General features: G+C 47.6%; 1 pseudogene; it reads right to left on the bottom strand.

Moving 5' to 3' along the window:
- Positions 1–12,775: 12,775 nt before the first annotated feature.
- LOC133061033 (histone-lysine N-methyltransferase PRDM9-like) lies at positions 12,776–56,581 on the bottom strand (annotated as a pseudogene).
- Between the last annotated feature and the right edge of the window lie 4,659 nt (positions 56,582–61,240).

Below are 61,240 nucleotides of genomic sequence, written 5' to 3'. Positions count from 1 at the left end.
TAGTAGCCATAGCTTTTGTATTACCAAAAACTACTAACAGTTACCCTATATATTAAAAAAAAATTAATCCCCAAGATCACTCATCCAAATTCATTAGGATAACACAAACAATTCTACCATGTTAATAAATCCAAACCTACTACAAATTTATGAAAATTTTTGAAAAAACCTTATAAAACTAACAATACAATGAATGTCATCAATATTCTTACTTGGAATTGAAACATGGCAATGAAAGGAAAAATCATTGTGTTTTGACTGTAAGAACAGTAATGATGAACATTTGAAAATTCAAGATGTTAATCATAATTGTTAACAGTGCATTTATTGATCTACTGTCCCCATCAAATATCATTATGAAATTCCCATTGTTTGCTTTGTATTTGTTTACTTTTGCAAATGAAATCACAACATATTTATTTCTAGCAATACATTGTACATGAAGTACAAGTCACGTGTACCCATATATGAACAATCTATGGATTATTTGTTACTTACATGGAAATGGAGGTTCCATGTTCTTTGTTTCTTTATTCATGTAGCAAGAAGCCTGTATGTGGATTTTACACTGTATTAGAATTATGAACATTAGAACCAGCTTACTGTTTCTTTAATAGCTGTAGTGTTTGTGTGTTACCTGTTGCAATGAGTCTAAATGTCCCTTTGAGGAGAAACAGGTTTGTCAAGTTTTGTTTTAGCCATTCTTCCCATTGACACTAAGTTATTCAAAAGGATCACAGGAGGATTCTGGTCCTCATTGGATTCTTTGCCTTCCATTTTATCTTGCCATTTTTTTTTTTTTTAAATTGCAGTTTTAGCAGTCGATTAACTACTAATCTTTCATGAAACAGAGTCTAGTAATCCAACAGGGATCTCATCCAGTTCTAGCAAAATCTCATTTCATCTGAACTACAAAGTTGAGGATTCCTTGGTTGCTTTGTTCTTATTATTAGTCTTAATAATTCTAATAGTATTCTCATCTGACCCTCTAGGAGACCCAGAAAATTATATGCTAGCTAACTCCTTCAGCACTCCCCCTTCACATCAAACTGAGATAATACTTGTAATTTGCATATGCTGTTCTGTGATCTATCCACACTAAATGGGTGTATTATCCCTAATGTTCCCAACTGTTATTTTGGCAATTGTCCCAGTAGTTTGTATATCAAAACAATAAGGTGTAACATTGATACCTCTTAGCTAATTTTTTTTTTTTTTTTTGATTCCCAGTAGTGGACCTATTAACACACATGAATTGGAAGAGATTCCATTGATCACCAATATATTATCATTGGAGATCTAGCATCTGTTCTATATTTTTTTGTAATCTTTGTAGTTATAGCACTAATAAGCATTGTTAAAAGTAACCCGCTAAAGTGTAAGAGACTTTGTCAGAAACGGAGAGTAAAATATCCCCTTAAGACTCAAGGAAGGTGCTCTAACTCTCCCATCAGCACAGAAAATTGAAATTCAGCTTAAACTATTTCCCGAACAATTTGCTTACAGGACATAAACACTGTCGTTAAGTGGCACACAAGCATTCAAAATTGATGTCATAAAAGCAAATAGTACTGTTTGCTTGGAGAATTATATGCCCTTCTACATATATAAGTATCAGTTCAGTTCAGTCGCTCAGTCGTGTCCGACTCTTTGCGACCCCATGAATCACAGCACGCCAGGCCTCCCTGTCTATCACCAACTCCCGGAGTTCACCCAAACTCATGTCCATCGAGTCGGTGATGCCATCCAGCCATCTCATCCTCTCTCGTCCCCTCCTCCTCCTGCCCCCAGTCCCTCCCAGCATCAGGGTCTTTTCCAATGAGTCAACTCTTCGCATGAGGTGGCCAAAGTATTGGAGTTTCAGCTTCAGCATCAGTCCTTCCAATGAACACCCAGGACTGATCCCCTTTAGGATGGACTGGTTGGATCTCCTTGCAGTCCAAGGGACTCTCAAGAGTCTTCCCAACACCACAGTTCAAAAGCATCAATTCTTTGGCGCTCAGCTTTCTTCACAGTCCAACTCTCACATCCATACATGACCACTGGAAAAACCATAGCCTTGACTAGACGGATCTTTGTCGGCAAAGTAATGTCTCTGCTTTTTAATATGCTATCTAGGTTGGTCATAACTTTCCTTCCAAGGAGTAACCGTCTTTTAATTTCATGAAAACATCTATTTCTGCTTTATTGACTATGCCAAAGCCTTTGACTGTGTGGATCACAATAAACTGTGGAAAATTCTGAAGGAGATGGGAACACCAGACTACTTGACCTGCCTCTTGAGAAACCTGTATGCAGGTCAGGAAACAACAGTTAGAACTGGACATGGAACAACAGACTGGTTCCAAATAGGAAAAGGAGTACATCAAGGCTGTATATTGTCACCCTGCTTATTTAACTTATATGCAGAGTACATCATGAGAAACGCTGGGCTGGAAGAAGCTCAAGCTGGAATCAAGATTGCCAGGAGAAATATCAATAACTTCAGATATGCAGATGACACCACCCTTATGGCAGAAAATGAAGAGGAACTAAAAAGCCTCTCCATGAAGGTGAACGAGGAGAGTGAAAAATTTGGCTTAAAGCTCAACATTCAGAAAACTAAGATCATGGCATCTGGTCCCATCACTTCATGGGAAATAGATGGGGAAACAGTGGAAACAGTGTCAGACTTTATTTTTTTGGGCTCCAAAATCACTGCACATGGTGATTGCAGCCATGAAATATAGTACTTTAATAAACCATGGTACTTTTTTGTTTAAATATTTATTATATGTAAAATCATGAACTATCTAATGTGTATAAGCATGTATATCAGCCAGTTGATATTACACAACACATTAAACAGTTCAATCCACTTTAGATTCCAATTGGTATTCATTTTTACCGGGGTCATTGAAGTCATTAATGCTATATGATAGCTATGTGTATTTATCATATATAACATATTAAGTCAAATCATCTGTTGGTCAACATGCTTATCATTGCTGATAATCAGAGCTTAATTATGAAGATATGAAAAAGTATCCATTTGCCCCAAAATACGCCTCTTAATTTCTGGCCCATGTTCCATGTGGATTTCTATAAATGAACTGTATGTGATACCTGGTCCTTACTTCAGGGCCATCTCACGTAAAATCATCTACTGTTTCCCCTTAAATAAGACATCACGATGAACTTAGGACTAATCCACCTTGCTCACAACATAAGTGGTTTCATGCATTTGCTGTTTTTTAATTTTGGGGTGTTTTGGGAGTCAGCTATAGATACTTTGGCCACCTGATGTGAAGAACTGACTCATCTGAAAAGACCCTGATGCTGGGAAAGATTGAAGGTGGAAAGAGAAGGGGATGACAGGATGAAATGGTTGGATGGCATCACCGACTCAACGGACACGAGTTTGGGTAAACTCCAGGAGTTGGTGATGGACGGGGAGGCCTGGCGTGCTGCAGTTCATGGGGTCGCAAAGAGTTGGATGTGACTGAGTGACTGAACTGAACAATGGATGTCAGCATCCTTAACATAGTCAAGCAACTTTTAGCTGAAATTGAATATTGTTTACAAACATAATGAACCATTGTATGTTATTGTTTGAATGGTCACAGGACAGAGAGCAATGACACATGCACATTCCAGATAAATAGTCTGTTTAATCAAACTCTCTTGAAAGAAAGAAAAAGATAACACTAAGTCATGTCCGACTCTTGCGACCCTATGGACTGTAGCCTGTCGGGCACCTCTGTCCATGGGATTCTCCAGGCAAGATTACTGGAGTGAGTTGCCATTTTCTTCTCCGGGGGATCTTCCCAACCCAGGAATTGAACGCAGGTCTCCAGCATTGCAGGCAGATTGTTGCACATTTCAGATAAATAGTCTGTTTAATCAAACCCTCTTCAGTTCAGTTCAGTTCAGTTCAGGTCGCTCAGTCGTGTCCGACTCTTTGCGACCCCATGAATCACAGCACGCCAGGCCTCCCTGTCTATCACCAACTCCCGGAGTTTACTCAAACTCATGTCCATCGAGTCAGTGATGCCATCCAACCATCTCATCCTCCCATCGTCCCCTTCTCCTCCTGCACCCAATCCCTCCCAGCATCAGGGTCTTTTCCAATGAGTCAACTCTTCGCATGAGGTGGCCAAAGTATTGGAGTTTCAGCTTCAGCATCAGTCCTTCCAATGAACACCCAGGACTGATCTCCTTTAGGATGGACTGGTTGGATCTCCTTGCAGTCCAAGGGACTCTCAAGAGTCTTCCCAACACCACAGTTAAAGAGCATCAATTCTTCGGCGCTCAGCTTTCTTCACAGTCCAACTTTCACATCCATACATGACCACTGGAAAAAGCATAGCCTTGACTAGACGAAACTTTGTTGGCAAAGTAATGTCTCTGCTTTTTAATATGCTATCTAGGTTGGTCATAACTTTCCTTCCAAGGAGTAACCGTCTTTTAATTTCAAGGCTGCAATGACCATGTGCAGTGATTTTGGAGCCCCCCCAAAATAAAGTCTGACACTGCTTCCACTGTTTCCCCATCTATTTCCCATGAAGTGATGGGACCAGATGCCATGATCTTAGTTTTCTGAATGTTGAGCTTTAAGCCAAATTTTTCACTCTCCTCTTTCACTTTCATGGAGAGGCTTTTTAGTTCCTTTTCACTTTCTGCCATAAGGGTGGTGTCATCTGCATATCTGAGGTTATTGATGTTTCTCCCGGCAATCTTGATTCCCGCTTGTGCTTCTTCCAGCCCAGTGTTTCTCATGATGTACTCTGCATATAAGTTAAATAAGCAGGGTGACAATATACAGCCTCTTCGTACTCCTTTTCCTATTTGGAACCAGTCTGTTATCTCCTCTTAAATCTCATCCTTTGTTTGCCACCATCACCCTGCCAGACTCCTAAAATAAGGTCAACATATAACTATATATAGTAAGATTCTGTTGACTCATCTGACAAATATATTGCCTTTACTTTTCTAACCCAAGTTATTAGAACTACGACCTAGCTTTTTAAATATACTAATCAAGTACTTAGATATGTAAGGCTCACAGAGACAGTACCACCTCACAGCCATCAGAATGGCCATCATTAAAAAGTCTACAAATGCTAGAGCAGTTGTGGAGAATAAGGAACCATCCTGGACTGCTGGTAGGAATATAAATTGGTGCAGCCAATGTGGAGAACAGCTTGGCGATTCTGTAGAAAGCTAAAGGTATAGTCATATGATCTAGCAGTCTCATGTCTGGTCAGATATCTGGAAAAGACAAAAAAATCTAATTTGAGAAGACACACACCCCTACGTTCATAGCAGTAGAATTTATAACAGCTAAGACATGGAGCCAACCTAATAACTGTCCATTGTCGGATGAATGGATGAAGAGGATGTGATATATTTATGTGTTTCCATGCACAGACAACCACATACCAGTGGACTATTACTGAGCCATAAAGTAGAATGAAGTAATGCCTTTTACAGCCACATATAGATGGACCTAGAGATTATCATACTAAGTGAGGTCAGAGAGTGACATATATCATATGGTATCAGTTATATGTGGAATGAATGTAAGAAAAATGATACTAATGAACTTATTTATGAAACAGAGGATGCCATTTTCACAGAGCATCACAGGATGCTATTTTCACAAAAATAGGAAACAAATGTATGGTTACCAAAAGGAAAAGGTAGGAAGGGATTAATTAGGAGTTTGGGATTCTTAACAGATACATACTACACACGAAAGAAACCACCAGGACCTACTGTATAGTGTGGTGGTGGCGGTTTAGTTGCTAAGTTATGTCCGACTCTTGTGACCCCATGGACTGTAGCCTGCCGGTCTCCTCTTTTCATGGAATTCTCCAGGCAAGAATACTGAGTGGGTTGTTATTTCCTACTCTAGGGAATCTTCCCGACCCAGGGATCAAACCCAGGTCTCCTGCATTGCAGGCAGATTCTTTACTGACTGACCTATGAAGGAAGCCCACTGTATAGTGTAGGAAACTATATTAATATCTTGTGATAACATATAATGGAACAGAATCTCAAAAGGAATCTATGAAAAAGACGAAAAAAATAATCATTGTGCCAACACTAATAGTTATCATAACACTACTCAATATGTATTTATACATGCCACTAAAATGTTCACATCAGTATATTGTCACTGATCAATTATATATGGTTCCTTATTCTCCACAACTGCTCCAGCATTTATGTGAAGACTTTTTAATGATGGCCATTCTGACAGCTGTGAGGTGGTATCGCTAAAATTTATTTTTTATTTTCTTCCTAGTAAATGTCAAAACTATGGACTGTCTGTCTCTATGAGCCTTATGTATTTAAGTACTTTATTAGTATATTTAAAAAGCTAGGTCGTACTTCTAATAACTTGTGTTAGAAAAGTAAGGGCAATATATTAGTCTTTTTTTTTTTTTTTAAAGAAATCCCTGTGCTACTTTGCATATTTCCTGTATGCATTTGCATACCAACAAGAGGAAAGGAGGATTTCTTTTTCTCTTAAGCCCTCTGTGGGACTTAGTTTCAGTAGATCTTTTTGATACTGGTCTGTCTGAGCAATATGAGGTGATTCCTCGTTTTTGAAGGTGGTCATGTGGAGTATGTTTCCAAATGCTTTTGGACCGTAGACAGTGTGAGTACAATGTACCTCTTGAGACTGGGCCCTGCTTTGAATTCTTTTCTTGATGATTTTCCTAGGGACATTGCTTGAAGGGCAGGTGTCATCTACAGCCTCTCAGGCCTTTTGAATAGAATTAGGCTTCCCTGATGGCTTAGTTGGTTAAGAATCTGCCTGCTATGCAGGAGACCTGGGTTTGATCCCTGGGTCGGGAAGTTCCCCTGGAGAAGGAAATGGCAACCCACTCCAGTATTCTTGCCTGGAAGACCCCATGGACAGAAGAGCCTGGCAGGCTACAGTCCATGGGGTCACAAAGAGTTGGACACGACTGAACTGCTAAACCATCAGAGGCCTTTTGAATAGCAAGATTCCTTGAGAACTGGTTTTAAAGTTGTACTACTAGATGTAGCCACAAGGTGGCAGCAGTTCTTCATGCTCAACTGGTTCCTTGGCCAAGCAGAGCCTCAGGGAAAGTCCTGTGTGTGGATCATCAATTAGAGTGAAATACTTTGGTCACCTGATGCGAAGAACTGACTCATTGGAAAAGACCCTGATGCTGGGAAAGATTGAAGGTGGGAGGAGAAGGGGACAACAGAGGATGAGATTGTTGGATGGCATCACTGACTCGATGGACATGAGTTTGAATAAACTCCCGGAGTTGGTGATGGACAGGGAGGCCTGGAGTGCTGCAGTCCATGGGGTCGCAAAGAGTCAGACACGACAGCAACTGAACTGAACTGAACTGGGCCAGAAGAAACACCAAACACCCAAAGGTCTGGTGTTCCCCCTTACCCTTGATCTACAGGACATGTCCTAACTCCTCTTCCCTGGGTCGGGAAGATCCCCTGGAGAAGGAAATGGCAACCCACTGCAGTATTCTTGCCTGGGAAACCCCACTGACAGACTAGCCTGTCGGACTACAGCCCATGGGATCACAAAGGGTTGAGCATGCTGGAGAACACATGCCCTACGGGAAACACAGACCTGCTTCGGTAACACGTATACCTCAGATCGTTAAAGGTCGCAGTATCTGTGAATTCCTCATACCCAGCCTAGTGCATGATAAATGCAGAGAAAATTCTCCTATTTCTTACTCAACCTGGGGGAGCTCACTGAAAGCTTTTGCTGCCCACACCAAAGGGCAGTTCAGATGCTCACCTTTGTGTGTAAATAAATAAAGCTCAGATGAATCCATGTTAAATGTTATATTGTAGTGGTATTAACTTTTATTATTTACTTTGTGGTTCTAGTAACTACTCCAGGAAAAACAAACAATTCTGAATAATGAACACTGGGTTTCTGATTAGCTATATCTTCTGAAACTCAGTTTCTCTGATGGCTCCATGTGGCTTCTGAAGTGAGTAAATTGTGAGCACACAAAGAACAACTTCAACCCACATCTGAGTAAACAGGCAAAGCTAGTGAGAAGTATAAAGAAAAAAAAACAAAACAGACCATTGCAGGTCCTGGAGATTGGCCAGTCTTCCTCCCATCCCCAGCATCATGTTAAAGGGCACAATTCAAGGGTAAGGTTAAGGGTTTCATCTCCTGTCTGCCTGCTTGGAAGCAGGAAATCAATTTCTCCTGTGAAATGTACACTCTGGGAGCTGAGGCCTGAGGATGGAGGGCTGCAGGCCCAAACATCAAAGTGATTAACCAAGTTAATGCAATGATTTTCAGCACTTGAGTTGGCTATTTCAAATATGTCATCTATCGCCTGCCTGGTATAATGTTGGTTGTTCTCAGTTAATGTCTCTATTTGATCACAGTCAACTTCAACAGGTCTACCTGAATGTGAAGTATCGCCCAGTGAGAAATCTCCAGCATAAAACTTCACAAACCACTTTGGACACATTGAAACAGTGTTGGCTCCAGGGACACCTGGACCCCAAAAAACTGGAAGAGGCAGGAAGGGCCCTTGGCTGGAGCCTCTGGAGGGAGTGCGGCGCTGGGACACGCTGACCTCAGGCGTCTGGTCTCCAGGACAGAGAGGGCAGGCTTCTGTTGTTCAGAGTGTCCACGTGTGGTTGTTTGTCACCGCTGCCCCGGAAAGCTCATGCAGCAGGTGGTCCTGCCCTGATCTAAAGCCTCCCTCCCATTAGGGGCAGCCCCCTGCACCTATGCTGTCTGCACCAACCATGAGGTTCATGCTGAGCCCTGCTCCCCTTCTTGGCACTGGGATTCTGGAGGGTGAGGGCAGAGACCACCATGTGACCAGCCTCCAGACGGGTGTCAAGTCTCTAGTGCACTTCCCTGAGGGGACGGGGTGGGAGTGACTGTCAGGGTTTCGCCCTTTGTCGCTGGGGGAAGACACACCCAGACACCCTCGAGGGAGGAGGTGCAGGAAGGGTGGTGAGTGAGTGGCTCAGGGCCCCTCCCCCCGGCAGCCCCATTGCGCCCTGAGGCACCCAGCCAGTGCTGAGCCTGGAGCCTCGCAGCAGGTCCGAGATGAGGCGGCCCTGCAGACCCCACCCCTTCCTCCAGGTCTTGCAGGGGGACACCCCTTCCCCCTGTCACTCCAGGAGCCCTGAGACCCCGCCCCTTCCTCCAGGTCTAGTAGGGGGACACCCCTTCTTGCCACTCCAGGAGCGGTTCTGGAGCCAATCTGTGAGTGGTTCTGGGGTTTGCAGGCAGAGCCTGTTGCTGTGCCCCACCTCCCCACATGAGCATCCAGAGCAACCTGTCTGCCCTGCAGCCTGAATTCACAACCGCCCCCCCCCCCACCCCACAGTATTCTCAGGAAAGGATCAGGGGGTACTGTAGCAGCATCTGAAACCTTTAATAGGGGTGTCCTTGTTCTCAACCCTTTAACCTTGCTCACACCTTTAGCAGGATGTAACGAAAGTCTTTAAGGTAAATGGTCTAGAGAGAAGAGAGGAAGCTACAAACAACAGCAGACCCCGAGTCTCATTGTGTGGTGATTTTAGTGTATTATTGATGTAGCAGATAGATGGGGTCCAGATTAGACATTTGTAACTGGCCTCCTGTTTGCATTTCATGGGACATGAAGAAGTGGGCTTCAGGCTGGATACTTACAACTGTTAGCATTTCTGAGAGAAGAGAGAGGTGGGCTTCAGTCTAGGTATTTACAGTCAGCCTCCTGTTTGCCCTCTGAAATGGAAGTAACAACAGAGAGTAAATAGCCAGTGTTCGTCTCTCGTAAACACCTTAAGGTAATACTCACGGCAAGGACAAAGACAGAGAGAGGGCCAAAGTTTGTGTGAGTAAAGGATTCAGGGATCTCTGCCCCCAGACTTTTGGGACAAGGGAGACACTACACATGCGCAGAAAAGCTTCTTGGGTCAGAACTCAAGAGTTAATAATAAGGCCATAATAAGTCTTGCTCCTCCCAGAAGCCTTCACTTCGAGACCCTTCCTGCCTGAGAGGTGAGTGTGCACCCAGGGGAGAGTCCCAGGTCAGGTGTGGGAAGAGAAACCAGGTAATCAGCCTGAAGGAAGACAAAGACCCGGAAGAACTGCTCTGTATGAATGACTTAACCCCCTCTTTGCTGTGCTCCCCCTCACTGGGAGGACACCCACACCCTCTCCCTGCCGTGCTTCTGTCTTAACAAACCATTTCTCTATGTGTTCTCCCGCCTGTTGTTATACTTTGCCCCTAATAATAAATTTTATATCTGCATTTACAGTTTCTGCCTCCATGGTAAAAACATTTTTCACTGGGGGCAAAGATCTGAGGAAAATTAGCTTCTAGCCTCTAGCCCTTGCTGGTCTGGTGGCTAGGATTCCTGGTTCACGCCCAGGCTCCATTCCTGGGCAGGGAGTTAAGATCTCACTTCAGGTCACTGCTCACTGCTAACTTGATCATTATATTAAGTGATACACCAGCCGTTGGCCGTGACGGAACATGAAGAACCAAAAATGGTAAAAAGGAGGTGGCACCCCACTGACTCCGAAAGGCCTGCCCTTCCCCTAAACGGACCTGCCTCCCCAGGATCAGCCTCACTCCTTCCCCCTTTGTCTTTACTTTTAAAATCAAACCACTCTCTCCAGGTGGGCGAGAAGTTGAGCCCGTGAGCTCTGTTCCCACTTCTCCATTCTTTGGCCTCTGAACAAAGCCTGTGCTGTGTTGGCCTCAGCTTTGGTTTCATAATCGCCTACTTGAACCCGAATGGAAGAAGTAAACCTGTTGAGGCAGAGAGCCCTGGCCAGGCTAGGGCCCGAGCAGGGTCCATGGACTGAACTGGTGACAGTCTATAGCGGGCGGTGATCTCCGCCTGGGGGGCGGGGAGGGCGCATTTACAGCCGCAGCACCGGCTATGGTCGGCGCGGCCCCCCCCCCCCCCCCCCGGGCCTGGCCTGTGCTCTCGTCCCCACACCCTGAGGGCACCAGACGGTCTGACTCAGTGATGGGGGCTGTGGGGAACGCGGTCAGGAGGGGCCCGGAAGTAGCAGCTGGAGCCAGGTCGGCTGAGCCTCCTCACGGGCGGTGGGTGTCCTGGGTGTCAGGACTTGGCGTGCAGGAAACAAGCAGAGCCGTAGAAGCTCATGTGCACTGTGGGCTTGAAACCCACGTGCAGGGCAAGAGCTCCCACTGGACCCTGGGTTGGAAGCTTCTGGACAGGTGAGGGCCACACCAGTGCTTCCTCACCAGGTCCTCCAGGCCTCCCTGGTGGGCACAGCGGGACCCACACCCCATGGGCTCCCCGACCCGGAGCCTGAAGGGCCAATGCAGGCAGGGCCTGTGGACAGGAGCGGTCACTCCACCAACCACCAGACTGAGCCAGTCCCAGGCTCTGCTGCAAGACTGCTCTCTGGGTCCTGCAGACAGACCTATAGGAAACAGGGGCCGTGAGTCCCGTCCTGATGATGTTCTGTGGAATTTCCATGACGCCCCTTTCTGTGCTGTTCTGAGCAAATGACTGGTCAGTCTGTGCTACCGTCAGCCCACAAGCAGGCTGAGAGGCTGAGGCTCCGAGCAGCCAAGTGACCGACCCACCCAGAAGGACAGACGTGCAGCCATGGAGTGGGGTGTGTGCCCCCCACCCAGGATGAGTGCCCACCCACAGAAGGTTTACATGTGCCCCCTTCACCCCCTCCCAGAGTGAGTGCCCACCCACAGCAGGTTCACGTGTGCCCCCTTCACCCCCTCCCAGAGTGAGTGCCCACCCACAGCAGGTTCACATGTGCCCCCTTCACCCCCTCCCAGAGTGAGTGCACACCCACAGCAGGTTCACATGTGCCCCCTTCACCTCCTGCCCAGGGTGAGTGCCCACTCACAGCAGGTTCACATATGCCCCCGTCACCCCTGCCCAGGGTGAGAGCCTGCTCACAGCAAGTTCATGTCTGCCCCCTTCACCCCCTCCCAGGATGAGTGCCCACCCACAGCAGGTTCACATGTGCCCCCTTCACCTCCTGCCCAGGGTGAGAGCCCACTCACAGCAGGTTCACATGTGCCCCCGTCACCCCCTCCCAGGATGAGTGCCCACCCACAGCAGGTTCACATGTGCCCCCTTCACCTCCTGCCCAGGGTGAGAGCCCACTCACAGCAGGTTCACATGTGCCCCCGTCACCCCTGCCCAGGGTGAGAGCCTGCTCACAGCAAGTTCATGTCTGCCCCCTTCACCCCCTGCCCAGGGTGAGAGCCCACTCACAGCAGGTTCACATGTGCCCCCGTCAGCCCTGCCCAGGGTGAGAGCCCTCTCACAGCAGGTTCACGTCTGCCCCCTTACCCCCTCCTGGGGCAGCTCACAGAGCCTCCTCTTAGGGGGACTCACTCACTGTCTTTTACCAGGACTCCTGTCTCACATCCTGTCCTGGGATCATCTGGAAGCCTTGTCCCTCTGAGGCAGATTCAGTCTCCCATTACCTGGGCCACTTCCCAGGGTCACACTCACCACCTGTTTGCCCATTCCCCCTCAGACCACAAAGGCCCCCTAGGGCCCTGCGCCCCCTTGCTCTGCCTGGGCACTCACTCCCCTCTGGCCTGGCCCTTCCCTCTCTCACGGCCCCTGCAGGGCCACCAGGCGCTCCCACCACCCGGGGCAGGTTGCCTGCTGTCCTGGGGAGGCCCCGTGGTGTCAGGTGGGGCCTCCCACACACAGCAGAGTGGCCACACCCGCCTCCCCACCTCCTCACTCTGCATGGGCCCAGGGTGGGCTCAGGGCCCCACTGTGTGCCTGGTGCTCATCTCATCCCGGCGCTGCCCGTGGGCGCGCTACTCTGCGCCTGCTGCACTGGGGGCGCTCGTTCACATGCCCCTCCCAGGAGCACAGGGTTCTGGTGGGCAGGCTCCTCCAAGGGCATGGGGCTCACCTGGGCAGGTATCCGCAGGGCTTAGCACCTAGGAATCGTGTACAGAGCCCTCATTTCAGAGCACCCCCGGCCCACCTGTTGGTCAGGTCTGACCCTGAGCCCCTCAGAGCAGGACCTGAACTAACAAACAGCTGCTCCTGGACAGGGCAGTGACCCTGGGCTTCACTATGCAGCCTCCTTCCACCGAGTCTTCCAGAGACTTCTGCTGCACCCAGGCACTGGGGCCTGTCTCCACACCCCACCCCTCCTCTCCTTGACTTGTGGATTCCCCTCATTAGCAGAGGTTCCTGTTGAAATTACCTCCCACTCGTGGGCCAGATAAAATGATTAGAAAACAAGCCAGAGCTCCAGCCCCAAGTGAATCCTGATCCTCAGGACCCACTCCTGTTCCTTGCACCTGGCGGGCACAGCAAGGCCCATTTCTGCAACTGGGAGCCCCTGGTGGGGGAGGGCTGGCTCCCCTGAGCCGCCAGCCAGCCTTTCCAGGTGTGCCTGGGCTGAGGTCTCTGTAAGCAGGTGTCAGAGCACCTGCAGCTGGACTCAACGCCATACTCTGCGGGGTGTGTGGGCTGGGCTGGCGAGACGGCCTTGCGGTTGCTCTTTGTGATCAGGTCTTCTCTAGACCAGGTAAGGAAGCGGTGTGTCACCCATTCCTGCTGTTGGACATCTCCCCAGGGTCGGGGGTGGGGGTGGTGGTGGTGAGGAAGCAAGAGAAAAGGTAGTGGGAGCAGGACTGGAGAGGTAACTCAGGTAGGGGAACAGAAAGCTTCCAGAAGAGCCCCTGGGTCAGGACCAACCTGGGAAGCACGGTGTCGCTGAGGTGGCCCCAAGCCCTTTTCTCCAGCCTGTGAGGTCTTTGCTCATATTTGGGTGTTTTATCTGGGAATGATGGATGAGGTTCAGAAGCAGCTCACCTGGGGCTCAGCCAAAGTTTACTTAGAGAGGCCTCCGTTGGGTCCCCCACCTTCCCACTGAGGATGCTCCTTGGGGGGTGGGGTGGAGGAAGGGGTGGGATAAGGGGGTGGAGACGGTGGAAGGGCTGCTGGCTGCATGTGAGTCCCCACCCCTGACCATCTTCAGAATTGATCATCAGTGTGGCAAGTATCCTAACTGGCTTTTCGCCTGTGTAACTGATGAAATTAGCAGTGTGAACAGTGACATTAAATGTCCTCAGTCAGGACTGACATGTTATACCACTTGTTCAGGTGTAAGAACCTGGGGAGGCATGTGCAGCCCTAGGGGATAGGCTTCAGACTTGACCGGGGTCCAGCCACGGCTTTAGCATTTCTGAGGGCCCAGTGCAGGGTTCCGTAGTCCAGCCTCCATCTGCCTTTACTGAGACCCACACTTCCAGGATCCTACAGAGCAGGGGCTGTGTGGCTGCTCTGTGGCCTCTCTAACAAATGATCACAAGCTGGGTGGTTTAAAACAATAGGAGTTCATCCTCCCCGAGTTCTGGAGATCAGACACCTGACATCAAGGCGGTATGGGCCTCCAGGATGGGGTCCTTCCTGCTTTTTCGAGTTTCTGGGGCTCCAGGGGTCCCTGGGCTTGCAGCCCCCTCCCTCCCGTCTCTGCCTTTGTCTTCATGCAGCTTGTCCTCTGTGTCTGTCTCCCTTCTTTTGTCTCTTACAAGGAACCTGCTAATTGGATTGAGGCCCACCCACACCCAAGATGACCTTATCTCAACATCTTCAAATGCACCTACAAAGACCCTTTTCCCAGATGTGGTCTAGTTCATATATTCTGGGGGGACACATCTTTTGGGGCCACCATTCAATCCATTTAAAGTGAAAATTGCTCAGTCATGTCCGACTCTTTGTGACCCCATGGGCTATAGCCTGCCAGGATCCTCATGGAATTCTCCAGGCCAGAATGCTGGAGTGGGTAGCTGTTCCCTTCTCCAGGGGATCTTCCAAACCCAGGGATCAAACCCAGGTCTCCCACACTGCAGGTGTCTTCACTGAGCCACCAGGGAAGCCCATTATCTGTGTATAAAATCACACTCATTTTAGATTACTAAGATCCCATATAGACCAGCACAGGCAGCAGCCATGTGGGTAGGAGTCTGGGGAGAATGAGGACTATGCAATCACCTGGAAAGGATCAGGCCTGTCTTCATCAGGTGAGCTCCTCCACCATGAGGCCCATCACTCCATCCTACCCATGGGAAGGGGCCCAGTGTCAAGTTCAGAAGTGTCTACCTCGAAAAGCTGGCTCTTCTGGATGTCATCATCAATACCATGATGTAACCAGTAACTACGGGATTAGGGGCAGAGGAGAATTAGTGTGGGGACTGGCCGTGGGCTCTGGAGGAGGTGCTGACAGTCACTGGGGCACAAGGAAGTGGGAGCCTGGGAGGCCCCCGTGTTACTGAACCAAACTTGGGCCCACACACCTGAGTGCAGTAAAGCCAGTCTACAACACCAGGTTGCGGTGAAGGAAGCGATAATTATAAAAGTACCAATACAAAGAGGACAGATGGCTTGTGCTCTCAACTCCAGACTCCCTGAAAGATTTCAGCAAGCAGTTTACAGGTCGCACGAGGGAGGGGGTCACAGAACTCTCAACCCTGGCCTCCCTGGAGGGTTTCAGGAAAGCAGTTTACAGGCCGCATGAGGGAGGGGGTCACAGAGTTTGTGATCCGCTGGTGCACGGTTCTCTGGTTGGTGAGGTAACAGGTGGCTAACCTCACAAACCCTCAGGCACTGGATGCTCTGGGGGTGAAGTGTTCATGCCCATCAAGTAGTTAACTTCTTACACTCAGTGGGGAGTTTAGCATCTGTAAAACTCCTGGAGTGTGCATCAGATGCTGCTATCTTCATACTTCAGAGAGGAGCTACAGCAGAGGATACAGGGTGGGGTCTGTCCTGGGAGGGCTCCACAGGCTCCTGCTAGGTTACACCAGGTGTCTGGGCTCAGCAGCTAGAGAAGTTGGGACTGCCTCCTGGGCATGGGGAGCAGCAGGATCACATTCCTTGAGGGGCCTGTTAGCCCCCAAGGTGAGATGTAGAGGCCGTGGATGGAGAGATGCATGTGGCCTGGGAGAGGGGTCCAGGCTGGAAATGTCACTGCAATCACCACTGGGAGGAAGAGGAAAGACCAGGAGGGGGAAGGTGGGTCAAAGCCGACCCGATGCAGGTGATGGTAGTCTTTTGGAAGCAAGTCAGAGCCAGGACTGGCCCTTAGGAGCTCAGCTTCATTCTCCTGTTCCTTTGTAAAACACGGTGTCAGAATTTGAGACACCCTCAGGAGACCTCTGAGCCAGTGCTGCTGTGGTTTCATCAGAGGGGCTCAGGCCCTGCCCATATCCCCACTGGGGATGAAGCCCATCAGGGTACTGGGGTCCACAGACTTCAGGGAACCCCCTGCCCTCAGGACTGATCACCCTTCTTCCAACCAGGTGCTGGTCAGAGGCCACACTTTCCCATCCTGATTCCACCCCCGGAGCCTAGGAGTAGTCCAGTGTATAGATGGACCACTCAGACTTCATGTTCCTGTCACTGGACATTTTGGTGGACTCTATGTCTTGGTTATTGTAAATAGTGCTTCCTTGAAAACAGGGGTGCACGTGTCATTTCAAATTGTGGTGTTCTCTGGATCTGAGCCTAGAAGTGGGGTTGCCGGGTCCCATGGCTCCTCTATTTCCTTTTCTCAGGAACCTCCATGCTGTTTTCCATCGTGGCTGCATGCCTGTGCATCCCCACTCAGAGTGTGGGAGGATTCCATTTTCCCTACATCCTCTGCAGCATTTATTCTTTGGAGATCTTTCTGATGATGGCCATTCTGACTGGTGAGAGGGGATTCCTTTGTGTAGATCTGATTAGCATTGATTTAACAATGAGTGAGTCTTCCCTGGTATGGCTCAACAGTAAAGAGTTTGCCTGCAGTGCAGGAGATGCTGTTGTAGCCACACATTCTGGGAAACAAACTCACTCAGAAGGACAATGCAGATAGTGGAGTGCAGTTTATTACACTGGCAGGCCCAAGGCAGAGTCTCCTCTTAGCCAAGGACACCGACCAGTGTTTTTCTGAAGACTTTATATACCCTAAGTGTATGTGCTCAAACCCACCTCCCCAAATTCTCTGAAACTAGTCTCAACAAAGGAAAAGAAAGATACATTCAAAATTAACCCGTGATTCATATGCCTTAAGCCCATGATTCATATGCCTTAAGCCTAGGTAGTTAACGGTGGACAATTATCAATAGGCCTGTGGTCATACCCCAATAAGCATAATAGAATTTATGATTCTATTCGGTTACACAGATAATTAGGGTATTCTTTTAGTCCATGGAGAGTCTAGGTATGAGCCCTCGGGCTCTTCCATGGGGGGAGGGGGTCTGGTTTTCCAGTTGCTATGTCGTTTCCATAGATACTGGGCATATAGCTCAAAGTCCAGTCTGGCCCAAGATGGAGTCCTGCTTTCAGGATGGCGCCTGCTCTGTCTGTTTCCTCCTTCGTTCCCCCCCAACTTGATGCTTTTAACTCATAGTATGAGCATCACTCATAGGGATATATTGCACCCTGGCTCTCCGACCACCAGTTTGGGAGAACGACACCAACCTTTGGGTTACAAAGTTCATAATACATTGTAAAATGCAGGGTCTACAAAACAGAATTATCAAGGCAACTGTAACAATGGTAAATATAGTTTAACATTCCTTTCTGGAATGTTTTCATTTGACATTGCTTTTACCTGGTTTTTATGTCATCTAAAGCAGATGATACATTGCCAGATAAATCAGGAATATATATCAATATTCAACCTTAATTATAGCACAGGTCTCTCCTTGAGCAGCTGTGAGCATGTCCAAAGCTGTTCTATTTTGAATTACCACTTTCCTCATTTAGATTTGTTCTTCACTTAAGGCTTGGATGGATTTAGCACCAAATAGGAGGGCCTGTTTTGTGAAATTAGTCAAGACCTCTACTTTAATCATAATATCTGTTGTCCTGATAGAAGGTACGAATGAGGCAGCAATATACTCATACCATCGAAACACAGACCTTGTCCACCTAGCATGTAAATAAGGTAGATTTACCAGGGCTTGTTGTAGGTTAGGTTTTATGCTGCCATGGGCAAAAGGGAATCCCAGTGTGCAGCAGCCTACCCAGCCGATTGGTAACCAAGGCCAAAGTTTAGGCCCACAAAGCCACTGGGTTCATCCAGCAGTTGGAGGTGTTGTGGAAGTCTGCGTAGGAATGTGCCCATGAGATGAAAACATTGTCCTGAGTTGAAACGGAAGTTAAATTCAAAATCACGTTGATGAGGCCAAGCAGCAGGAGTTGATTATGTGGTTTCATCCTGAAGGGGCTCATCCAGGATCTTCTTTTCCTTCTTCTTCCTGAGAATGATCTTAGTCTCTCGGGGGTCAGTGGGGTCCCTCTGTTCAGCTTATTATGCCTGATGTCCAAATCCCCGAGCGGGAAGAGAGAAGGCTTCCAAGACAATGCAACTCGCAAAAAAAAGGAAGTTTATTGCTGACTCGAGTCAGGGCTCCTGCCGCATCCAATGCAGTGGTGCGGGGTCAGAGAGCGCTGAGCCCAAGCTGTTACCCGAATTTATAGGGTGTGCATAAGCAGTTGGTAGCTGGCTTAAGCGGATTGGTTACATGTTTGCAAAGTAATCTTATTGGCTCAAACCTTCGCGGGCTTTTTTCAAACTTGGGCATTCGCGGGCTTTTCAGCTTTCCCCTGATAGGTTCCCTTTTTCTTGCTAGGCGCATGTTGATTGGCTGGCTCCAGGTGGCCTGATAATCATGTTACCCTGGAAAACCAGGCCTACTGCTAATCTAGGCTGCCTGTCATGGCGCAGCCTCACACAGCCCACTTGGCGTCCTCCAGGTCTGCGTGGTATGCTCTCTTCACCCTCATGTGGTGGATCCAGGGAGTGACACCTGCAACTTTAACTGCCATAGGGCTGGTTAGAACAACAGTATATGGACCTTTCCAATGTGGGGCCAAGGAGTCGTGTTTCCAGTCCTTGACTACATCTGATGCCCGGGCAGAGATTTGTGAATCTGCTTCCCAGGGGGGAATGGGACCCTTTCTTGTACAAACTGAGTTCCCTGATTTATCACCTGACCCGGCTGTTCCATCTGCTGTGAAATATCAGCCCCTTGACACCTGTTTTATTATGGGAGGGGGCCTCCCCCACACAATTTCCTATGGGGACAAGCCATGGGACTGTGAGGTCATCCTGAGTCTGAGCAGAGCCGTCAGAAACAAGTCCACCCAGGAACAGTCAGTCTCTATGATCCACGTAAAGGAGAGTCTCTTTACATGTCCAGTTGGTCCATTCCACCATCCCAGAACTCTGGGGCCTATATGCAATGTGTAGTTTCCATTTGATGTTTAAAGTTCTGCTTACTTGTTGTACTAAATCAGCTATGAAAGCCAGTCCATTTGTTATAATCCTGTAGAATTTCCTTTTTTATCATCAGTCAATTTTTGTGCCATTAATATTTTCCCCTTTCCCTTCTGGATACAGAACCTTGTCCAAGTAGGAGGGTCTCAAACTAACCCTAGCCATGAGTCAATAGATGGATATTGATCCAGGTGTCCTGGCTCTCCTGTGGCTACTGTATAGATTGCTTTCACTATTTTTAAGTTCACGGTGTTCTCTGGTGGCCATCCTGCTCCCATAGGGGTCCATTCGACCTCACAGAGTATGTGGAGGCAGTTAGGCTTCATCTTCACCCCATAGTCTCCTCCTAATCCCTTCTTTGAATTTTTAATCATGCACTCCAATACAGTTGCCTTAGATTCACTTCCCCCCATCTTGCTTACCTTCTCAGACCTTCTTCTGCTTTTCCTTTTTGTTCTGTCTACGAAGTTATCAGTACCCTATGTACTTCTGATATTTCCACTCAGTGACACTTAAATTGCCATTCTGCCTCCTTCCTAATTGGGGTGAGAAGAGCCTTGCCTGCCAGATCCCAGAGGGAGAAGGGGGATCGGCGTGTCTTCACCCGCTGGTCAGCACAGCTGAACCAGAACACCACATGGTCCAAGACTGTTTCTCCCTTAAAGTCCATTCTGCTTTGGTGGACTTGACCAGGTGCGGATGAAAACATAGATGGGTTAAATATCCCATGTCCCAGGCCATCTCCGGAAAAGCCAATTTGTACTCACTTCTGTATTCCCCTCCTTCTAGCCTAACAATTCCGAAGGGGTCAAGAATTTCACAGCAGACAGGACACCTCCTGGGGGAGGGCAGAATACGAGCATACAAGGACCAGTTTCCTATCCTAAAGCCCCCCTGGCGATCACTTGGTAATAATTTTCCCCGAGATGGCGTGAACACACCTCTTAAATGACCTTCACAAATTTCCTTCCTAAACCCTAGCACGCTCGTCGACCTGTGTACCAAGCAATCGCCGCCTGCCTATTCCAGGCTCCTATGGGTCCTTGCTCCTTCTAGTCCCTCCCAGGGGGGTGATCAGGCCCCCTCTTCCACCCTGCTGGGTGGGTTCCTCCTCACCAGAGCGCTCAGTTCCCCTGCTGCCGTCCACTACCTGCTGACGTGAAAGGTCCGGGCGTTGAGAAGCAGAATCCTTCCAGAGGGGCGAGGCGCCTGCCCCCCTCTAGGAGATTCAAGCTACAAAGCCTTGGGGTGGCCTCAAATGAGACCTGTCTCCTAACAAAGTGAGGAGTTTCCCGGCCAATGCACCAAATGTCATAGCCATGCTTTCCGGGAAACAAACTCACTCAGAAGGACAATGCAGATAGTGGAGTGCACTTTATTACACCAGCGGGCCCAAGGCAGAGTCTCCTCTTAGCCAAGGGCCCCGACCAGCATTTGTGAAAATCTTTTATACCCAACGTGTACGTGTCCAAACCCAGCAGCCCAAATCCCTTGAGGCTTACAAAGGAAGGGTAAATACAATCACAATAACCCCATCATTCACGTGTTATGTGTTCAAACAGTTAATAATCAATAAGCCCGCGGTTACATTCCAACCAGTTAATAACCGATAAGCCTGTGGTTACATGCATAGATGCTGTCCGGAGGCAGGGGTGATTAGTGTCTGTTTTCTCTTAGGCAATGAGTAACCTGGATGTGATCTTCAAGATTCCCCTGCCCAAAGGGGGTCTTATCCTTCCATTGTCATTCCCACAGGTGCTAAGCACAGAGTTCAGAGTCCATTGGAGAGGCGGCCTAGCACGATCAGGCCTGAGATGGAGTCCAGGCCCTATGATTTCCTTCTTCACGTTGTCTGATCCAATGCTGGTAGGAAATCTAAACCTGGGGACTATCTCCCTAAGCAGGCACCGGGGTACTTCTGGTGCTCTTTCAGTCCGGGTAGGAAAAGCTTCTACCCATCCCAAGAAGTGCATACCATGACCAGCAGATAAAGGTAGTGTCAGTGAGGTTTCATTTCAGTGAAGTCCACTTCCAGGTGTTCAAAGGGCAGCGTGCCTTTTAGCTGAATCTGCGGAGGTGTCTGTCTGTGCCAAGAGGCAGCACTGACCTGTGAGCAGGCAATGCAGTTCTCAGATTCTGTCCTGCCGGGGTCCAGCCTCTGCAGGATCCAGGGGGTACCCTCAGGATGAACAGCATCGGCGAGAGAAAATATGTGAGACCAGCCTTGATGGGGCCAAGTCTCAGGATGAACGGCGTCAGCGAGAGAGAGAGAGTGAAAGAGAGAGAGAGAGAAAGACAGAAAGAGAGAGACAAAACTGGGGGTGTGCAGCAGAGTCTGGCAAATCTTTATTTTTTACCATAGCTTTTATATTCTAAGTTAGTACATTTTTAAGTGGAAGATAGTTTAATATTACATCAGCTTATCCTTCGTGAAACCAGGGTGTTTTCCGCATACTTCTTTGTGAGAGTCTTGTACATTATCTTCTGGCCATGGGGCCTACTGACATTTTATGACCTAGGTGAATGCAAAGCTGTTTTTCGTAATCTATTTTTTAATGAACACAAAGGTCAGTCCTTTTGCAGAAGTTATCAGTTAAATTTATCTAAAAGGTTTACCACACAAACACTCTGCAGCTCCAGTGAGGCAGCCCCTGTTTAGCATTCCTGGTTAAAATGAACAATTCTAAACTCTTACTTTTCTAAATCTTTAACTATAACCACTTTTAGAATAATATTTTTGTGTTCTCTAATAGGGCTTCCTCACCCCCAAAGGGCTCTGTGCCTATTAGGGCCTTTATGTGATCAGGTTCTTTAGGCTGTTTATGATTAAGGTGTTGTGAGCAGTCATGTGCATTAGTACGCATTTGTCAATCAGGCTAGAATGCCAGCAGAGGGGTCTAAATTGAAACACTCCTTTCATCCTGGATAATCTTATAGGATACCACCATCGGGGGGACATATTGATTAAAGTTCTAAGTTGATTCTGTTTGGAGAGAGATCAGGGAAGGCCTTCTACCTGTGTCACAGAAATTAGGGAGTAGTCTAATATAGCAAGCATCAGAAGGACAGAGATCATCTTTAAGGTGAGTGCCAGGGTAGCTTTTCGAAATCCCTGAAGTCCTGATCTGTCTTGCTTGTCAGGTCTTCTCCTCATGACCTTTTTTCATGGGTGGGATCTCGTGTGCTGGCTCCCAGCACTGTCCTGCATAGAGAAGAGAGGCGGGGAACCAAGACATATTTTTGAATTAGCTCTTCCAGTTTATCGTGGCCTAGGTGGGTCACTTGGTATGTTTGGCTTACCAGAATGGGTGCCAGCTCCTCTGGTACCAATAATTTGCCATTTGGCAATTCTCACCATACCTTTGCAGTCTTGATGGCCCCTTCCACTTTGGCTAGTTGGTTTTGGGTTTCAGTGTATTTTGGAGACTCCAGGGTTAGCTCAAGCAGCTCCGCCAATATGAGAGCTTTAATAGGGGCCTCACTTGTCACCCCCAAGCCCTTGGTTGCTTGTTTAGTGGTCTCATCTGCCAGTCTGATCCCTGAGCCCGGGGGGCATCCTCCTTTTGATGTCCTCAGCAGTCGTGTATGACTGCAACCTTTCTGGTTCCCAGGCAGCATCTAATAGGGTCTTAATTTCTTCCTTATTTTTAATATCTTTTCCACTAGCTGTCAAAAGGCCTCTCTCCTTATACACAGCCCCGTGTACATGTAGTGTGGCAAAAGCCTACCTGGAGTCTGTGTAAATGTTTGTCTTCTTACCTTTTGACAGCTGGAGGGCCCGGATTAGAGCATGTAGTTCAGCCTGTTGAGCAGACCAGTGTGATGGCAGAGAGCTAGCCCCAACGATGGTTTCTTCCATGACTGCTGCACATCCTGACAGTCGTTGTCCTTGTTTCACCAGGCTGGTGCCATTGGTGTACAGGACTCAATCTGGGTCCAGGACTGGCTGGTCTCTCAAGTCAGGTCTGCTGGCATAGGCTTCTTCTAGGGTTTCCTTGCAATCATGTGAGGGTCCACCTTCTCCCACAGGAAGGATAGTGGCCAGATTCAGGGCCTGACAAGGCTCAATATTAACATGGGGGTTCTCACATAACAGTCCATGGTACTGAGTAATCTGGGATGTCGACAGCCATTTATGGGGGTCCCCTCGCAGGAGAGTGTTGACCTCATGTGAGACTTTTACAATCAAATCTTGGCCCAAAGTCAGCTTGGTTGCCTCCCAGACCAGTAAGGCAACTGCAGCAACTGCCCATAAGCATCCTGGCCACCCAGCGGCAACGTTGTCCAGCCGTTTCGAGAGAAGCCACAGGTCTGTCCTGCGTCCCCATAGTCTGGGACAACACTCCCGTAGCTGCCTTGTCCTTTTCAGTCATGTAAAGAGTAAATGGCTTAGCAAGGTCTGGCAGGCCCAAGGCAGGCCTGATGTAATTGTACCAGGTTTGAGTTCTGTTACCACTGGGACATGTTTTGCAAGCCTGGGGGTGTTGTCTTCTGCCCAGACCTCAGGGAATTGTTGTGTTAACTCTCTCTCTCTCTCTCTCGAATGTTTAGCCCTTCCAGGAGATTGTGCAACCTCCATTCGTCTGGAGGGGTTACCAAGAGGAAGAGTAAATGGGTGGTTGAGCTCACTTGAAGAGTGGGCCTTTTGTGGGGTGGGGGGGAAGGTCACTTGTGCCCCCAATTTAGACAGCAAGTCTCTTCCCAACAAAGGTACTGGGCATTCAGGGATGTATAAAAATTCATGAGTCACTGGGTGTCCCCCCATCTGACATTTTTGGGGTAGTCTAGAGACAAAGCCTGCATTTATCACCATCTGAGACCCAGCAGCCTCTGGATCTATTGGCGTATAAAGTCTACAGGCCTCGCACAGTCTTTCGTAGAATTCAGAGGGTGATTTGCTTTCCCTTTGAATCGCTTCGGGGGTTTTGCCATACTCATAGGTTTTGGGCTCCCCCCGCCCTTGAGGCCTCGTAAAATACCCACCAGATATCTCTCCAGGCGGCCCCTCCCTTCCTCTGTGTCACAGCCCCAGTTGGGCTTCTCACCGGGGGCGGCTGGTTCTCACACCGCTGCGGGTTTGAGGACCCTCCCTTCCTCGGTGTCACAGCCCCAGTTGGGCCTCTCACCGGGGGCGGCTGGTTCTCCCACCGCTGCGGGTTTGCAGGACCCTCAGGTGCCATTTCTCTGAACCATTTTCTGGCCTCATTTAAGATCCTGTGTCTGTCCTCAGGGCTGAGAAGGGAGACTAGGAGTTGGATTATGTCACCCCATATAGGGCGGTGGGTTCGAACAATAGTCTCCATTGGCCTAATCATGGCTGTGGCTCCCCCGAGTATGGTGGAGTGTGTCTCTGCCAGTTTAATATATCCGTAGAGGAAAATGGCTGGTAATAATAGGCTACGGGGGGCGGATGGTAGTGCCCACATGCGTCCTGACCCGGAGGCTGCTGTAGCTCTCTGAGGGGCATCTGTAGTGGGGTTATTTCCCCCTGTTCCTTGGAGGCAAGCAGCCTCTAATTCCTGTGTTTTCTTCCCCCTCCCCATCAGTACTCACCGGGAGAGGTGGATGCAGTCGAGGAGGTCCAGCTGAGGTGGAATTCTGGGGGCGTTGACCAGAGGTCTCCATCGCTGGGATCGGAGCCTGCCGAGGTGGCAGCTCTACAATCTCCAGGAGAACTGGCGGAGGAGCAGCAGCTGCTGCAGGAACTTCACCTGGCCCTGGATCGGGCATTAGGCGGCCTCCAGTCCTGGTGGAACACTGGGCGGCGGGCCCGTCATCATTCAGTATGGGGGAGGGGTCAGGCCATCCCAGTCCAAATCGTGTAGAATTTCCTTTTTTATCATCAGTCATTTTTTGTCCCATTAATATTTTTCCTTTTTCCTTCTGGATACAGAACCTTGTCCAAGTAGGAGGGTCTTGAGCTAACCCTGCTGCTGCTGCTGCTGCTAAGTCACTTCAGTCGTGTCCAACTGTGTGCGACCCCACAGATCGCAGCCCACAAAGCTTCCCCGTCCCTGAGATTCTCCAGGCAAGAACACTGGAGTGGGTTGCCATTTCCTTCTCCAATGCATGAAAGTGAAAAGTGAAAGTGAAGTTGCTCAGTCATGTCCGACTCTTAGCGACCCCATGGACTGCAGCCTACCAGGCTCCTCCGTCCGTGGGATTTTCCAGGCAAGAGTACTGGAGTGGGGTGCCATTGCCTTCTCCTGAGCTAACTCTAGCCATGAGTCAATATATGGATACTGATCCGGGTGTCCTGGCTCCCCTGTGACTACCGTATAGACTTCTTCCACTATTTTTAAGTTCATGGTGTTCTCTGGTGGCCATCCTACTCCCATAGGGGGCCATTCGACCTCACAGAGTATGTGGAGGTGGTTAGGTGTCATCTTCACCCCATAGTCTCCTCCAAATCCCTTCTTTAAATTTTTAATCATGCACTCCAATACAGTTGCCTCAGATTCACTTCCCCCCTATCTTGCTTACCTTCTCAGACCTTCTTCTACTTTTCCTTTTCGTTCTGCCTATGAAGTTCTCAGTACCCTATGTACTTCTGATATTTCCACTCAATGAAACACTTAAATTGCCATTCCACCTCCTTCCTAATTGGGGTGAGAAGAGCCTTACCTGCCAGATCCCAGAGGCAGAGGGGGATAGGTGTGTCTTCACCTGCCGGTCAGCATGGCTGAACCAGAACACCATGTGGCCCAAGACTGTTTCTCCCTTAACTTTTAAAGTGCATTCTGCCTTGGTGGGCTTGATCAGGTACGGATGAAGACACAGATGGGTTGAATATCCCATGTCCCAGGCAGTCTCCAGAAAAGCCAATTTGTACTAACTTATGTATCCCCCTCCTTCTAGCCTGACAATCCTGAAGGGGTCAAGCATTTCTCAGCAGACGGGACCTCTCCCGGGGTGGGGGGCAGAGTGCGAGCACACAAGGACCCAGTGTCTCCTAACCCCCCCGGCGATCGTGCGGGAATAATTTTCCCCAAGAGGACGTGGACACGCCTCCTAATGATCTTCACAGGTTTCCCTCCTAAGCCCTAACATGCTCATCGACCTGTTTACCAAGCAATCACTGCCACCTGCCTATTCCAGGCTCCTGTGGGTCTGAGCCCCTTCCAGTCCCTCCTAGGGCAGTGATCAGGCCCTGCCAGGGGGATTCCTCCTCTTCCGAGTGCTCAGTTCCCCTGCTGCCGAACACTACCTGCTAACGTAAAAGGTCCGGGCGTTGAGAAGCAGAATCCTTCCAGAAAGGCAAGGCGCCTTCTCCCTTCTAGAAGATTCAAGCTGCAAGGACTCGGAGTAGTCCCCAATGGGACTTGGCTCCTCAAAGTGAGGAGTTTCCCGGCCAATGCACCAAATGTTGTAGCCACACACTCCGGGAAACAAACACAATCAGAAGGACAATGCAGATAGTGGAGTGCAGCAAGGCAGAGTCTCCTCTTAGCCAAGGACTCCAACCAGTTTTTTGTGGAAACCTTATATACCCTAAGGGTACGTGGTCAAACCCCCCTCCCCAAATTCTGTGAAACTAGTCTGAGCAAAGGAAAAGAAAGATACAATCAAAGTTAACCCATGATTCTTATGTCTTAAGTCTAGGTAGTTAACAGTGGACGATTATCAATAGGCCTGTGGTCATACCCCAATAATCATAATAGAATTTGTGATTCTATTCAGTTACATAGATAATTAGGGTATTCTTTTAGGCAATGGGAGAGTCTAGGTACAAGCCCTGGGGCTCTTCCATGGTGGTGGTGGTAGTGGGGGTGGGGGGTGTCTTGTTTTCCAGTTGGAATGTCGTTTCCATAGATACTGGGCATATAGCTCAAAGTCCACAGCCCAGCCCAAGATGGAGTCCTGCTTTCGAGATGAAGCCTGTTCTGTCTGTTTCCTCCTTCAATGCGAGAGATTCAGACTTGATCCCTGAGTTGGGAAGATGCCCTGGAGAAGGAAATGGCAACCCACTCCAGTATTCTTTCCTGGAAAATTCCATGGACAGCGGAGACTAGCAGGCTACAGTCTATCGGGTCGCAAAAAGTCAGACACGACTGAGCGACTGAGCACAGTGATGAGTGAGGGGGTGTCCTTCCAGGTGCTGAGTCATGCATAGCTGGACACATCATGTTCTTATTCAGGGTCTCATCCCACGTAAGTCATTATGGAGTGTTGAGGAGGGTTCCTTGTGCTATGCAGTGGGTCCTTGTGGATGGTTTTTATAAAGAGTAGTGTGTGTATGTTAATCTGAACCAGCTCATTTCTCCCTGTCCTCTGCTTTTCCTCCTTGGGAACTGTAAGCTTCTTCTTGGGAACCATGTCTGTGAGGCCATTTCTCTTTGGTAAAGAAGTTCATGTGTCTCCATTTTTAGATTCCCCCTAGAAGTGATGCCATATGATTCTTGTGTTGCTCTTTCTCCCCTACTTTACTTAGAATGATCACCTCTACTTTCCTCCCTGTAGCTGGAAACGTCATTATTTGATCCCTTTTAATGGCTGAATAATACTGTATTATGTCTAGGTGCCCCATCTTCTTTATCTGTTCATCTGTGTTCTGCTCTCAGATTGCTGCTGTGTCCTGAGCACCTTTTCAAGTGCTTAATGGCCATCTGTATGCCATCTTCATGAAATGTCCATTGAGATCTTTGGCCCATTTCTTATTGGGTATTTTTGTTTTTTGATATTGATCTGCTTGAGCTGTCTGTATGTTTTGGAGATGAATTCTTTGTGGGGATCTTTGTTTGAAATATTTTTCCTATTCTGAGTGTTGTCTTTTTCTTTTATTTAGGGTTTCCTTAGCTGTGAAAATTCTGCTAAGGTTAATTACATCCCTTTGGCCTATTTTTATTTATTGTTACTCTTAAGATGTGGATCCCAATAGAACTTGCTGTTGTGATTTACAACAAAGCATTTTCTGCCTATGTTTTCCTCAAGGGTTTAGAGTGTCCTCACATTGAGATCTGTAAACTATTTAGAGTTTATTTGTGTGTAGGGTGTTAGGGAGTGAGAAGTGGACTGTTTCCTGCTGTGTCAGCAAACAAGGATGTCAGAGTCACCAGCAATTGCAGCCCTCCAGTGAGCCAGGGAGCCCTCGGGGCCCTCAGGAAGGAGAGGCATCTCTGCTCTCTAGCAGCCGTCAGACTGCAGACGCTCTAAGGCGAGCCCTGAGGAAAGGAAGCTCAGGACGTGAAAACAGGACGCTGGCCCCAGACAGGTGAGGCGCACCTGAAAGGAGTGATTTCAGGGAGCGCGGACTCCGGCATCTTCCCGCACCCAGAAGAGCACTAAATCCCTTCACTCAGGATATCTGGCTTTCTTTAGCAATAGTCTTGATGTTCAGACCACCTGCCCTTCGTTACAGAGTTCTGTGTAACCTGGCTCCTCCCTTCACCTCCTGGGAGCAGTTCCCTCAGGGTTACCCGAGATGGTGTCTCCTGGGCTTGAAATTCTAAAAGTTCCCAATGAATAAAACATAACTCAACTTTTAGGTTGTGAATATTTTTTAAGTTGACAGGAATATTGTAATTTTGTTCCCATTTTCGTTGTTTAAGGAACCTTCACACTGTCTCCATGGGTTTCCCAGGCGGCGCTAGAGGTAAAAAGCCCACCTGCCAACACAGGAAACGTAAGAGACATGGATTCAATCTCTGGTTGGGGAAGATCCCCTGGAGGGGGGCGTGGCAACCCACTCCAGTATTCCTGCCTGGGGAATCCCATGGGTTACAGTCCACAGGACCGGAAAGAGTCAGACACGGCTGAAGTGACTTAGCACGCACGCAGTTTCCACAGTGGCTGTTTCCGGTTTACATTCCAGCATCGATGGAGGAGGGTTCTCATTTCTCCACGCCCGCTCCAGCCTTGGCTCTTTGAGTGTTTGACAAAGGCCATTCTGACCAGTGTGAGGTGATACCTCATTGTAGTTTTGATTTGGATTTCTCTAATATTTAGCAAGATTGACATCATTTCCTGTGATTTTTTAAAAAGGTATGAGTGAAACTTCTTGCAATTGACTCTTAAACATTTTGATAAACGTCTTGATAAACGTTTTGATAAACGCTCCTAGAACATTCCTTGAAAGCGGGTGTTGTTTAGTCACAACCCCATGGGCCTTCTGAATATTAAGTGCCCATCAGCACAGCTGTCGACGTTGTCGCTATGGAAAACGGCCACAAGGAGGCAGCATTTTTCACACACCCCCTCTCCCCTTTTTGCTTTCTGTGCAATTTCATTTTGATCTTACATTGGAACAGAGCTGATGTCCAGTGTTGTGTTTGTATAAGGTGTACAGGAACTTAATTCAGCCACGCATAAATGCATATCTATTCTTTTCCAGGGTTTTCTTCCCATATACAGCAGATCCTAAAAAGTAGTGAGAAGCAAGAGTCAGAGAAGAGAATTAAGATGCAGCAAGAGGTGTTGGAGGTGTTGGAAACAAGTGGAAAACCCAAGAAATGTAATCCTGTAGAAGCAGGGCTCTACAAATTTAAAGCATGGAAACTGGATTCTGGAATTCTTTACAGTGGGCACATTTTTCCTAAGAAACTGCCAGAGAAGCCACCCACCTTGCCTATTGGCTTTGATTTTGAATGGAGAAAAGAATCAAACAGCAAGAAGCAAAGAGGGTATTGCAGGATAAACACTTTAAATTTATGCAAAGCCTTGCCCTTACCATATCTTGTTGGGTGTTGTGGGTGTTCCGGATAAGAAAGAAATTCCACTCACTGTCCCCAGGACAGTTTGGAAGAAAAGAATCCAAACCCACCCAAGAGGACGAGGATGAAGAGCAGACAGGAGTCATAAGAGCCCAACAATCACCCCAAGACAGGTACCTTTGAAGCCCAAAATCCCAGTGAGAACTATGGAAATGCGCCCTTTCTGTTTTATTACAAAAAAGTCACTTACAGAAGGAGAAGAAAATAAAACAGCTGCAGAAAGGGGAGGTGCCCAACTTCTAGGCACTTTCTTCGCCTCATTTTACCACCATTAACCTGCAGGAGAAGAACATGAAGAACACTGCTCAGGTTGAGCCTTCTGCATGGAGCCTGGCAGAAGAGGCACCTGAAGGCACAGACTTGGGTTCTCTCCGCGCGCCGGCGACAAAGAAGGCTCCTCCCGGTGTGATGGGCAGAGCAGCTCTGGTTCCCAGCTGGCGTCTGCAGCCGAGTTTGGTGGCGGGGTCGACTGGAGAACCCAGGTGGTACCCACCAGTCAAGGGCCGCTCACTCATGGTAGTTTGTGTGGCTTCCATCCTCCTCCAGAGAAGGCAATGGCACCCCACTCCAGTGTTCTTGCCTGGAGAATCCCAGGGACGGGGAGCCTGGTGGGCTGCTGTCTATGGGGTCGCACTGAGTCGGACACGACTGAAATGACTTCCCAACAGCAGCAGCAGCAGCAGCAGCATCCTCCTCTGTTTTATGTATAAGTCAGAATATATAGTTGACTTGGTTTGTAATTTATTCACTTGAAGTGTAATTTTTACTGCTTTTATCCTTCACTTTTTATATTTAAAAATAAAGATTCTTGATTTAGTTTATAGTTTATGTCTGATTCTTTCCTCTTCTCTGTGCAAAATGAATTTGGAGTTAAGGAGCCCTTTGCTGTGATGGGGGAGCCTTGTTAACTGCCCGACGAGGAAGACTTGACTGATGCGTCCCTCACCGAGGCTGTCTGCTGCTTCAGGCGAGGCCGCTGTTCAGGCACCTTCTGCCCTTGTTGGTGCTGACGATGAGGGAATGCTGAGCAGGACATGTTTTAAGTCCCCCTGTGACCTGGGCTTGAATCAATATGTTTGTCTTACTAAAAATTAACAAAGGCAGTTCCATACTCCTCTCCACAGTGATTCTCAGCAGTTACATCTCGTCAGCACCGTGAATGTTCTCTTTCCTCCATGTCTTCTCCACCGTTTTCCTTTGTAGACTGAGGATGGCCTTTCAAACAGCTGCAGTGTTCCTGCACTGTGGTTTTATTTGCACGTCTCTAACAATTCCTGGTGTGCAGCATGTTTTTTATGGGCTTTGATTTTAACTAGTGTGTGTGGAATTGACTGGAAATTTTCATCTTCACGGTCTACCTAGTTTTTGTTTTCAGTTAGCTACCCATGGAAACTTTTAAAGTGCCAGTATCATATACAGCCCAGCAGTCCTTGTGACTATGAAGTGTTTTTAAGTGTGGCAGTGAAATAAGAAATAGTTTTTTCTCTTTTGTCTTTTGAGTCCTTCTCTACTTTAACTGTTCCTGATCTACAGCCAGCATTGATAATTAAGTCTGCTTCTTTTCAGAAGACTAACCTGTTATGTAAGCTAATCCTGCACCTGTGTGTGTTTGTGTGTGTGTGTGTGTGTGTGTGTGTTAGTCACTCAGTCGTGTCTGACTCTTTGTGATCCCATGGACTGTAGCTCACCAGCCTCTTCCATGAAGTTCTCCAGGCAAGAATACTGGAGTGGGTTTCCATGCTCTTCTCCAGGGATATCCTACACCTATTGCCCTCTAACTCTGCATGAGCCATATTTCACATCTGCTGCTGCTGCTGTCACTTGTCGTGTCTGACTCTGTGGGACCCCATAGACTGCAGCCCACCAGGCTCCGCCGTCCCTGGGATTCTCCAGACAAGAACACTGGAGTGGGTTGCCATTTCCTTCTCCAATGCATGAAAGTGAAAAGTGAAAGTGAAGTCATTCAGTCGTGTAAGACTCCTAGCGACCCCATGGACTGCAGCCTACAAGGCTCCTCCATCCATGGGATTTTCCAGGCAAGAGTACTGGAGTGGGGTGCCATTGTCTTCTCTGTATTTCACATCTATTATCTTTTAATTTTATGCTAGTCACATCCTGATGCTTAACTTTATGGTACTCTCTCTGCAAACCTCCCCTTTTAATTTGTTTTCTCTTTTGCATTATGGAAAGAAAGCCTCAGTGCAATCTACAAAAGACAACGGCCCCAACTCCTGCGACTGCCTGCTGGACCCAAGTTACTGGGCTCTCTGATGCTAGCCTATTGACTATTTTGAAGCAATGCAAAAAGAAAGAATATAGGGTCCTTATATGTTTGCTCTTTATCTCCAACCTCTGACTGTGAGCCCCAGCTGTGTGATCCCCTTGATTCCCTATCAGGGGAGACACTATTCTTGAGGCACAAGTCTACTGTGTTCTCTCCTCGTCCATCTTATGGATTAAAGCCATCTTTCTAGTTCCTCCAAAAAACATTTCCACAAAGGTATAAGGTTCCTATGTTCTTGTTCCTTTTTGCATTGTTTCAAAACAGTCAATAGGTTAATCTTCTGAAAAGAAGGAAACAGTTATCAATGCAGACTGTAGATTAGGAACAGCTAAAGTAGAGAAGGAATCAAAAGGCCAAAGAGAAAAAACTTTCTTCTTATTTCACTGCAGCATAAACAATAGCTTTCAAGTTTCTGTAGTGGGAGATGGCCACAAGGAGACAGGATTTCTTCATGCCCTAGTCCTGTTACTACAGTAACCAGAGCCTTAGGGTGACTCCTAGTCCATGGTTTCTTCTGGCACATGCCGAAGCCTGTGGCTCATTAATCCTTGTTTTTCTTTTTTAAAGTTAGTGTTTACTTTTTTTGGAGGATAGTTGACTTACAGTGTTGTTTCTGTTGGTGGAGAGATTCTTCATCAGTTATCCCTATACACATTCTGATTCATCTTTGTTTTTTTCACATACACATTATAATAGAGTGTGTAGTACACCACCCTTTCTAAAGTAGGTCTGTGCCAATTCTATATTCTATATGTTTTTGTGAGGATAAATGAATCCCAACCTCCTAATTTATAACTTCTACCCACCAGTCTCCTTCTGTAACCATGTTTGTTTCCTGACTGTGCGTGTATTTCACTTTTATAAAATAGCTCATTGGGATCAGTTTCTCCTTCTGAAGTACTTCACTTACTATGATTGTTCTAGTTCTAGATTATCCCTGCAAATGGCATTATTTTTTCATGGCTGGAATCATATTCCATTCTATACATATATGATTTCTTTATTCATTCATCTGTCCATGTACATTATGGTTACTTCCATGTCTCAGCTGTTGTAAATGCTGCTGCAGTGCATGCTTGTGTGCATTCAGTTGCTACTTCTATCTTGTAAAACCCAGACAGTCCCCATAAGACACTCAGTCCCCTTTCCCCTCCCTCAGCCCCTGGCACCCACCATCCTGCTTTCTGTGTCTATGGAGCTGATTGTTCTAGGTGCCTTGTATGAGTGGACTCAAATATCATTTGTTCTTCAGTTTCTGCCTTATGTCACTGAGCATAATGTCTTCAGAGTCCATCCACACTGTAGCCTGTGTCAGAACTGCCTTCCTTTCAAGCTGGACAACATTCATTGTGTGGATAGACCACGTTCTGTTTGTCCATTCTTCTGTCGAGGGACACACAGATTATCTTCATTCATCTCTCACATCTTGTAGTATTTGTGGAATGAATTCAGAAAGTCCCATGATCTAAAAGTCATTCACCATTAACTACTTTATAAACTTTTTTATTTTGGAAACCATCAAAGCTCAGAAGAAAGGAAGAATGCATGTGAGCTTCACTTGTGTTTAGGAACGAGCACTTTAGGGTATTCATTTTATTCTGTGTGTGTGTGCTGTGCATGTGTGTGCGCCTGTTGGCGGACACATGCTGTTTGTGTGCACGGTGTAGGTGCACAGCGCTTGTGTGTGCAGTGTGTGTGTGTGTGTGCTGTGTGTGTGCTATGTGTGAGTGTGCTATGCGTGTGTGCTGTGTGTGTGTGTGTGCTATGTGTGTGTGTGTGCCTGCTGGTGACACGTGCTGTGTGTGTGCATGGTGTAGGTGCACAGTGCATATGTGTGTGGCCTGGTAGTGTGTGCGTGAGTGTGCGTGTGTGTGTGCTGTGTGTGTGTGTGCGCCTGCTGGTGACACGTGCTGTGTGTGTGCATGGTGTGGGTGCACAGCGCTTATGTGTGCGGCGTGGGAGTGTGTGTGTATGGTAATGGGTCATGGGCTGGGGGCTTGGGGCCCGAGGTGGGCAGGCGGGCACAGGTGGGAGCTCCCCGTAGGCGCTCTGCTCTGATAGCATCTATGCCCCACATCTGCCCACATTCTCTGTTTGGTGCTCTGTGGTCATCAACCCAGGCACGAAGTCACTTGACCAGGAGCCTAGGAGGTGTCAGGCCCACCCCTGCGGGGAAGCAGTACCTGAGCGCACTCCATCCCTAACTGACCAGCAGGATGGATGGACCCACTCTCCCTGCATACCCTGCAGGACTGTCCTGCCTGGGTGACCCAGGCAGCGCTTTCTGCTGGGAGCCCAGGACGCGGCAGCCGGGCCACTTCCAGTCTGTCCTCACAGGATGCTGGGCTGCGCTCCACCAGGTTCCTGGCTCTCCCTGGGCCCTGACCACCACATGGCCGCAGAACCTGCTCACAGTTTTGTTTTGCCAGCCGAAGTATTTAGTGACAAAGCTTTTGTTCCGTTTCCTGATGTGGGTGAAGTGTGGAGCCAGTGATGATTTCTTCTTCAAGAAAGGTCCGTCCCAGTTCTCACACGCGGGTGAGCCCCTGTCCAACGATGAGAGACTCGGGGGTGTGACCTGTGCCTCCTGGGAGCGCAGTCCTAGGAGACTTTGAACCTGGCCAAGTTCTGTCTACATGGTGGATTCAGACCTCTGCAAGTCCTGTCTACACTGATTATGTTTAGATGAGACCGTGTTCTTCTACAGTGAGGACATTCACACCTGGCCGGGTTCTCTGTGCGGCAGGACGTGGAGACCTGCCTAGAGACCCGGCCTGGCCTCTGTCCTGGAAAACTCCGTGCCTGTGTCTGAATGTCAGTGCTCAGAGGTCTGGGGTCTGGAGCTGAGGTGGGCTTCTCTGGGTAACCGTGGGGTTCCATGGCCCTCCCGGGGGTCAGTGCTGAGGCAGGGCTCTCAGTCTTTCCCTCTGACAGGTTCACCTCCCCAGGAATCATCGAGACACAGATAGGCTACCTGGTTATTGTCGTTCAGTCTCTAAGTCATGTCCAACTGTTTGTGACCACATGGACTGCAGCACGCCAAGCTTCCCTGTCCTCCACTATCTCCTGGTGTTTGCTCAAACTCACGGCCATTGAGTCGGTGATGCAATCCAACCATCTCATCCTCTATCGTCCCCTTCTCCTCCTGCCTTCAATCTTTCCCAGCATCCCAGCGTCTTTTCCAATGAGTCAGCTTTTCCCATCAGGTGGTCAAAATATTGGAGCTTCAGCTTCAGCGTCAGTCCGTCCAGTGAATATTCACAGTTGATTTCCTTTTGGATTGATTGGTTTGGTCTCCTTGCAGTCCAAGGGATTCTCAAGAGTCTTTGCCAACACCACAGTTCAAAAGCATCAGTTCTTCAGTGCTCAGCCTTCTTTATGGTCCAGCTCTCACATCCGTGCATGCCTACAGGACAAACTACAGCTTTGGCCATATGGGCCTGGCTTGTTTACACATTAGGGGCCTGCCGACCACAGCCATGGTGCCCTGACCAAGGGAATGTGTGACCCCAGGTAGGGGGGTCTGGGAACTGTGTCTCACCCCAACTGCGTGGGCCAGAATCATGTGCAGAGGGAGACCAGCTAAGAAAAAGAGGGAGACCAGCTAAGATAAAGGGAAGAATACATGTGAGCTTCACTTGACTTGTGTTTAGGAATCAATGCTTTACAGTATCATTTTATACAAGCCTGTGCCTATTTCCTCTTTACCCCTGAGCAGTTCCCCATCCCTGGGGCTCCTGGAGACTCCTCAGGTTAGCTACCTGGTAATTATTCCATTCACCAGCACCAGCATGGGGAGAAGGGAGCAGGTTTATCTGGGCAATTGATTGCAGGGCACATGGACCAGCAAAAAGCCAATGAGCAGCAGGTGAGGTTGCAAATATGCTCTCCTTCCAGTAGACGTCCATACTCAGTAGAGACCAGACCTGCCCCTCCTCTTCCAGCCCAGCATCTGGTGTGTTTTCACAGAATCTCAGTGGGACAACAAAATACCGAGACTGCCAGCATGAAGGTAGTGTGTTCAACATTATTATGACATCTGTAAAAACAGTTAATATCACACAGAACCAAAGGAAATGTGGGAGAGCAGGAGGGGGAACCTGGGTCCCCAGTGACACCCTCTCAGCAAAGCTGGGCCTGGGTCAGGCTTGGAGGGTGTGACCAAGAGTTTTCTGGACAGGATGCCACATTTAGAGGGCCTCCTGCAGTGTAGGTTTCAGGGCTATAGAGCAACTAAGTGCAGAGCATGGTGGCTGAGCTGATGGCTGTGGATCCTGCAGGCTGAATGCTGAACCCTGAATGTTGGAAGCTTGTCTGGAGTCACAGGACGTGCTTGCTCTCTCTGCTGAGATGATCACAGTGGGGACCCAGGTTCCCCCTCCTACTCTCTAGCAGCCATCAGACTGCAGCCACTCCCCACAGAGAGCCCTGAGGAAACTCAGGAAGGAAAAGACAGGATACTGACCCCAGATGATGAGGTGTGTATCAAAAGGAATAATTTCAATGAGATGACTCTCGCATCTTCCCATACATAAAAAGTGCTAGATTCCTTACCTTTAGATGCTGCCTGCATTTTTGAAATCCTAAAAGATTCTTGATGAAAAAACTTAACTCTCAACACCTAGATTATAAATATTTTTATGTCTACACATATGAAGTAGACACTTTCCAAAGAGCAACAAAAGAAGACAAATCTCAACATTTGGAACACTGGCACCAATGGTGGACACTTCCCAAAAGATGTAACTGATGCAGCAATTAGAACAGTCATCGCCCCTTTTCCCATAAGATTGTGGACTGGACACTGAGAGTGGTGAATTATTACAGGGAAGAACAAAATCTGACTGCATGTTGAATGTTTTACTCTAACCTTTGCTTCCTGTTGGTTTGTTTGCTACAGGGATGCTGTCCATACATAATGGCCTGCCTCAGGAAACCCCGCCCCTCTGCCTTTGTCCAGGACCTGTCCACCTGTGGATGGCTACAGGAAGGGAGAAAGTAACACATCTCCCTCTGAGAGTGGCCATTCCAGGAGATATTTGCCAGATGAATGGCCTTTTTACTTTACTTCATCACCTCCCAGCTCTGTGTTCTATAGAAGATACTGACATCTAGACCCTGACAAGATGGTTTCTTTGAGATGTTAGTCTGCTATCTTCTCAGTCTGCCGGCTTTCCAAGTAAAGTCATATTCCTTGCCTCAGCACCTCACCTCTGATTTATTGGCCTGTTGTGAAGCATGCAGAGAGAGCTTGGACTTGGTAACAATCCCACATGCCTTGCAGTCAAAAAATCAAAACATAAAATGGAAGCAATATTGTAACAAATTCAACAAAGACTCTGAAAATGGACCATATAAAAAGATCTGAAACCAAAAACCAAAAGGAACTCAGTGGTTGTCTGAAATACTTAAAAAGGAGTTTGTGCCCCTCTTGCCCATACCGCCTGAAGCCACACTGGACAGTTAGGCCCTGTCCATTCAGGACACCCTCTCCAGACCCCAGGTGGAGGTGCTCTGCCCCCAGCGCCCACCTGGGTCTCAGGAGTAGAAGAGACACAGCCTGGGGGGTCTCTTCTCTGGTCCAGGGGAGCATCACACCAGCCACCCTGTCTCCCTGCCCATAATAAATAAGGAGGGTTGTCGGCACCTGGGCAAGTGATGTTGTGGGCACCTGGACTGCCTCGTCCTTGTGATCTGATGTGAAGACAACACAGGAGAACCAGCCAAGAGGGATCCAGGCAGCAGTGAACCCCTCTTCACAGGGACCCTGTGAGACCCAAGACTCACTCTGCCCACTCTGCTCTGACTTTAGGGACCTGGCCTTTGTCATTCTCTGGGCAGGAGGTGGAAAGGACAACCCGGTCTCTCTTCCACATCCTGAGACCCAGGTGGGCACTGGGGGCAGCAGCACCTCCACCTGGGGTCCAGAGAGGGTGTCCTGAATGTAGAGGGCCTAACCGGTCAGTGAGGCCGGCCCTCGTCCACAGTGCACTGCCCTGCTGCAGGGTCTCGGGTTCCCTGGCATCCAGCTCGCCCTTCGCCAACCCCAGTTGGTGTCTTGGGACCCCCTTGCTGGCAGGCACCCAGGAGGTGAAAGCTGCATGCCCAGTGAGAAGGAGGAGAAGCCGGTGGGGCAGGGGTCCAGCATGCAGTCCAAGGCCCCTCTGCTCCCCCAAGAACACCCAGCCCCACCTGCCATGGCCTTTCTCCTTTTTAGTGTCTTTGTGGCTGATGTTGCCAGACACCTTCCTCTGGAAGAGAAGGCTCCATGACCATGGAAGGGGTGGAGGAGAGGAGGCGCTGTAGCCCTAAACCCAGGGAGCTTGAGGACTAACTTCCCTGAGCTCTGAACATATTGCCTGTTCAATCTGTACCAACAGAGGCTGAGATGCAGAGAGATCCTCTGTGGAAACACTTTTCACGTTCAACAAGAGGACCAACTGAGGCCAAGATCTGGGCAGATTCTCTGTGGAAACACCTTTCTGTCCAACAAGAGAGGATTTGTTAACTCACAGCTGAACCCCGAGACATGGGGCGTGCTGTAACTGTGGAGACTGCAGGGAACGTGTTTGAGAGGCTTTTTCCCGGGCGGCTCCCCTGAGGCCCCTGGAGTTACTGGACCCAGAGGCGGAGCACTTGTGCTTCTATCCTCACTGCGGGCCAGACGGTGCCCCCAACCACACAACCCTGCTCCCCCGCCTCCCTGAGTTCAAGAGAAACCCCCCAGCCATGAGGCCAAAGCACAGTCTTCTTGGTGAGCAGAGCAGAGGCTGGTGGGAAGCGGGGTGGAGGCTGAAAGCTTTTGTAGAAGAAAAAGATGCACGTGTGTTCCCGTGTGTGGTGGCCAGATGCTGCAGTAATTGGTGTTCCCCACACATTTATGGGTGGGTTTTAGTTCTGGAGAAGGCAATGGCAACCCACTCCAGTACTCTTGCCTGGAAAATCCCATGGGAGGAGCCTGGTAGGCTGCAGTCCATGGGGTTGCTAAGAGTCAGACACAACTGAGCAGCTTCACTTTCACTTTAATTTCTGTATTTTCTAAATTTCTTTTTTTTTTAACAGCTGCATATTATGAGAAAATTTTTGCAATCAACCACGAGAACTTACAAAATAAGATCTTTTTTTTTTCTTTCGCTAAAATGTTACAGTTTTCTCTTGGTGACAGATGAACCTCCTACTTTTAAATGTTCATTTAATCGGCTGCACTGGGTCTTAGTTGTGGCATGCAGGGTCTTCAGTTGCGGCATGTGGGATCTAGTGCCCTGACAAGGGATTGAACCTGGCCCCTGTGTTGGGAGCTCAGAGTCTTAGCCTCTGGACCAGCAGGGAATGCTGCAACCTCCTACTTAAAAAAAGATTATTTATTTATTTTTGGCTGTGCTGGGTCTTCGGTGCTGTGTGGGCTTTTCTCTGGTTGTGGGGCGTGGGGGCTGCTCTCTCGTTTCTGTGCTGAACTTTTCCCTTTGGTGGCTGCTCTGGTTGGGAAGCACGGGCTCTAGGCACTTGGGCTGCAGTAGTTGTGCATGGACTTAAGTTGCTCCATGGCGCGTGGGGTCTTCCCAGATCAGGGATTGAACCCGTGTCTCCTGCATTGGCAGGTGGATTCTTAAACCCAGCACCACTGAGGAAGTCATTCCCCTCCCTGCTTCCTGTCAACCTCCTACTTTAAAAAAAGACTAAAAACAACTTGTTTAGTAAGTTTTCAGGAGTCTGAGCTCTGAGGTCAGCGTCTGTGGTGTCATTCTCCCAAAGGCCTCAGACACCAGTTGCGCTCATGAGTCTGGCGACCAGGGCAGGTCTGGTGGCTGAAGACAGGCTTGGCCTCTGGAGCTCTGCCCTCACCGACTCACCCAGGGTCCCCGAGCCCCAACAGCCAAGCAGAGCTGTGCGTAGGCGGGGCTGGTACAGCCGTGGGGCCACTGTGGTCAGGGTGGAGCGTGCGGCAGAGGCAGCTGGCTGTCCGTCCCGTGACTGCTGGTGTCCTGTGTGCCCGTGCAGGGCAGTCACGGTGTCAGGTGAGGCCTGGCCACTGTCGTAGGGACAGGATGGGACCTCATACAGCTCACATCCCCACTCCCCATCCCCCAGCTCTGCTTCAGATCATGGCTTGTGGCTGCTAGCACCTCCCTGGGCTGGGAGGCTGTGCAAAGCACCAGCCCCCTTGTTCAAGGTCAGCTGAGACCCGCAGCTCTGGGGTCACACATCATCTGTGCCACCATCCAGGTCATCCCACTTCTGTGAGGGAGGGCCTGTGCGGGGCTGTGGGTGATGGGGGATTTGGGGGTGTTGTGGGCTGGCCCAGGAGCCAGCTTTTTGAGGGGAGGGGAGGGGAAGGAGAAGCTTTGACCTGTTCAGGCTTCCAGGGGATTCCAGGCCCAGCTCTGGTGGGAGGTGCAGGTGAGAAGCCTCTGCAAGTTTCTGGGGCCCCACCGTTTTTCAGTTGAAGCCCCTCTGCCTGCACCACCCCTAACTCTCCCTTCCGTGGCCCCGTCCACAAGCCACAGAAGATGGGGAGTTTACGTGGCTTCCCTTCCTGTAGGGGAAACGTGTTCTTGAAGAAAGCATGAGAGAAACGGGAAAATAATAGTGCATGGTTATTACTGACACGGTTCATGTAGAGACGCTTCACAAGCCTGGCACATGGAGGGAACTGAGAGCCATTTCCCCGAGTCCTGGAGTTTGCACCCTCCCCCACCGCCCCGTGGCCCACTCTCCCCTTGGTGTCTTCTGGTGACTGGGCGGACTTCAGCCTCCTGAGCCCATTCTGGAAGGATCAGGCCAGGGCAGAGGTCATTCACAGAGGGGAGGGTGTGGTCGAACTTAAGAACCCCACTGCCTCCACTCTGTGTCGAAGCTCAGTTCTGGGTCTAAGCAAGCGTGGCTTCCTAGGGCGGTCACCACCCTCACTCACCGGGGAGGCCCTTGTCTCCACCTTGTCCCCATGTGCAGCCTGGTCACCCCGGGACCCATGCTGTGTGTGCATCTGCTCTGCTCACAGTGCACCCCTTGGTCCATCAGACTTCACTCATGAAAGGGAAGTGTAAGATGAACTATTCCATGGTTAAGAATTTTAAGGTTGTGACAGCATTGACCAGAGCACACGGGCACAGGTATGAGGCCCATGCATAGAGAAGCCACGGTGTGGGCTTCAAGGACCCTCCGTGTGGGGGTGGGATGGGGGCCGGACAGAGATTTCCTGTACACGTGGCTCCAGGCTCTGTTCTTGGCAGGGCGGACGACTGTCAGCACTGCTGGTCTGTGGAGGGGCTCTGGGGCTGCCCAGCTCAGCAGAAATGGCAGTGGTAGGAAGGGAGGTCACCCTCCGTTAGCACCCCTGACCTCACACCACCTCATCAGGGCATCCTAGTGCCTAAACGGCCCCTTCCTCATCTAGCTCTGAAGACCTGGAAGGTGTGGGGGCTGAAGGACAAGCAGAAAACAAAATTCTGTAAAGCAATTATCCTTCCATTAAAAAACAACGAGAGATAAAAAACAAAAAACAAAAAACCCCACAAAGAACAGCAAAGGCGGGGCTTGCATTCTCAGCCAGCCTCTGCCAGATTCTGCCTGTGCTTATGAAAAGACCAAAATGCTGGTGCTCCCACCCCATATCACAGATGAGAATAGAGACATAGAGAGGTTGAGCATCTTGACCCAGCTCACACAGCTGCTGGGGGCAGGGCTGAGAACTGGACCCCTGAGGTCGAATCTGGAGTCCAGATGCCGTGATGGCCCTGAGGGAGTGGCAGAGACCAGACGGCCCATGCTGAGCCAGGCGTGCGCGCGCGCGCACACACACACACACACGCACGTGGCCTTCACCTTTGCAGCTACAGAAGTCAGAGGAAACCAGAGGGCAACCAGGAGAGGCCAAAGGAGAGTCGAGATCTATAAGGAGGAGAGGCCCCACTTCCCAGGAGGCTGGGGAATTCCCTTCCCTGGTGAGTCTGTCTCAAACTCTAGATTCCTCTCCCTGGACCCAGGAACTGACTGTCCAGTGACCTAACTGATTTGGCTCCAGAATGATGCCTTCTGAGGGGTTTAGCTACCACTGGACCCCACTGCTATCAGTAATAAGGGGGGAATGAGTACATAGTCTGGGCTTCAGATTTGTTTGGAGACAAAATTTATTAGGAGTACAAAAAACCATGAAGGCAATTGGCATGAACATCTCCAGAACACTTAAGAAACCCTCTGCTGTTTATCTACCTCCTCTCATGAAAGTGGAAGGTCTATTTAACAAGTAATTCTGTGCTTACCACACTCTTTCTTTAAAATATTTATTATATATTCATCTATTCAGCTGTGCTGTGTCTTAGTTGCAGCATGTGGGAGCTAGTTCCCCAATCAGGTATTGAACATGGGTCTCTGCATTGGAGTCTTGGCCACTGGACTACCTGGGAAGTCTTTTCTCATACTCTTCAGGACAGTAACGGGTCATAGACCTCCTCTGAGGCCCCCTTAGAGCTGAGGCATGGGGTGACTGCACTAATCCTCCTGTGGCTAAGATGTGGTTTGTTGATCATGACTCACTCACACTCCCTGCAAACATAGGGCTACTCCCCTGTGTGTGTCCTCTGGTGTCTGGTGACACTTGATTTCTGACTGAAGCTTTGCCCACACTCCCCGCAAACATAGGGCTTCTCCCCTGTGTGTGTCCTCTTGTGTGTGAGGAGATTGAAGTTCTTACTGAAGCTTCGCCCACACTCCCCACAAACATAGGGCTTCTCCCCTGTGTGTGTCCTCTGGTGTGTGACGAGATGGGTCTTCTGACTGAAGCTTTGCCCACACTCCCCACAAACATAGGGCTTTTCCCCTGTGTGTGTCCTCTGGTGTGTGATGAGGAGGGACTTCCAACTGAAGCATCGCCCACACTCCCTGCAAACATAGGGCTTCTCCCCTGTGTGTGTCCTCTGGTGTCTGATGAAATCTGACTTCTGACTGAAGCTTCGCCCACACTCCCTGCAAACATAGGGCTTCTCCCCTGTGTGTGTCCTCTGGTGTGTGATGAGATTGAAGTTCTTACTGAAGCTTCGCCCACACTCCCCGCAAACATAGGGCTTCTCCCCTGTGTGTGTCCTCTGGTGTGTGATGAGGACTGACTTCTGACTGAAGCTTCGCCCACACTCCCTGCAAACATAGGGCTTCTCCCCTGTGTGTGTCCTCTGGTGTCTGATGAGATGGGACTTCCGATGGAAGCTTAGCCCACACTCCCCGCAAACACAGGGCTTCTCCCCTGTGTGTGTCCTCTCGTGTGTGATGAGACTTGACCTGTCCTTGGAGCCTTGCCCACACTCTCTGTACTTGACTTTTATAATCCCTGAGACCCCTGACCCCATGAGTAATTTGCCTGTGTCCTGTGGATTCAGTTTCTGGCCTGTGCTAGGCTCTTCTGTCATTCTCTCATGCACCCCAGAACCCCCCATTTGTCCTCTGGGTGAGTAGGAAGAGGCCCTTGAAATCCTCTTCAGCCTTATGGTTTTCAGCAAAGGTTGGGGCCTGTCCTTGGCCTCCCAAACCTCAGGTTTGTCACTTGGGCTGTGTGGATCTGAATATTGCTGCTGCTGATTTTGATTGCCTGGGCAGGGATCCTCTGGCTGGAGGAGGTCTCTTTCAGATGGTCTCAGGGGGGTCTGAGAGGGGTGATTGCTTTGGACGTGTTGGCTGAGGAATTTCTGACTGGAGAAGGCCAGAGAGCAGGAGGCACATGGGTGGATCTTGGGCTTTGGTTCTGCTGAAAGAGGAAGCTCTTGGTCAGGTAGCTGGTTTGCCATGGTCAGGCCTGCCCCACTAATCATCTAAGTGTTGACAGTGCACGATTTGTCTCCAATCAAGTGTGTCTGTATTACAGTCCACTTTTCCATTCCATTCTTATTCTCTACATCTACAGAAATCCAGGAAGTTTGTGTCAAGGGCCTTTTCTACATATCACCCAGATAGGGATCTTCCAGCAGCATCAGAGGCAGCATCTCTCCTGATAGAGGTGGATCTGCAGGGACCTTTCCCTGTGTGTAAGTGTCTGAAAAGTCATGTCACAGTAGCCACAGGTATTTACCCTACTGAGAGATAAGAGTTGATGACTTAGGTGGAATCTCCTGAGAGGCTCCCTGTGAGGGGAAAGGGTCTATTAAGTTAGGGGCGCCTGGCCTGGAGCTCTCTGCATATGAGGCAGCACAGGGGGTGGTTAGAGCAGGTGTGAGTAAAGCTGAATTTGAGGCTCCTTGTTCAAAGAGCAGCCTTTGGCCCGATCACTGCAGGAAGTGGGCTTCAGACTGGGTGAGACTGAGCAGCCCAGGTCCCACTGACTACAGGTCTCTGGCTCCCGCTGCCCCAATTGGTTCACAAATTTCTCCTCTCTCAGTTTTCCATAAATCATAAAATAAAGGCATGTCCTTTCTTAAGCCTCACCAGTATTCATACCTCATTTATTTCATTCACTCTAAGTCCATTTAACATGTACTAGGAAGTCCTGTTTAAAAATATATCTCCAGCCAGACTCTTCACACCCTCACTCCCAAGCATCTTCAGCCAGCCCACTCTCCCCTCATGTCTGGCAATGAATTGACCTCTGAAGGGACTCCCCGCTGCTGTCTCTTCCCAAAAGTGAACCAAAGCATCGTCTTAGCACAGAGAACATGGTGCTCGAAGCTGAAAGCCTCGCGGTTGTTCTGTGTCACCCAGGAGGACCCCTGGGGCCTGCACGTGGACACATGTCCTGAGGCTTCCATGTCCCGTCCAACCTCCTTCCTCTCCCTCTGTGCTTCCTCCCGCGACCCCTGGCATGGCCTCTCTTCCCGGCCCTGGGAGTGCGGCACTGGCTGCTCCCCTGCCTGGAATCCTTCCCCGCAGGCGTTATCTCTGCAGAGACCCTACCGCACCGTCCTGCACCACACCCCACCCTCTGCTCACGCTGATTCGAGGCACGTTCCCTGCGCTGGTTTTCCTCAGAGCACTAGCCCCTGTCTGGTATGAAGCCCATGTTGCCCCAGGGCAGTGGTCCTGTCTGTTTCGGTGCGTGGAGCCCTGTCTGGCACAGAGTATGAACTCACATGACAACAAACTGGAACAGTAACTGAATGCACATCACTGTACATGTGTCGCTTAGAAATGGGAGGAAATGAGGAAGAAACAGGTAAAGGGCATAGAACTGGTAGGTGCTAGAAAACTTGCTTTTTGCTTCTAAGCCTTTCAGCAGAAGGTGATGTTACATATTTTTTGCATGAAATATTAAAAATTAGAACTAACATTTTTAATATAAAAAATTTTCCTAATAATCATATGAAAAGAATCAAATTCTGAGGCATTTTAATTGCGACTCGACTGACTTTGGACTGGATTATACTCTGCTTCAGAATTGGCCCAGGGAGGCCACCCAGGATGGAGTGGGGCACTGGAAGATGGGTGGCACTCACCTATCCCAGCCGGCAGCTTGCTCTTCCCCCTGCTGTCCTGCTTGATGCCAAGGTCCTGGCCATACTCGTCCCCATACCAGACCAGCAGCTCACAGCCCGGCCTGACCACCTGGCAGGTTCGGTAGAAGATCTGCCCGTGATACTGGATGGCCACCAGGTTCTGCTCCTCATCGTCCCGGGCACAGTTCACATACCTGGGGTCAAGGCCAGGAAAGGGAAAGAAACCTCAGGTGATGAGTGCCCTCCACTCTCAAACCATGCCCGGCTCCTTGTCTTCCACCTCTGAGGCTGCCCCTCATGGGGACCTTCTGTTCACACCTTCGACCAGACCATGTGAATTCCCATTTCCAGATCCTGTTTCTGGTCCTCGTCCTGGCTGGAATGCTTTTCTCTCCTTATCTAACTAGCCATTTTCCAGAGCTCAGTTCCAGACTCATTTCCACCTGGACTGTCCGTGAGGCTGGTGACCTCCAGCTCCTCTAAACTCTGAATTAAGTTCTCTTTCATCCACAGGACTTGGTGCTCCTTGGCTAGCACGCAGCCCTCAGCACTCACCCCAGCCTGCCTTCTCTCCCAAGGCTTTCCTCCAATCTCCCCATGTGTATCCAGGGTCATATTCACTTGCCCACCCCCACCGACAGAAACTTGGAGAGAGCTCTGAGATAGGGAACAGTAATAGTTTATTCACTGTCTGCCTGCCCTGATGAAAGGAGAGGCCCTCAGAGAACAGCCCTGCTCAAGACCATCCTGCCCCCCATTCCTTCCGAGGCCTCAGGGCCCACTTATCACTGGAACCAAGCCTGAGGAGGTTGTTGCCCACATAGAGCCAAGGTCTCCTGTGTTAGGTTACCCTGGCGCTGTGCAGTTACTCAAAGGTAGAAAAATTAAGGTTACTGTTCCTAAAATCAATTGGCTAATGTCTGTCTGCAGTATGTTCTCCAAAAGGACATGGGTTGTGTGATCTGCTTCAGTAACAAAGTTCACTGTCTAAACTGAAATGTAAAGTGCTGGGTAAGTGTCAATTAAGTGAGTTACAGTGTTCCTGGTGAATCTAGACTCCTCAAGTTGTTTTCAAATCCCCCAGTTTTGTTCAGCACATAGACTTGTATCTTAACGGCACATGCTATATTTTTATTTCCTTCTTTCTAATGTCTTTTGAAATGAAAGAGCATGATATGGAGGGAAAAGAGGAAAGAAGATGTGAAAGCTATTGAGGGACCCGGGTTGAGAAGGAAAGGGGTATGGGATTGAGGGAGTATCATGTCTACACACTGCAGACTCACTGCACTCACCTCATCCAGTTGGCCCAAGACGTGTCCTTTCCATCCACATACTCGTAGCAGTTTCTCCCTTTGGTGATCTGAGTGTCAGAAAAAGAGTTACAAGCTTTCCTCTCTCTCTCTCTTTTTTTTTGGTAGGAAGCAATAGAAGAGCTATTTCCCTCTGCAGTCATTGGTGCTCTTCAGCCTGCATGGATTCAACTGCCAGTCGGACCACACGGTAAGCTCCTTACTCATCATTCCAAGTCTGAGTCTCTTGGTTCATTGAAGGCAAGGGCTCCACAAGGGAGGAGTCACTTCTGTGTGCCTGTACTACTGTGCTCCCACCTCTCCTCTGACCTTTAGATAGAAGTCTTGTCTGGACACTGTGTTCCCACCTCTCCTCTGACCTTTGGATAGGAGTCCTCCGTGTCTGTACACTGTGGTCCCACCTCTCCTCTGACCTTTAGATAGAGGTCCTGTGTGTCTGTACACTGTGTTCCCACCTCTCCTCTGACCTTTAGATAGAGGTCCCGTGTGTCTGTACACTGTGTTCCCACCTCTCCTCTGACCTTTGGATAGAAGTCCTCTGTGTCTGTACACTGTGGTCCCACCTCTCCTGTGATCTTTAGATAGAGGTCTGTGTGCCTGTACACTGTGTTCCCACCTCTCCTCTGACCTTTGGATAGAAGTCCTGTGTGTCTGTACACTGTGTTCCCACCTCTCCTCTGACCTTTGGATAGAGGTCCTGTGTGTCTGTACACTGGTCCCACCTCTCCTCTGACCTTTAGATGGAAGTCCTGTGTTCACACCAGCAGACACAGTACACAGGGCTGACTGTGTCATTGCCAACTGTGTTATCACCATCTGCGTCCTCGCATGTAGACATGAAGTACCCCCCACCACACACTAGTGATTAGAGACCAGAGGACAGGGAAACAGGGGTGCTTCTCACCAGCCAGGAGTACCCATTGTTGGCGGCCTCTTCATCATCTGTGATCTGGCCCTCATAGGGGCCAAAGTGCAGGCCCCGCGGCAGATCGGACACCTCGTTCCACACTCCAAGCCCAGCGTCAGGGATGCCTGACAGTCTGATGCTTAACCCAGGGGGCAGAGTGAGGGCTGAGCGGTTGGCATGCCCCTTTTCCACTGCACAGTCCTTTACAAAGGTTGGGGGCCCATGGGCAGCACAGCTGTCGATGAAGAAGTTCTGACACTCCTCACAATCTGGAGGTGAGAACAGGGAAGAGGGGAGGTATAGTGACATTGTTGGTCGTAAAGACCTTCAGAAAGAACTAGGGCACTCATGGCATTTGGCCTCAATCCTGCACCCCAAGTCATAGAGGAAGGGGATGACTGGGGGACCAAATGGTGAGGTGAGGTTAGTGGACCAAGGCCTCGTAGCCGCTTCTCCGTGAGTGGGCCAGCGGGGTCACTCACAGAGGTAGTCGTCATCCTGGGGCTCGCTGACCTCTTGGTACACGTGGCCCTTTCTTTCTCGTAGACTGTACCTCTTTACTCCAGTCTCCTTTCTTCTGAGTTCTAAGATGGAGAACAGAAGCTAAGCAAGGCTGGTGGGGTCTGGGGAGTTAGTCCCTGTTTTATCGGAAAGTGTGAGATCTCCTACCTGTCCATCTATACACTTTGTTAAAACTTGCTTACATGTAGTTTTCAAACTTTTACTTTTGTAATTTTATGTTTTATTGTTACATTATTTATTTCTTGGCCACTTATGTGGCCAAGGGATCTTAGTTCCCTGACCAGAAATGGAACCCACACCTCTTGCAGTGGAAGCGTGGTTCCCTTAACCACTTAACCCCCAGGAAGTCCCTTCTCTATACTTTGTTTCTTCTCCCTTTAACTACTGGTTCAGGAGACTGAGGCTCCACCCTGACCACAGATGCCCAGTTTAGTGATAGCGTCCTGCACTTCCTGTTGGTAGGTTTAACTTCCCAACCTTCCTATTTAGGAAATAGTTCACTGACACATCTACTCAGAAAATACGTGTTAAGGGCACATGACAGGTAAGGCATTGAGCAGAGGTCTAGGCATAAACACTAACAAAGCATGGTCCCTATCTTCACAGCTGGATTTATTGAACTACTTGTAGGTGTCAGACTTTTGCATTTAATGTAAGGTTTTCAAGCACTGTATGAGTTATGTATCCTCATCTTCACTTTACAGATAGCAATCAGGACCTCAGAAAATGTATAAGATTCCCCAAGGCCCCAGTGCTAACTTCATGTCTCAGACCAGTCCAGCTTAAACCCACACCTACCCAAATTCCATGCCACACACCCAGGCCATACTTATTAGTTTTCCTACAGGGATTAGAGGAACTAATTAGAGGAACTCCCCAAATTTTCTCTTACCGACTTTTTGTCTGGGGTGCTGTCCAGGGGTCCTTGCTTTTCTGGGAGGGGGCACTTGCTTGGAGCCACTTGTCTTCAGCAATTTTGCTGCTCCTGGCAATTCCTTCAAACTAGATTCCTTACTTAATGATGCCCTGGACATTCCCTTCCATGTGAGTAAAAGACAACATGCATCTCTTTAGTTCTTTAGGACTTTATGAAGTGTTTTCACATGCATGACTTTAGTTAATACTTTGACAATTCTTGGACATACCTGGTGGAGGGTGGGTCTGAACACTGGAGTGAAAAAAAGGACCTAAGTGGGTAGTGAATCAAAACTAGAATTCATATCTTAAGGTTCTTTCCCTTCAACTTTCTGCATAAAAGTGAGAACAAGGCAGAGAGAATAGCTGGAGGTCAGGGAAAGAAGAGGGTAAGGGCTCATAGAGAAATATGGGGGTTTTCTATTAATTAGTGGAGCTTTGATGGACTAGGAAGTATGGAAAATTACAGAGGGACAAAACACAACCGGAAAATAAGGTGACAAAGCAGTGAGATTGAGAAGAGAAAAGATGATCAGCAGAAACACATTTAGACAATAAAGAAAATGAGCTGAAAGTTGCAGGTTACCATGTCCTAGAGACAATGTTTGGAATCAAAGTAGCTGGTCTCATCAATTCTGCTTGAACAAGGCTGTACAACTAGCTGATTCTCCTCAGTTTCCTGATGCATAAATTGGTATACATTCTAATTTTTAATGTTACAGTGGACATGAAATTTAATACCATTTCAAGAAATCATTGTGTGAGCTATTTAATACAGTATGAATGTGAGCGTACATCCCTGCCATCAATTTATCCCTTCAACTGCCTCTGTATTTGAGGTCTAGCTCACAGATACTATCTTCAGCATTCTTTGACCTTCCTTCTTCTAGATGAATGTTTAAATGTGGAGACAGTCATTCATAAAACATTCAGGGGGCCCTCAGGGGCTTTGAGCTGGGCCTGGACTTCTGAGAATTAACGGGTATGGGCTAGGCTCTCAAAGCTCACAACACAGGGGTAGGCTAAACAAATGATTCCAAACAGGAGAGTTGCCTCATCAGAGCTCAGGAGAAGGACTTGTTACTCCCTCCTGCAAGAATAAGCATTTGAAATGATGCCCAGATGATGAGTTTCTACTCAAAAGTGGGTAATCTATGTGAAGTCCTTCAGTTATTTTCTTATTTGTTGCTTTTCAGTCATAAACCTGAGGCTTGTCAGGGCTGCAAGTTGCTTCTTCTTATTGGTGTGGGAGGTTCTGAGGTAGGGATCCTATTGCCTTCTTTATCTTGGACCGTCCACTCTAGAAACTGCCCAACATATCCTTAAGCTTCCCTTAGTCAGATGTCTTAGCATATCCCTCCCTAGCACAGCACAAAAGAACTGAAGTTGAAAACATCTCTCAGATGAATGATATAAAGATTTATGAATAAACTTCATAGAACTATGGAAGTTTTAATCAGTTTGTAAGGGGTTTAGAGAACATGCTTTGGATTAGATTGCACTACCAGTGATACTGTGATCTCAGGCATATAATCAAACAGTTTTTACCTCATTTTTTTTTTATCTATAATGGTGATAGCTATATACCTACTTATAGGTACTGTAGGATTGTTTTAAGGTTTAAGTAAGTTTATTCACATAAAATGCTTAAAGTCTGAAATATTATGAAAATAATGTAACAACAGAACAGCCTACTACTGTTGTTGTTCTTACTAACTGTAAAGATGGTGATGATGTCAGACAATGTGCTAAAGATTCAGGGCAGGAAGGCAGCCGTCTCCAGGATCTCTGTGTTTTCTCCTATTCTCACCTGTGACTGGATCCATGAGGAGGATATTTTGGCAACAGGATTTGGGAAATACTCACCTTCTGGTGTTTACTGTGCTTTACTCTGAAGGCCATCGAACAAAGTTTACCTAAAAAATGATGAGAATCAGTGTTTTGGTTGGTAAATGTTTCCAAACTCTGGGCATTCTAATTAAGGACACATAATTCTGAGGCAGAGAGTGACAAGGACAAGGATTACCAAAGGAGAAATGAAAAATGATTTCTGTATCATCAACTTCTATGCTTCCACTGGGAGCATTACATAATTTTCTTAAAATTAAAAAAAAAATGAAACTTCATCTGTGCCTCATCTGATGTCCATAAAGTATCTAATAAATTTACTAGCCTTTCATGACAAAAATATTCAACAAAGTAGAAATAGAAGGAAGTGGCTGCAATATAATAAAGGTCATATATGAAAAGTCTACCTCTAACATCTTAGTCATCAGTGAAAACCTGAAAACTTCTAAGATCCAGAAAACAGGGGGCGGTCCTAAGATGGCGGAGGAATAGGACGGGGAGACCAATTTCTCCTCCACAAATTCAATGTAAGATCCAGAAAACAAGGCAAGGATGCCCATTGTCAACATTTCTATTAACCATAATATTAGAAGTCCTAGCCAGGGCTTTAGGTTAGGAATGGAAACAAAAGGCTTCCATTTGGAAAGAAAGAAGCAAAATTATGTCTGTTCACAGAGGACATGATTTTATGTACAGAAAAATCTTTAAAATTCCACACACACAAAAAAACCTGCACAGAAAGTTGCATGGTACAAAATCAACATTCAAATATCTTTCCCTGCATGAACAATGACCATTCCAAAAAGGGAAATAAGAAAATAATCCTATTTATTTTTTATTTTTTTAAAGCTATAGTCAAGAGCTAAATTTAAATTTTAAAAATATATTTGTTTTTATTTATTTATTTGTGCTGGGTCTTTGTTGCGGCATGTGGGATCTAGTTCCCTGACCAGGGACTGAACCCAAGTTCTCTGCATTGGGAGTGTGGAGTCTTAGCCACTGGACCCCCAGAGAAGTCCCAATAATCTCATTTATAATAGCATCAAAAAGAATGAAATAATTGGGTGTAAACTTAAGGAGATGAAAGACTTATACATTGAAAACTATAAAGTATTGCTGAAAGGAATCTGACATAAGTAAATAGAAAGGCAGCTCATGTTTGTGGATTTGGAGACTGAATATTATTAAGCTGTTCATACTACCCAAAGCAATTTAAAGATTCAATGCAATTCTTATCAAAATCCCAATGGAATTTTTTTCTGGTATAGAAAATCCATCCTACAGTTAATCTGGAATCTCAGAGAACCCAAATAGGCAAAACAACCTTAGAAAGAACAGCAAAGCTGGAGGCCTCTGATTTCAGAACATGTTTCAAAGGTACAGTGACCAAAAGAGTGCAGTTTTGGCATAAAGCATGTGCTTAGTCTCTCAGTGGTATTGACTCTTTGTGACCTTTTGGACTGTAGCCCACCAGGCTCATCTATCCAGGGGATTTCTCAGGCAAGAATACTGGAGGGGGTTGCCATTTCCTTCTCCAGAGGATCTTCTTAACCCAAGGATTGAACCCGTATCTCCCGTGTTTCCTGCATTGAAGGCAGATTCTTCACCTGCTGAGCCACTGAGGAAGCCCGCTGGCATAAAGACAGACATGTCAATCAATGGAACAGAATAGACAGCCAGAAATAAACAGAAATACACTCTTGGAAACATGGTTTAATGATCTTCATCAAAGGTGTTAGGACAACAGGGAAAGTTTAATCCCTATAACAAGTGGTGCTGAGGAAACAAAATATCCATATGCAAAATAATGAAGATCTTACATCATGAAGAAAAATCAACTCAGAATGGGTTAAAGACCTAAATGCAAGACTTGATAAGACTCTTAGAGGAAAACAAGTGTGAAGCTTCATGACACTGAATCAGCAATGATTTCTTAGACATGGTACCAAGTGCACAAGTATTAGTAACAAAGTAAAAATAGACAAATGAGATTACATTAACCTTAAAACATCTGTGCAGCAAAGGACACAGTGAACAGAGTGAAAAGGCCACCTACAGGATGGTAGAAAATGTTTGTAAAATATGTATCTGATAAGGGGTTAATAAGCATACAACAATATGAAGCCTACCTATAAGCCAGGAAGAGAACTTGATTGACCATGATGGCACCCTGATATAAAATTTCCATGCTCCAGAATTGTAAGAAAACAAATTTCTGTGGTTTAAGGCAAGCAGTCTGTTTTGTTATGGCAGCCTGGGCTGACTAACACAGTGGGAGAAGGAATTGAATAGACATTTCTCCAAAGAAGATACACAAATGGCCAACAAACATATGAAAAGATGCTCAATATTACTAATCAATAGAGAAATACAAATTAAAAGCACAATGGAAATTATCTCATACCTTCTGTGATGGGCCATATGAATAAGAAGACAATAGCAAGTTTGTTAAGGATGTGGAGAAATTGGAACCCTTATACACTATTGTTGGAAATGTAAAATGTTGCAATCTTCATAGAAAACAGTATGGAGTGTCCTCAGAAAATTAGAACTGCTGTATGATCTAGCAATCCAACTCAAGAGTATATTTCTATAAAAAATTGAAAGCAAGATCTTGAATAAATAGTGTGCATGTCTATGGTCATTGCAGCATTATTTCCAGTTGGTGAGATGTGGAAGCAATCTAAATGTTCATTGGTAGGTAAACAGATAAAGATTATATATAAGATATATCTTATATCTGTTATATACACATGGACACAATGGAATGTTTTTAAGCCTTAAAAAAGAATTCTGTCATATGCTACATCATGGATGGGCCTTGATGATATTATGCCAAGTGAAATGAACCAATCAAAAAAGACAAATATTGCCTGATTCCACTTCTATGAGGTATCTAAGTTAATCAAATCCATGGAAACAGAAAATATAATCATGGTTGCCAAGGGCTATGAGGATGAAGGATTGGAGAATAGTTGTTCAGTGGGTTAGGGCTTCAGTCATGCAAGATGGAACATTTCTACAGATTTGTTGTACAGCAGTGTGTATACATATCCCCAGTGGCTCAGCGGTAAAAAATCCGCCTGCAATGCAGGAGATGCAACAGATGCAGGTTTGATCTCTGGGTTGGGAAGATCACCTGGAGGAGGAAATGGCAACCCAGTCCAGGATTCTTGCCTGGAGAATCCCATGGACAGAGGAGCCTGGTGGGTTACAGTCCGTGGGTACACAAAGAGTCAGACACAACTGAGCAATTAACATTATGGCTACTAACACTAATGTGTACATAGTTAGCAACAGTGTACCATACACTCAGAAATTGTTAAGAAGGTAAGTTAAGATGTGCAGAGGTATGGTGAACTGTGGACTATGTTTTCCCTATAAAGAATCTCTCTTCATGTGAAAACCTTTGCAGACAACCAAATGTTTGGTTTTCATGTCCCTTTCACTAGTTTTAATAACCTAAGGGAATAGAAGGACTTCCCTGGTGGCACAGTGGATGAAAAATCTGCCTGCCAATGCAGAGCACACAGGTTCGATGGCTGGTCCAGGAAGATTCCACTTTTTGCGGGGCAACTAAACCTGTGTGTCACAAACTACTGAGCCTGCATGTGCTCTGCAACGAGAAGCCACTCACCGCAACCAGAGAAAGCCCGTGCACAGCCACGAAGACCCAGTGCAGCCAAAACTGAATAAATAATTTTAAAAAATCTGGGAGAACAGAAATTCATAGGTGGAGAATCATAGAACTATCTAAACTGTTTTCTCCAGTCTAGGAAGATTAACTCTTCTAACCTGTTTGAGCAGCAGAAGAGGAAGTGAGTTGCTCACTTCTATTTTATAATGAGTGTACTTCATTTTATTTACCTGACGCTGTCTCTGGTTAGTGAAATATGGGAAAGATCAGGGAGAATAAATAGTTCTCTCAAACTCTTTCCCAGAATTAAAACAAAGAATTAGTTTAACCTTAGGGTTAGAATATTATGTGGTATTGTTTTATATACATACATAAATAATGTATCTTGACATAATATGTTAATCATTTCCTCTTCCAAGAGATTTAATCCAATAACCAAATTATTATGATGTTAGTATTAAATCTCTTTGGTGAATTTATAGTCTAAGGTTTCTTTAATTGCCTTTTACTAAGAATGTTTAGCAAAAATAATTCTTTTTAAAAAGAATGATAAATTTTAACCATAAAACTTTTGAGAATTACACTGGAAAACCTATACATTCATCTTCATTCAGGCTCATGTCAATATTCGGCCACAACCACTTAGGAATGCTGAAAATTATGTTTTCTTTGCTCATGGCTGAGATGTAGTTGAGACCTAAGCCCAGGCTGGTTTCAGGAAGACACCTCCAAATCCTCCTGGCCCCTCACCTTGCTGCCTTGGTGTCCATTCTTCATCAGAATCCTCAGTGTCATCTACCTGGGGTTTGATGAGCTGCCTGCGGTGATGCATGAAAGCTGGTCGAGTGGCTCTGAAACCTGGAAAGAAGCAAAATATTTGTCCTAAGAAGGAGGAACAAAGCACAGAAGCAATGCGAAGAGCCACAAAGTCAGGGAATCAGTAGGATGGGCTGGGGGAATCTAGAACAAGGCAAGAGGTGAGCTCTGCACTGCAGGGTCAACCTCCCTTTGGTACAAAACTGTAAACATTTCCTTCAGGTTAGTCTCCACACAAAAGGGAACTGTGAGCAGATGAAGCCACCTAAGAGAGGGCCAAGTGAACACTGAGGGTGAAGACCTGTTTCATGTTTCCCAGGCTCACAGGTACCCAGCACCTCCTGTTACCTATAGCAATCAGCGCTTCATAGTTTCTTTTCACATTCCTATATCGGATTTTTTCCCATTCTCCCATCTCTTCCCATTCTTCCTTGGAGAAGTATATGGAGATGTCTTTGAAAGCATCTTTGGCCTAAGGAAAATAATAGATTTCATCAGTGATTTACTAATTTAAGTTAGACCTTAGAGCTGAGCCTTCTCCTCCACCTTTTGAGCAGGGAGTAGCCTGAAACTACTGGATGGTCTGTGTGAGACAGGGATGAAGACTTTCCTCCCCAACTGTGTCCTGCTTAACTGAACAAACACTGAGCGTTTTCTTAACTCTCCCTGGACACAGAGCAGTTGATGAATCTAGTGTACTCTTTTGTCCCACTCCCCCCCAACCATCTCAGACAGGACCAGGCATTCCCATCCTGTGTACAGTCACAGGGAAGTTCACTCAGCTGCCCAGGCAAGCAGTCTGTGGTGCTTCAGGGACCAGCGCCATGTCCTTCCGATAGAGCTGGCTTACAGCCCAGCTTTGCCGCCTCCGCCTCTCACCGTGGGCTTCTGCTCTGTTCTCCCGGCATCTCCCTCAGTGCTTTCCTCTTGAGACCTGTTGGGCCTCATGGCCATTGGAGTGCTCAAGGCCAAGGTGCCTGTGAAAGAAGAAGGTGCTGAGACAGCCCAGACCACTGTCCAGAGCCTGGTCTGTCTTCCTTGGGCGGAGTGTCTAGGGCAGGAAGGTGAGGGGAAAGTCAGGGTGAGGGTATTGGTGGGATGGAGGGATCCTGACTAGCTATGACAGACCAGCCTAATGTGAACTAGATTTGGTTTCTTTGGATCCCCTATAATTCAGCCCCTCTGTGGAAAGGCACTGGGAGGGACGTGTCTGTGGGTGACGGAGGGATTCCTGAGGAGACCTGGAAAACCCTAACTGCTGGCCTGGGGTCAGGCTGAAATCAGGGCTCTGTTCCAGTGCAGGAGAGGGACTATTTCTCCAAGAAGGGTTTTGAGGATCTCTGCCTGGGGACTCAGACAAATCTGGGCATAACGTGGGTTCTATATCTAAGGGACAGGTCACTTGGTTTGAGGAGATCTGGGTCCCACGGGCTGAAGGAACTGGGATCCTTACACAGAGGGGACTGGGGATCTTTTGGCTGATGTAGAATGCACAGGGTGAGAGAACTTTGGATCTTTGAGGCTGAGGAAATCAGGGGTTTCTTATTAAGGCGCTTTAGGTCTCCAACAGGCAGGACAGTTGGGGTCTTGAGGACAAAGAGCTTTAAGAGCTCCCAGGCTGAGGTATTCAGGGTCTCCGAGGTTAAGGAAATTTGGTCTCCCTGCGGGTGCTATTTTTAGGGTGCCTCAGGCTGAGGGGAACAGGGGTTACTCTAGGTATTTGAGGGTCGCAGCACTAGGGGATTCGGTGTTTCTGCCGGTGAAGGGACTTGTAGTCCTGAAGCTGATGAGACACAAGCTTCCTTCAGATCAGGATTCAGGTTCCTCAACGCTGACGGGATTTGGGGCCTCTCACCCTGGAATTTGAAGCCGTCAGGCTAAGGATTTATGAGGGTTGTGCAGGGTGCGTTCCTGTCAGTCTGCCCGCTGTCTTGCGGCGCTGCCCAACCCGACCTGGGGCGCACTAGTAGCTCGGCGACGTCCAGTTCTCCCGCGCTGAGGCGAAGCGAAGGGCCACCGGCCGCCCTCTACCCTTGTCAGGCACGAGCGACCAATCGGCGTTGCGACCGAGGCAGTCTGGCCAATAGGCCCCGGGAGTGTGCGGAGTGCGATGGAGGCCCCGCCCCACCGCTCGGGGATTGGCTGCTCTGGGGGCGTGTCTGTCAGGAAGCCTCCAGCGCGCAGGCGCATCTTGGCAGTTTTCTTGGCTTGTTTTCAGGCATGGCCTCTTAGGCCTGGATCCTCAAGTGAGCGGGTTGTCCTCAGGCTGGATGTTTCCTTCCAGTGCCCTCAACTAGAACTCGGCTCCACCAGATTGTAGTCGTGCTCCCGGACTTCCTCCTAGGCCCATCTGTGCGCTACCTTGTCAAATCCAGTTTTGGCAAGAACTCTATGTGATGACTACTGTATTACTCAGAGGAAAATGGTGTAATTAACTAAATTCTGATGAGACACAGGATAAACAACATATGGTCAAAGATTTAAATGCAAGGTATGAAATAAGTATGTTAGAAAAAACGTGGAGGATTTTAAACCTCAAAGTAGAAGTGGCACTGATGAGTCATCTGTATATTTAATGTAGGTATTAAAAGCCTTCAGAAATGAGGTATAAATAAAACCTTAAAGCCTTGCAAGTGTTTTCTGTAAAACGAGGCATCGAACTGGAGGACAAAGGATCCAGAGAGCTGAGTTTGCTTGACACCTACTGGCTTCACAAGGTAAAATAGGGACACTGTTTCTGGCTCTTAGCTAGATTTGCTCACAGAAAAAGAACGTGATTTCCATGTATTGGAAGCAAGACAACTGACCGTAGAATTAGCATCAAGTGGTGGTTGGAAGTCTGGATGGAGAAATGTTACCAGGAAAGTGAGTTTACCTCTTGGTGGTTGTTGAGCCAGAAGATACAACCCAGCCAAAGCTCATGGGAAGGAAAAGTGTATTACTTGCAGAACTATGGAGAACACCATGGAGCTTTCCAGAGCAGTATCTCTCTAAACTGCAAAGTTGGGGAAGCTTTAATCTATGGGTACAGGCATGTTCAGGCTTTAATGGTGGCTCAGACAGTAAACAATTTGCCCATAGCAGAAGACGCGGATTCAATCCCTAAGTGGGGAAGATCCCCAGAGGAGGGCGTGGCAGTCCACTCCAGTATTCTTGCCTGGAGAATCCAATGGACAGAGGAGCCTGGTGGTCCATGGGGTTGCAAAGAATCAGACATGAGTATGTGACTAACATATTAACTTTACAGGCATGTTCATTAAGGGATTTGGGCTGTGGCAGACTCCAAGCTTCAGTTGATTAAAGTCTTGAGGGTTAGAACTAGATACAATCAGCATCCCTTACATTCCAGCTGGCCTGGTATAGATATCTATTCTTAATATAGATATAGATATCTGTTCTTCTTCATATTCTTTCCCCTTATCAGTTCAGTTCAGTTGCTCAGTCGTGTCTGACTCTTTGTGATCCCATGGCCTGCAATACGCCAGGCTTCTCTGTCCATCACTAACTACTAGAGCTTGCTCAACTCATGTCCACTGAATCAGTGATGCTATCCAACCATCTCCTCCTCTGTCATTCCCTTCTCCTCCCACCTTCAATGTTTCTCAGCATCAGGGTCTTTCAAATGAGTCAGTTCTTCACATCAGATGGCCAAAGTATTGGAGCTTCAGCTTCAACATCAGTCCTTCCAATGAATATTCAGGACTGATTTCCTCTATGATTGACTTGTTGGATCTCTTTGCAGTCCAAGGGACTCTCAAGAGTCTTCTTCAACACCACATTTCAAAAGCATCAATTCTTTGGCACTCAGCTTTCTTTACGGCCCAACTCTCACAACCATACATGACTACTGGAAAAACCATAGCTTTGACTATATGGACCTCTGTCAGCAAAGTAATGTCTCTGCTTTTTAATATGATGTCTAGGTTGGTCATAGTTTTTCTTCCAAGGAGCAAGCATCTTTGAATTTCATGGCTGAAGTCACCATGTGCAGTGATTCTGGAGCCCAAGAAAATAAAGTCTCTCACGGTTTCCATTGTTTCCCCATCTATTTGCCATGAAGTGATGGAACTGAATGCCATGGTCTTCATTTTCTGAATGTTGAGCTTTAAGTCAGCTTTTTAACTCTCCTCTTTCACTTTCATCGAGAGGCTCTTAGTTCTGCTTCACTTTCTGCCATAAGGGTGGTGTCATCTGCATATCTGAGGTTATTGATATTTCTCCTGGCAGTCTTGATTCCAGCTTGTGCTTCTTTCAGCCTGGCATTTCACATGATGTACTCTGCACATAAGTTAAGTAAACACGGTGACAATATACAGCCTTGACGTACTCCTTTCCCAATTTAGAACCAGTCCGATGTTCCATGTCTGGTTATAACGGTTGCTTCTTGACCTTCATACAGATTTCTCAGGAGGCAGGCAAAGTGATCTGGTATTCCCATCTTTTGGGAATTTTCCAACATTTTGTTGTGATCCACACAGTCAAAGGCTTTGACATAGTCAATAAAGCAGAAGTAGATGTTTTTCTGGACTCTCTTGCTTTTTCCATGATCCAATGGATGTTGGCAATTTGATCTCTGGTTCCTCTGCCTTTTCTAAATCCAGCTTGAACATCTGGAAGTTCTTGGTTCATGTATGTTGAAACCTCACTTGGAGAATTTTGAGCATTACTTTGCTAGCACGCGAGATGAGCACAATTGTGCAGTAGTTTGAATATTCTTTGGCAGTGCCTTTCTTTGGGATTGGAATGAAAACTGACCTTTTCCAGTCCTGTGGTCACTGCTGAGTTTTCCAAATTTGCTGGCATATTGAGTGCAGCATTTTAGAAGCATCATCTTTTAGGACTTCAAATAGCTTAGTTGGAATTCCATCACCTCCACTTGCTTTGTTCATAGTGATGCTTCCTAAGGCCCATTTGACATCACATTCCAGGATGTCTGGCTCTAGGTGAGTGATAACACCATTGTGGTTATCTGGGTCCTTAAGATCTCTTTTGTATAGTTCTGTGTATTCTTGCCACCTCTTCTTAATATCTATTGCTTCAGAAATGGCCCATACCTTTTCTGTCCTTTCCTGTGCCCATCTTTGCATGAAATGTTCCCTTGGTATCTCTAATTTTCTTAAAGAGATCTCTATTCTTTCCCATTATATTGTTTCCCTCTATTTTTTTTTTTTTTTGCATTGTTCACTTAAGAGGTTTTTCTTATCTCCTTGCTATTTTTTGGAACCTTGCATTCAGATGGGTAGATCTTTTTCCTTTTCTCCTTTGCCTTTAGCTTCTCTTCTTGTCTCAGCTATTTGTAAGGTCTCCTCAAACCCTTTTTGCCTTTCTGCATTTCATTTTGGTGGATGATTTTGATCATGGCCTCCTGTACAATGTTAGGAACCTCCGTCCATAGTTCTTCAGGTACTCTGTTTATCAGATCTAATCCCTTGATTCTATTTATCACTTCCACTGTATAATCATAAAGGATATGATTTAGGTCATACCTGCATGGCCTAGGGATTTTCCCTACTTTCTCCCATTGAAGTCTGAATTTTGCAATAGGAACGTTATGATATGAGCCACGGTCGACTCCTGGTCTTGTTTCTGCTGACTGTGTAGAGCTTC

Source organism: Dama dama, chromosome 8, assembly GCF_033118175.1.
Source record: "Dama dama isolate Ldn47 chromosome 8, ASM3311817v1, whole genome shotgun sequence".
Taxonomy (NCBI): domain Eukaryota; kingdom Metazoa; phylum Chordata; class Mammalia; order Artiodactyla; family Cervidae; genus Dama; species Dama dama.
This window is presented reverse-complemented; position numbering and strand designations above follow the sequence as displayed.